This window comes from Porites lutea, chromosome 1 (genome assembly GCF_958299795.1).
Source record: "Porites lutea chromosome 1, jaPorLute2.1, whole genome shotgun sequence".
Taxonomy (NCBI): Eukaryota; Metazoa; Cnidaria; class Anthozoa; order Scleractinia; family Poritidae; genus Porites; species Porites lutea.
The window spans coordinates 5908941-5980529 of record NC_133201.1 but is presented as its reverse complement, the minus strand read 5'-3'; the positions used below and the strand labels follow the sequence as shown (position 1 = coordinate 5980529).

At 37.8% G+C, this 71589-nt stretch overlaps 5 protein-coding genes and 3 pseudogenes across 5 annotated transcripts; all 8 read right to left on the bottom strand.

Annotated features, from left to right (window-relative positions):
• Window positions 1-3905: 3905 nt before the first annotated feature.
• On the bottom strand, window positions 3906-6009 carry LOC140937561 (E3 ubiquitin-protein ligase TRIM71-like). Its single transcript, XM_073387142.1, has one exon. The coding sequence runs from the start codon at window positions 5949-5951 to the stop codon at window positions 3906-3908; it is 2046 nt and encodes a 681-aa protein (XP_073243243.1). The 5' UTR covers window positions 5952-6009.
• A 2021-nt stretch (window positions 6010-8030) lies between these two features.
• Window positions 8031-8789, bottom strand: LOC140937456 (uncharacterized; annotated as a pseudogene).
• Window positions 8790-11198: 2409 nt separating this feature from the next.
• Window positions 11199-14343, bottom strand: LOC140934531 (E3 ubiquitin-protein ligase TRIM71-like). The gene has a single exon (XM_073384141.1). The coding sequence runs from the start codon at window positions 14334-14336 to the stop codon at window positions 12294-12296; it is 2043 nt and encodes a 680-aa protein (XP_073240242.1). The 5' UTR covers window positions 14337-14343; the 3' UTR covers window positions 11199-12293.
• A 5578-nt stretch (window positions 14344-19921) lies between these two features.
• Window positions 19922-36722, bottom strand: LOC140937369 (uncharacterized; annotated as a pseudogene).
• A 4877-nt stretch (window positions 36723-41599) lies between these two features.
• LOC140937272 (uncharacterized) lies at window positions 41600-45449 on the bottom strand (annotated as a pseudogene).
• A 2522-nt stretch (window positions 45450-47971) lies between these two features.
• Window positions 47972-50381, bottom strand: LOC140934522 (uncharacterized). Its single transcript, XM_073384133.1, has one exon. It carries the CDS (start codon window positions 50307-50309, stop codon window positions 48231-48233), a length of 2079 nt encoding a protein of 692 aa, XP_073240234.1. The 5' UTR covers window positions 50310-50381; the 3' UTR covers window positions 47972-48230.
• Window positions 50382-56682: 6301 nt separating this feature from the next.
• LOC140934516 (uncharacterized) lies at window positions 56683-59239 on the bottom strand. Its single transcript, XM_073384129.1, has 2 exons — window positions 58829-59239; window positions 56683-57538 (listed from the first exon to the last, which is right to left on the bottom strand). The coding sequence occupies exons 1-2, from the start codon at window positions 59237-59239 to the stop codon at window positions 56756-56758; spliced, it is 1194 nt and encodes a 397-aa protein (XP_073240230.1). The 3' UTR covers window positions 56683-56755.
• Window positions 59240-62566: 3327 nt separating this feature from the next.
• LOC140943623 (proteasome subunit beta type-6-like) lies at window positions 62567-68779 on the bottom strand. The gene is made up of 7 exons (XM_073392742.1): window positions 68637-68779; window positions 68490-68557; window positions 66550-66681; window positions 65267-65396; window positions 64200-64254; window positions 63583-63672; window positions 62567-62804 (listed from the first exon to the last, which is right to left on the bottom strand). The coding sequence occupies exons 1-7, from the start codon at window positions 68769-68771 to the stop codon at window positions 62677-62679; spliced, it is 738 nt and encodes a 245-aa protein (XP_073248843.1). The 5' UTR covers window positions 68772-68779; the 3' UTR covers window positions 62567-62676.
• Between the last annotated feature and the right edge of the window lie 2810 nt (window positions 68780-71589).

Genomic DNA, 71589 nt, shown 5'->3' with positions numbered 1-71589 from the left:
GCCATTTTTGGACCAAAACCATGGGTTAACCCCTTTGGAAAAATTTCAATTTTTCGACTTTTCCAACTTCTTGTTTTTATCGCCTAGAAAGGCGTTTTTTTCGTTCCAGGATATCGTAAAGACATTTTCCTGGCCTATTTTGCCCAAAAAAAAAATGGGAAAAAAAGCTATTTTTGGAGCAAAACCATGGGTTAACCGCTTTGGAAAAATGTCAATTTTTAGACTGTTTAAACTTCTTGTTTTTTATAGCCTAGAAAGGCGTTTGTTCGATCTAGAATATCGTAAAAGACATTTTCCTAGCCTATATTGCCTAAAAAAAGAAAGTTGGAAAAATGGCCATTTTTGGATCAAAACCATGGGTTAACCCGTTCTGAAATACGTCAATTTTTCGACTTTTTGAACGTCTTGTTTTTATAGCCTAGAAAGGCGTTTTTTCGTTCTAGAATATCTTAAAAGAACGTAAGGGCAGGTAAGACACTGGGATTAAAATTTATAAGTGACACAAGCCAAGGAAATTTTAAAATGTGAATTGAAGTTTATTACAAATTTTCATGTATTGCATCATTACGCTAAGATTTTCACATTTATAGCATAATAGCCATCACAGTAGGATTAATACAAAGTATTTTTTAAATAGTTCTTAGTATACATCAATTGACAATGGCGGTGGTGGCTTATAATTTTCACACTAACTCGAAACATTCAGAAGCTACACTTTTTAAAAATCATTTGTCATGTATTAAATTGCCGACAGTTTCTAACTTTCAGTCAAAAGTTAAGGAGATGGCATGTACGTGTAACACACGAGCCTCAGGCAAGAAGCGAAAACATCGGCCGAGAAGACTGATCTGACTCGATTCTCGCGTCTCATGACTTGCAACTCGCCGCTTGTACCCTAGTGATTCTCTGGAGAAAATTTAACGATTACTCCCACTCTATTGTTCTACATATTGGCACACATTATACAAGAAACTACAAAAACAAATACACTGGTCCATTGTTTAAAAAGTAGATGAAAATATGATATACAGTAACACGTATCGGGGAAACTTTGTGCTCTTTTCTACCTTTTAATGTCACTAGAAAAGTAAGTAAAAAAGCCTGAAACTGGACTACTTCTGTCTGAGCAGTTTAGTACAAAAATGTGAACCACAGGCTGGTTTTGCTATTGAACAAGTTAAAATGTATTAAAAATGAAAATCCTCTTGTTAAATACATCTACCACTGAACACTCCTGCGGCCCGTTTCTCGAAAGGTCCTGTAACTTTTTGGGTCCAAAAAAATTTGGAAATCTAAACCTGTTGAATTCATAGCAGCACAGTTCAGTCCGAGCTCACTCTACCGGTCAATTTTTCTTTGTTAACTGATACTTCCATTGTATTATCTTCAAAGTTATTGACACTTTGATCTTAAATGCCAACACATAAGCGACCACTTTGTATGTAAATAACCATCTTGTTTCAGTCAAACACTGTTTCAAAGACTCTCGTAAGCGATCTTAAGCTACCGCGACAACTTTATAGACCAGAAATTCGATATATTCTTTTATTTTCCGTGGGTAAAAACGGGGATTGTTACATTGGTGCAAAATGTTTTTCAACAGTTCTATGGGTTATTCGATGTGAAACTTTATTGTCAGTTGTCTGTTTGACTAGTTTTCACTAGTAAGGTAATAACTTCATGTAATAGACCTTGTCACGGTTTTCGACGCCATCTTGACGAGTAGGCAAACGCGTGAAAAATTACAGTGATTGTATGAGAATCTAATGTCGAATAATTTCCGTAGAACTGCTATTCTGAAAAAAAATAAGACTTGTAAACTAAAGCTTCACTTCTAAGGATTCTCCTGAAAATATTTGAGGGCGTTACATTCACTTGAAGACCTAGAACCATTTTTTTAAATTTTCTATACATTTGTCTGTAAGAAGGTCCCGGGAAAATTACAGACAAATATATGGAAAATCTCAAGCAAGCCTCTTGAGAAGTTTAAGCACAGATATGCCCCAAAAATGTTTTAGGACAATCCTTTGCACTGTAGCTTTAGTTGACAATTGATATTTTTTTCAGAACAGCCGTTTTACGGAAATTATCCGACATTAGATTCTCATACAAACACTGTAATTTCTCACGCGTTTGCCTACTCGTCAACATGGCGTCGAAAACCGTGACAAGGTCTATTACGTTAATCAGTTCCGTTGAGCTTATTTTCTCGATTTTTCCCGTGAAAACTCACGTCACGTAAGCGGACTCCACTTTGTCGTGCACCAAGGGTGGTCGCTTACAAGGGAGTTGACTGTATCAAGTCAAATACCTGGATGCTAGTTTATTACAAAATTTACATGTATTACATCATCTCGCTTATATTTTCACATTTATAGCATAATAGACATAACACAAGAATTAATACAAAGTATTAATATTAATGGAATATAATTTTCACACTTAAACTAGAGACATTTAGAATCTACAATTCTTAAAACTCTTTGGTCATGTATTAAATTGCCCGCAGTTTCTAACTTTTCTTCAAAAGTTAAGGAGATGGCACATGTAGCACACGAGCGTCACGCAAGAAGCGAAAACATCAACCGAGAAGACTGATCTCACTCGATTCTCGCGTCTCACGACTTGGAACTCGCCTCTTGTATCCTAGTGATTCTCTGAAGAAAATTAAGCGATTTTTCGCGGTCTATTGTTCTACATATTGGCACACATTATACAAGAAACTACAAAAACAAATACACTGGTCCATTGTTTAAAAAGTAGATGAAAAAATGATACACACTAAAACGCATTGGAGAACGTTGTGCGCTATTGAGAGTATCAAGTACCATTTAATATTACCACAAAAGTAAGTATCAAAAGCCTGAAACTGGTCTACTTCTGTGTAAACAATTAAGTACAAAAATGTGAACCAGAGGCTTGTTTTGCTATTCAAAAAGTTAAAATGTATTAAAAATGGAAACCCTCCTGTAACATATACCTACCAGTTGAACACTCTAGCGGCCCGTTTCACGAAAGGCCCGGTAACTTTTTGGGTCCGATTAAAAAAATTTTGAAATCAAAACCTGTTGAATTTATAGCAACACAGTTCAGTCCGAGCTCACAAACCGGCCAATTTTGCGTTGTTAACTGATACTGTCATTGTATCATCTTCAGAGTTATTGACACTTTGATCTTAAATGCCAACACAGCAAGCATAAAACCGGTTTTAAGGCCCGAAACATTCTCGGGACTTTCGAGAAACGGGCCACTGACCCGCAATTTCACTGAGTTAAGTTTGTACATAATAATATGAGTAATGTCAGCCAAGAGAGATCAGCAACAACAAGAGATGTATCCTACAGTAAAACCCTGCCCGAAGAACCTGCATTTTGCGAGCCAAGTTAGCCTAAACAGGTTCTTACACAAATGGTAATTAGCACAAATTTAGGCCATTTAGGTTCTTTAAAATAGGATGTTATTTTCTGAAGAAAAACTAAAAATATATTATAGCTAAGAGTATTTTGTCGTATTCGGCTTGTTCCTTCGGTAAGACGGTAAATACCATTACAATTGCATTTGGAGTAATAAGGCACCCAATGTCTCCAAAGAGGATCCTGAATGTTGACTTATCTTATTTGCCCAAGTGTTCAGAATTTTTGTTATAGAGTTTACCCAAAGAACCTGTTTTAGATTTTAAGGCTTAACAGGTTCTTGTATACAGGTGGGCTAACTGACTGTCAAATTTTAGCCTAACAGGTAGTCTTAAAAACCCGATTTTTAGTAGCAGGTTTTTACTGTATTAGGCAAGGTAGATCAAGAAACTAAATTACGTCAAAAATGTTTTTCTTCCGACAATATGAGTAATTGTAAATCGATAGTAGATCACACTTTTGAGTACGTGCATTTCTAAGAATAAGATCATATCATATTTGGTCAAATATCTGGATTCGATGGTTATTCTGATCACTTACAACTATCCTCCCATCACTAAGATTTGCTGTAGAAACTGTATACTTAAACTCTCCTCTCCCACTACCTTCACTTCCAAATTTTGTAACAAACTTTCCACTCAGTTCAAATACCTGAACTCTGTAATTTCCTGAATCACAGACCATTAGCAATCCTTGTTTGTTAACTGACAAATAACGGGGCCTATTGAACTCTCCATTCTTGTTCCCCTGTTTTCCAAATTTAAAAATAAACCTTCCCTTAAGATCAAACATTTTAATAGAATGATCATCATAGTCTGAGACTATAAAACAATGACCGTGTTGGATACAGTGATAGGGAAGGACCAAAGAACCTGCTCCACCAAATTTACGTAAATACTCCCCACTAGAAGAGAATATCTTGATTAATCTCTTAGCTTTATCAGCAACAATAATGTCACCCTTACCGTCTATTGATAAACCTTCAGGATGACTAAGCTGGTGATCAAGACTTCCATGTTTGCCAAACTTACGAAGAAACTTACCATTTCTATCAAAGACTTGCACCCTGTGGTTTTTACAGTCTGCCACTACAATATTACCAAGACTATCAAAAGCGATCCCTGAAGGTTGATTAAACTCACCATTATTCTGACCCTCGCTACCAAACGATTTTAAGTGGGTACCGTCACTATTAAATACTGAAACCCTGTGGTTCCCGAGTTCAGCCACAGCAATTTCATCACGATCATTCACTGCCACCCCCCAGGGCTCCTTTAGCATTCCAACAGACTCACCTTGTTGTCCAAATGATAGCACAGGAATGCAACACTTGGTCTGTACCTGAGCCTCAAGAGGACTGTCACGAACATTTACCCCTTTATTCCCATCAATTACTTTACTACTTTCTTTCCCTTCGGCTTCTGATTGTTGCAATTTAGTTTCGCTAAAAACAGTTTTTACATTACCTATACCTTCACTGTTCAACACGTTAATCAGTTTGTCACTTTTAGTGAAACTAAACCGGGCAATAGATTCATGATCACGGTTTCCTTGGCTTTCCTGTTCCTCTAGGATTTTATCAAATGTTTCATTGAATCCAAGGATTTCTGTACTAAAGTTTCGTTTCATCAGAGATTCAGTTTGTTCAATTGCTGATTCAATTATTTTCACTTGATTTTCAACTTTGCCTTTTTTCTGTGAGAGTGTTTCAAGTGATTTGTTAGCTTGATCATCGACCGCATCAAAAACATCCTGTTTCCTCGCTTCGATGATCGCAATCATTTGGTCTACATTCGTCTGCACTTGGCGTTTTACGTCTGTTACTTTCGCTTGAACTTCCATGCTCTTTTGGTTGAATTGTTCGACCTCCTTTCGTTTTTCCAGTACTTTATCTTTCAAAGATTTAATCATGGAGTTTATCTTTGTCTTACGCGCATTTGTAGCTTCTTGCAAGAGCATTTTGCCGTGACCTTCATGAAGTGTCATTGCACAAGTGCTGCAAATTGCCACTTCACAGTTCTTACAAAAGAACTTCAGCTCCTCTTTTTCATGAAGTTCCTTCTGGCAAAATGCTGGTCGCCTTAACACGGCCTCGATGTCTTGATCTTGAAAATCTTTCAGCGCCAGCGTTTTGTGTTCTTTGTTGGTACGTATCACGTTATGTGCTAAAATACATTCCTCGCACCAGAAAGAACAACACTGGAAGCAATATAAAGTCTGCGAGCTCCTTTTCTCGCAGTTTCCGCATTTCACGTTAGCTGTACTGCACTCTTTAATTGCCAAGACATCGACCAAACTATTGATACGAAAATTGGTGGGAAGTTCGCTGGGATTTCCACTTCCAGGGATTTCAGACTGTTTCCTGCACTCGGGGCATGTTATTTTGCCATGGTCGCCGCTCGTTCGTTGAATTCCGTTCAGGCAGGGAAGACAGAAACTGTGCAAACAAGGCAACTGCTTTGGATCAGTGTATGTACACATACACACAGAACAGGATACCTCATCATGAAGATTGTCCAGCAAGGTCTTTAGATACATGGAAAAGGTCGGGAACAATGGTTATTAAAAGTTGGAAATACTGTAAGCTTGTTTTTAGTGATTTAATAAGGAGCGGCGTTTTGAAAGAACCCAACCTATTTACAACCTTCTGACGCAGACTAAACATTTCAACCAATCAAACAGAGTCTCTTGCATTTTTTGACATTTTGACGTAACATCCTGTTTTTCTTAGAACTGTTGATCCGCGCTACGAAGCATCAACTAGTTGACATTTGCCATTGTTGACATTTTGTTCATTACGTTAAAAAGACAGATCACTTCGCAGCGGTCAAAAAGGGTGTAGACAAAACGTGGACCCTCCCTTCTGGACCCCCTTTTAGACCCCTCTTTCTTTAAATAAAAAAAAACTTAATAATAATAAAAAATAAATATATATATTAAAAAACGCAAGCAAACAATAAATAAAGTCCCCTACCATCACTCCGTCTTGCACATTTTACCATGAAGCTCGAAAGGTGACCGGATAAAGTGCTTCCAAGATACAAATAAAATTTCTATGCTTGTACTATAAAGGCTGACAAACGAATATATTGCCAGTATCCGCAAAACTTTGCGTGCTTCTAAACAAGACGACTGCTTGCGCCTTCTACGGCAACTATACGCGAACAACAAACATCCTTTCTAGATGCAGGGGCAGATCTAGGGGGAGGGTGCAGGGGGTACGCTTCCCTTCCCTCCCCCCCCCCCCCCCCCCCCCGAGATGACCTGCGGCTTTCTAATACAACTGGTATTTGTTTACGCCACCAGTCAGTTACGCCATTCCTCAGTAGTTCAACCCCACCTAAGAAAAGTCCGGGACGCCTCGATCCGCCCCTGCGATGTGAAGTCTTTCCTTTCGATTTTCTTTGTTCTGGGTGTCTTGTTTTTAAAATGTCACTTGTATTAAACACTATCACTTTGTTACCATATATAGGCCATGCCACTTCCGTATACCGTACTACCAGGAGTTATGGGCTGCTGGTACTACCATGCCTACCAGTATACTACCATACATGTCTGAGTGTTTTTTGAATTTTTGAGAGGGGCTGGGAAGAGGAACAGACACGACGAAGAAGGAGCCGGAAAATCATTTTTAAGGTTTATTGTAGATTGTATTCATTATCTGTCTTTTCATTGGCTAAGGACCTTACAATTGATTTTGGAAATCAGCGCAACCTACAGGACTGATTTGCCAGTTTTCTGCAAGCAGAGCATTGACTAATCTGTAGATTGCAAGCGCACCGCATGATTTCTGAGGGGAATGACAAACAGGATGTGTGTTCCGTGTAACGGTAACATTGTATAAGAAAACAATTATTCGATATCACAAAAACTTCATCCAATAATTGTTCAGGTTTATTTTACCATTTCTCGAGCCAGAATATGTGAATCCGGAAAAAGATATTTCAGTGAGCCCAGTGGAGGCGTGTGTGGCAGAGGGTGTAACACTTCAAACTCCGGGGTTCAAGCCTTGCCCGTCACGTTGTTTCCTTGGACAAGGAACTTTTCTCCACTTTTTCTCTCTTCACTAACCCTGGCTCCAGAGGTCCGTTCTCAGAATACCTAATATGAAATAAACCGTGCTTACGGTTTGGTAAGGTTCCGGAGATGTGGCTTTGCCGCGAACCATCAGTATCGGTAAGTAAAAAATATCTTCCAGAACCGAAGGTACTCTTCACCCAGGTGTATAAATGGCCCGGTACCGGCGTCATCTAGTGCTAGTGGGGAACCCTGCGATAGACTAGCATCCCGTCCAGGGTGGGATTGGCAATACTCCTAGGCATGCTTTACGCTAAGGAAAACAGGATAAGCTCCGTCCGTTTGGGCTTTTGGCTCGTGTACGCCTTTACCTACCTACCAGAAACATTTGAGCAACCTCGTCTCCTGGGCTCTCTGTTCCCTTTTCTATGGTAAAAGCCCTGGGGATCAGGTTGACTGTTGAGAAACCGGTTAAATAATCCTCTTGATGCATACTGGATAGCATAAAGCACATTTTATTTGCTGTCAATTTTCATCTTTTAAGTTTACCTCATTACTACTCACTGTTGTTGTAGGATTTAGATGTGATCGGTTATCATTTCACTTCAAGTGGGGAACTGTGGGACAAGCTCCTGGGGGATTGATCTCAGCGCATTCGGGCTCCTTTCGTTCAAACATCACAAAAGCGGACAGCGTCTTGCTTGCAGGTGAGGACACCAGTTTTCCAGCAAACTCGACGTTGATTCTTTCGCATTGCTTCAAATTAGCATTCTGGATCTGGCCTGGGACACTCTCGATGTAGAAAGTGAGCCTATCTTGGGACCTGCTCGCAAATCTTGCATTATTTATGTTGGAGATTTCTACCACCGGTTTGGAAAATTTGACAGCAATTTTCCAGCCACCAGGGAAAGAATTGATAACCTGAAGATCGAACCTCATTTTAAAGCTGTTCGGCGGTCACTGCTGAATAAGCTGTGCGACTGCGCTCTCCTGTAAACCGCTGGTACAGGCTTTGGTAGATCGAAGTCTTCGCATTTGGTTGAATTGGGATGAAACACAAAGAACGCGTTACACGCAGCTTCATACAGTTTGGCGTTATGACGGTTGAACTCAAGTCGCAGAACACATTTAGCCTTCAGTTTCCTGTTGTAAGTCGGTTGTGGTCCCAAACAAAAGCTGTCATTGGTCGGTTCTTTCTGAGAACCCACTTTCGCCTTATCGATATTAAAATTACGAGCGCTCAGGGATATCTTTGGTTAACTGAACGGATATGGACCAGTATTTCACAGCCTCGGGCACCTGATATTTAAGAACAATTTTAAAGCCTTAGTCGGAATAATCAACTGGTTTTAGTGCCATGAATCATTACCTGCGGCTTGGGAAGCGTTGGCTGAGGGAAAAAAGTTACCGTAATAATTATACATTTGCAGTCATGTTGCTCTAGCCCGAATACTTCTAGAGCCTGTAACAAAGTGTATCAACAGGAGTTTGCGAAAAAGGGAAGGGGGTGGGGTGGGTGGGCAAACTGATATACAGAGGGGCACACAGACACAGATTAGCGATCTTAAGCAAAGACGATGGCGACGTCAACTCTTCACAAGCTTCACGTACATTTCTTTACCGTCACTAGCGACTACAACGTGAAAATGCCTAATTTCAGATTTTGTGGAGAATGTGAACACAAGACAACGACTTTCTCTTTCTTTTCCTGAACTTCAATACAGTCTTTAGAATTCAACTCCAGAAAAAACTGCCAACATTTCACGAACTAAAAGAGACAGAATAAGCGCGATAAAGTTTGAAGCAGTTCGACTTCACTTTTAAAGTAACGTTTTTTCAGCCGTCGCCTCGTTGTTGCTTAAGCTTCCCATTGACGGACGAACGGATGGATGAAGACCCAATCAGTTTGTGAGAGGTTGGTAACGCTTAATAGTGAGCCGTGCGCACATTTTACCACCCTCCTCCATCAGGTGCTTCTTTTTCAGATGGCTATTAAAAGCTACTTTAAGCTCCACGGAAAGAAAAGAAGCCTAAAAAACCTGGGAATGAAACAGCCCTGCTCTTGACTGACTGTGTTAATCCTTGGTGCTAGTCAGAGAGATAGATAGGCAGATAGACAGACAGGCAGACGGGACAGGCTGTAGGCTGCAAAAACAGCCGTTTCTCTTCGTTCCTCGCCGCTCAGGACGTTTTTCCAGGGGGAACGTCTCCGTCCCAGAGATATATATTCCATATTGATGGCGTAAATCAATGTTTACATAATTAATCTGGTATACTTGGGATGTAACATGCAAATTTGTTCGATTTTATTTTTCTCCTGGCCGATTTTGGTAAAGTTTTGTGTTTTTTTGGTCTTATTTGCGAACGAGCTTTAGCAGAACTCAAATGCTTCTTCTAGAGAAGAATATATTCTTATATTCAAATTGTTATTTATTTATTCTAATTAACAGACAGAGCATCCATCCTATATAGACACATATGTCCACAAGGAGGCCGATGACTTTTCCCTTGAAGATCTGGAAGACATCATTCTATTCCTCGGACTTAACTACATATCCACAAAAAATTTTCCAGCTTTTTATATAGCAAAGGGCGACGGTCTGTTATTTCGAAGTACGGGCCGAGGTATTCTACTATAGACTTCGATAAAGTCCTCTTCCCTTTCGTTTCTTCTTTAACCCATTCACACCTAACCCGCGATCAGGCTTGTTTTCGGGGAAAGGGGAAAAAAGAAGGGCGTCCTTTCCCCCTCGCTTCCAAAACAAAAAATGAAGAAGCACCGCCTGATCTCAGGGTAATTCACACCTCAACCACACCACTCTTAGCAGCATTAGCATTGAACAACGCCCCTTAAAGACCGCGCCAGCAGACTCTTCGTTTTAAGATTTTGTAACGGATTTCCTTTTGGCTTTCTTTACCGGACAGTAACACCCTAAGGAATAATATTTTTGTCTTTGTCGATTGTGCAAAACTCTCCAGGTTATGCCGTTAACTCCCTTACTAGAGACGCTGCTAGCAGGACACGCCCCTTGTAGCATAAACTCATTTGAAATGTAAACACATTTGAAGAGAACTTGAAGAATCAACGTGACTCGGTTAAAAAGGGCAGAGATACGAGCCAAACTGTCACGTAATTTTGACAGGGAATTTTTGAATGAAAATTTTATCGCCCTATCTAGCTGTACTTTCTTTAAAATTTTTTTTTTTTTTTTTTTTTTGCAAAAACTCTGAAATGTGTAAGGGCAAGTAAAACACTAGGGTACAAATTTATCAGTGAGACAAACCAAGCAAATTTTAAAATGCGAATTAAAGTTTATTACAAATTTACATGTAATACATCATTACGTTTAGATTTTCACATTTATAGCATAATAGCCATCACACTACGATTAATACAAAGTATTTTTTAAATAGTTCTTAGTATACATCATTTGACAATGGCGGTGGTGGCTTATATAATTTTCACACTAACTCGAAACATTCAGAATCTACACTTTTTAAAAATATTTTGTCATGTATTAAATTGCCAACAGTTTCTAACTTTCAGTCAAAAGTTAAGGAGATGGCATTTACATGTAACACACGAGGTTCAGGCAAGAACCGAAAACGATCGGCCGAGAAGACTGATCTGACTAGATTCTCGGGTCTTATGACTTGCAACTCGCCGCTTGTACCCTAGTGATTCTCTGGAGAAAATTAAACGATTGTTCGCACTCTATTGTTCTACATATTGGGACACGTTATACACGAAACTACAAAACCAAATACACCGGTCCATTGTTTAATAAGTAGATGAAAAAATGATACACACTAAAACGCATCGGAGAAACTTTGTGCTCTTTTGAAAGTATCAAGTCTACCATTTAATATTACTAGAAAAGTAAGTAAAAAGCCTGAAACTGCACTACTTCTGTCTGAGCAGTTTAGTACAAAAATGTGAACCACAGGCTGGTTTTGCTATTGAACAAATTAGAATGTATTAAAAATGAAAACCCTTCTGTTAAATATATCTACCCATTGAACACTCTTGCAGCCCGTTTCTCGAAAGGCCCGGTAACTTTTTGGGTCCGAAAAAAATTTTGAAATCTAAACCTGCTGAATTTATAGCAGCACAGTTCAGTCCAAGATCACAAACCGGTCAATTTTGCTTTGTTAACTGATACTTTCATGGTTTCATCTTCAAAGTTATTGACACTTTGATCTTAAATGCCAACACAGCAAGCATAAAACAGCTTTTAAGCCCCGAAACGTTCTCGGGACTTTCGAGAAACGGGCCACTGACCCGCAGTTTCCCTGAGTTAAGTTTGTACATCATAATATGAGAAAGGTCAGCTAAGAGAAATCAGCAACAACAAAAGACATATCCTACAGTAAAAACCTGCATCAGATTATCCCAGGTTAGCCTAAACAGGTTGTTACATAAATGGTAATTAGCACAAATTTAAATTATTTTACTAGGTTCTTAAATGGGATGTTATTTTCTAAAAGAAAAACATCCATTGTAGCTAAGAGTATTTAGTGGTATATTCAGCTTGTGGCCTAGGTAAGACTGTAAATACCATTACCAATTGCCATTAGGAGTAATAAAGCACCTACTGTCTCCAAAGAGGATCCTGAATATTGTCCAAGTGTTCAAATTTATGTTTGTAGATTTTAGGTGAAGAACCTGTTTCAAATTTTAAGCTTACCTAACACGTTCTTAAAAACAGGTTCTTAGTCGCGGGTTTTTACAGTATTAATGTATGCACGAAAGTTCAAGAAACTAAACTACGTCAAAAGTGTTTTCCTTCCGGAAACATGAGTAATTGTAGATCAAAAGTACATCACACTTTAAGTAATTGCATTTCTATTGATGAGATCATATCATATTTGGTCAAATATCTGGATTCGATCGTTTTTCACATCACTCACGACTATCCTTCCATCACTAAGACATGCTGTAGAAACTGGATAATTAAACTCGCCTTTCCCGCTACCTTCACTTCCAAATTTTGTAACAAACTTTCCACTCAGTTCAAATACCTGAACTCTGTGATTCCCTGCATCACAGACCATTAGTAATCCTTGTTTGTTAACTGACAAATAACAGGGCTCATTGAACTCTCCATCCTTGTTCCCCTGTTTTCCAAATTTAGAAATAAACTTTCCCTCGAGATCAAACATTTTAATGGAATCGTCACCATAGTCTGAGACTATAAAATATTGACCGTGTTGGATACAGTGATAGGGTTCAACCAAAGCCCCTGCTCCACCAAATTTTCTTAAATACTCACCACTAGGAGTGAATATCTTGATTAATTTGTTTTCTCTGTCAGTTACAACAATATGACCGCTGCCGTTTAGTGATAAACCTTCAGGATTTTTAAGCTTGTGAAGAGTTCCATATTTGCCAAACTTACGAAGAAACTTACCATTTCTATCAAAGAGTTGCATCCTGTGGTTATAACAGTCTGCCACTACAATATTGCCAACACTATCAAAAGCAATCCCTGAAGGCTGTTTAAACTCACCATTTTTCTGACCCTCCCTACCAAACGATCTTAAGTGGGTACCGTCGCTACTAAACACTGAAACTCTGCTGTTGCAGAGCTCAGTCACAGCAATTTCATCACGATCATTCACTGCCACCCCCAAGGGATATTTAAGCATTCCAATAGACTTACCTTCTTGTCCAAATGACAGGAAAGGTCTATAACTCCTGGTTTGTAACTGAGCATTAAGAGCACTGTCGGGAACATTTGCCGCTTTATTCCCATCAATTACTTTACTACTTTCTTTACCTTTGGCTCCTGATTGCTGCGCTTTAGTTTCGCTAAAAACAGTTTTTACATTACCTATACCTTCACTGTTTAACACGTTAATCAATTTTTCACTTTTAGTGAAACTAAACCGAGGAATACATTCATTATCACGGTTTCCTTGGCTTTCCTGTTCATCTAGGATTTTATCAAATGTTTCATTGAATCCAAGGATTTCTGTACTAAAGTTTCGTTTCATCAGAGATTCAGTTTGTTCAATTGCTGATTCAATTATTTTCACTTGATTTTCAACTTTGCCTTTTTTCTGTGAGAGTGTTTCAATTGATTTTTTCGCTTGATTATCGACCGCATCAAAAACATGCTGTTTCCTCGCTTCGATGATTGCAGTCATTTGGTCCACATTCGTCTGCACTTGGCGTTTTACGTCGGCTACTTTCGCTTGAACTTCCATGCTCTTTTGGTTGAATTGTTCGACTTCCTTTCGTTTTTCCAGTACTTTATCTTTTAAAGATTTAATCATGGAATTTATCTTTGTCTTACGGGCATTTGTAGCTTCTTGCAAGAGCATTTTGCCGTGACCCTCATGAAGTGTCATTGCACAAGTGCTGCAAATTGCCACTTCACAGTTCTTACAAAAGAATTTCAGCTCCTCTTTTTCATGAAGTTCCTTCTGGCAAAAAACTGGTCGCCTTAACACGGCCTCGATGTCTTGATCTTGAAAATCTTTCAGAGCCAGCGTTTTGTGTTCTCTGTTGGTGCGTATCACGTTATGTGCTAAAATACATTCCTCGCACCAGAAAGAACAACACTGGAAGCAATATAAGGTCTGCGCGCTTCTTTTCTCGCAGTTTCCGCATTTCACGTTAGCTGTATTGCACTCTTTAATTGCAAATACATCGACCAAACTATTGATACGAAAATTGGTGGGAAGTTCGCTGGGATTTCCACTTCCAGGGATTTTAATCTGTTTCCTGCACTCGGGGCATGTAATTTTGCCATGGACGCCGCTCGTTCGTTGAATTCCGTTCAGGCAGTGAAGACAGAAACTGTGCAAATAAGGCAACTGCTTTGGATCAGTGTATGTACACATACACACAGAACAGGATAACTCATCATGAAGATTGTCCAGCAAGGTCTTTACATCCATGGAAAAGATGGGGGAACAAAGGTGGAAATCCTGCAAGCTTCTTTGTCCTTGTTGTTCGCGATTTAACAAGCAGCGGCGTTTTGAAAGAACGCACCCTACCTACTGCCTTGAGAAAGACTAAATATTAATATTGATTTATCAACCAATCAAACAGAGCTTGTTGCATTTTTTGACATTTTGACAAATATCCTCTTAGCTAGGATTGTTAATCTGCTCAACAAAGCATGAACTATTGACTGCCGCATTATTTTTCATTGCTTTACTAAGACAGATCACTTTGCAGCGGTCAAAACTCCAGTTTTCCTTTCTCAATGTGAAGCCTTTCGTTTTGATTTTCTTTGCTCTGGGTGTCTATGTTTTTGAAAATGTCTTCACTTCAAACATTTCAATGCTAAGTAATTCCAAGCAGACCTCTCATGCGCACCGTTCCATGTTTCTGATCTATTCGAAGATAAAGACGATATGCAATGCGCGTGGAACCTGATGTTCAATGAAGTATGTGATAAACACGTACCTTTTAAAAAGATAAAGATCCGTAGCAAGAGCAACCCATGGATAACTAACGAAATAAGAAGAAAGATGAATTATAGGTACAATCTCCGTCCGCCGTGCGCACCAAGGACGTAACAGCCTGGGCTAGATACAAAAAGGTCCGAAATGAAATAACAGCTCAAGACTTGTGCGAAAGCCAGCTTTTTCCGCGAAAAGACTGATTCGGCGAAGTCCACTGCTGCGTACTGGAAAGTACTCTCCGAAGCAACGAATCCAAAGAGGAGACCCCAGATTGGCCCAATAAGACGGGAAGATAATACTCTCGCTGTACGTAACAAAGAAAAAGCAAACCTGATAAATACCGTCTTTGCTACAGTAGGGACTAGCCTTTCAAGAAACACCGTCTGTCCACTAGTAGAAACAGGAAATGATCCTACACTGAGAAAAACAATTTCTTCCATCTCAATTTCGGAGGAGTCCATATCCAGAAAAATCAAGGCCGGCGGGCTGTTAGCTGAGCCAGCTGTCGTCCTATCACTCACTAAGCTATACTCGATGAGTGTCGACAATGTTGAAGTTTTTAAACAATGGAAAAAAGCTCACTTGTGCCCAGTTTTTAAAAAGGACGATCCAGCTGACAGAAGTAATTATAGACCTATATCTTAATTAGCGTGCCAAGTAAAATCTTAGAATCTTGTGTATCTGACACAATATTAGATCACGTCGTGGAATACGGACTTCTTACTGAGAGGCAATGGATACCGTAAGGGCCATTCGACGCCACTATTACTTGCTCATCTTACGGAATCTCGGAGACAAGCTGCTGATAACAATTTAGTAGCTACCACATCCTTTGTAGATTTCCGTAAAGCCTTCGATTGTGTCTCTCATAGTATCCCACTCCATAAATTGAAAGATAAATTTGGGATTGAGGGCTATCTTGGATGACCGATTACCTAAATCATCGGTCACAAATTACCGTATTTATTCGATTAAGCGCCCAACCTCGAATTAGCGTCCTCCTCGAATAAGCGCCCATCCTAAAGGCAGAAAAAGTTAATAAGCGTCCAGCCTCGAATAAGCGCCCATGCCCACGCCCACCCCCTCCTCCTTCCAATCAAACTCAAATAAGCGCCCACCCCCACCCCACTCACGTGAGAAACAATGAGATTGAAATTGAACTTGAATAAGTACTAATAAGAGACTTCCCCGAGGACGGAGTTTTCTTCAGAATATTTTACAGAAACCTTGCTTTACTTCTTCGCGTTTTTTTATTAGCATTTATTGTTTTGTTGCAAAATAAACATACTACACTTGCTGAAAATGGTGAAAATTTAATAAACGCCCAGCCTCGAATAAGCGCCCACTCTCAAGGTCCAAAAATTTAATAAGCGCCCAGGGCGGTTGATCGAATAAATACGGTACAATTGTGAACTCTACTCAGTCGATGAACTGAACTTGACTTGCGGTATCCCTCAAGGATCGGTTCTGGGTCCAGTTTTGTTTAGTTTGTACACCAATGAGAAGCCAGCGAGTGTCGTTTCTAGCACCCTGTACCTGTACGCTGACGACTAGAGAATTTACAGTTTTGTATTGGATCGACTGTTGATGAAGCATGCAGTCTACCGAACAAAGCCCTCGATGAACTTAACAAATGGTGCATGGCCAACTCTTTAACCCCACACTCAGCAAAATGTGAAGCAGTGCTGTTCTACAGAGGATCATTCTTTGGTCCATTCCCAGTGATCACTATTGGTAATGAAACGATTTCATAGGTATGTCACGCAGGGTTGTTGCGTATTACAAAAGACCACAAACTTACGAGGACACAGCATCTTACAGAATTAAAGAAAAACTTTGTCAACAAGCTCAACTTGCTAAGAATCAAAGAGCTCTTTCCTGACTAGAAAATCTATTCTAGACTTATATTTTAAAACGACTCTCCCTTCAGTGATTTACGGAATCACCCTTTAGGGAAATTGCAATAACTGTAACCACATTAAATCCGTACAAGCGTTGCACTGCAGAGCTGGAAGGATAATTTTTAATTTGTCTTAGGATACACCACAGAAAACCGTCATGGAAGTTACACAGTGGGACTCAGTTTATGATATGTATAAATTAAGTCTTGTGCAATTCTTTTATAGCATTGCCTGTGACAAACCCTATTTGATTCAGAATGTAGTTACTTGGAGAGAAAGTCCGTATAATCTAAGAGGAAATAATAAGGCCGTTGTTGCACGATTTTCTACAAATTTTATTAAACATTCCATACACTATAGAGGTGCCGTACTATGGAACTTTTTTTCCGATCATTTTAATAACTCTTGTAATTTTAAACATTTTTCCAGTAAATTGAAAAGGGATCCCATATTTAAGGAGCTTAATTTCAACAGTCTGCCAGTTCAGTTGGTACCAAAGAGATTATTTAAGTTTTGAATTTAAACTTTTTAATCTGTGAATTTTCATGTAATTTTAAAATCTTAATCTTAATCTTTATTTTCAATGTTTAGTGTACATTTTCAAGCTTTTTAATTTTTATATATACAGTAGTTAGATAAGAATGATTATATTTTTTAGTATACACGACCCCTCAAGCAATTTACTGCTTTTATTCTGATCGTGTTTAAATAAAGGATATTCATTTATTCATTCGTTCATTCATTCATTCATTCATTCACTTGTATTAAACACTGCCACTCTGTTAATAGGAGGCACAATCATATAGCAGGAGCGTAGCTAGCTTTTCGACTAGTTGTAGGCCTAGCTGACTTTCATTTCCACTTACATATCCTTAAAGTTGTACGCATGACTAGTATTGACTAGTATTGATGACGGGTTTGAAAATATGAATCGAACAACTGAAAATTGGCAGGGGTCCTTTTTCTTGATATTCGAAAGGCCTTTGATTCAATTGATCATTCTATTTCACTGGAGAAAGTTGAGTTTTACGAAGTCCCTGATAGGAAACTGATGTGATGTAAGTACTATCTTACCTCCCGAAAACGACAACGTTTCGTAAATGGACATTTATCTTGTCGAAGAAACATACCCTGTAGAGTTCCTCAAGGGTCTATTCTTGGTCCCCTGATATTCCTCATTTATATAAAAGACTTACCAAATTGCTTACAATTTTCTACCCCTTGTTTATATCCGGACGATACACAAATCTTTGCCTCTAGTACTTATGCAAATGTTTTTGCTAATAATGTCAATTCTGATCTACAAAACCTTCGTGATTGGCTTACAGTTGATAGGCTCTAATTCCACCCTTTAAAAACTAAGTTAATGCTCATTGGTTCGAAATATAACTTAAATATAAACTCTAAACGGATTTATCTTCTATATGCGTTACTTGTGGAAATCAACTGAAAGGATGCATTGCAAAAAATTTAATGACATTAGATCGGTAGATGTGCTTGATAATTTGAAATGAAAAAACTTCGAAACAAGGCGCTCACATATAAAGGATACCATAATGTACAAAATCCTGAATGATAAAATCTGCCCCCCATTTGACAGCCTCCTTTACAAAACTTAACGATACCAACATCAACTATAATCTTAGGAGTGTTGAAACTGATCTAGCACTTCCAAGGCCATAACACTAATTTCCTCAAAAGTAGTTTTAAGTATAGTGGTGCAATGCTTTAGAATAATTTTTATTCAGTGAGGCAAAAATCAAAACTTTTTATTTAAACATGCAAACTTTTTAAAAAGCAAACTTGCTTCTTTGCCTTCTGCTGGATCGCTCTGATTCATTAATTTGTATTATTATTCATTCAAAATATTTCCCCGATTCTGATTGGCTAAAAGCACACTCATAATTCACCATAACCAGTTTCTGATTACCAAATTTGGAAGAATTTTGTGTTAAACGAGGAAATGACGACAAAAATGCAGCGTTCGTGCAGTTCAAGGCACCGTTAACCGAGAAGACCTGGGGACGAGGTTGAGTTTTGCTTGTGAACTTGAAAAATGGCGGACATTTCACTCGTTTCAAGAGTAAGAACTAGGCGAAAAAATAATTAAAAACATAGCAAGAACAGCAAGGAGACAACTCGAAGGGCGACATCAGCTATTTGGAGAATATTTGCGGAGCTGGACAAACCTAAACGTGCACTATCGAAGATGAACTTAACATCGATGGATCGATGGAGGTAAGCATGTTTTAGCCATGTTTTTAAACTAGGAATTATTTTGAATTAATAATAAAACAATTATTGAATTCGGCTTTCGTATCATATGAAGAATTATGGAGATCTCGGAGGGTGTTATCCGTCTCGGGCGATAACACCCTCCTCGATCTTCATAATTCTTCATAAGATACTCAGCCTCATTCATTAATTGTTTGTACATATATATTTTAAACTTATACTAATTACCCTTCAAAACTCCCACCAACATACTTATATTGTAAAACTAGCTATGTTGTATACAATGTAGTAACTTTTGTGAATACTGCCTCAGTTTGTTTGTAATGCATATTTGTCTACGCCCCGCCTGGAAATTAGCTTTTGTTGTGTCTGGTTAGTGTAGTGAAATGAAGGTGTTGATGACGATGGTAAGTACGCACTAACCTCACGAACACATTTAGCTCACTCTAAGCGGTAGAATGTTATAGGCCCGGGTCTACAGGCCTATGGGCTGGCTAAACCCCTGTATAGGCCATATTACTGTACCAGTGCATCCATGCATGCCAGTGTATTTTATATTTTTAAGAAGGGGCTGGGGAGAAGCCATCACGCACGATGAAGCGGGGAGCCAGAAAATAAATTTAACGTTTATTATTCTTCGGTGGATTAGCATCCCGCGCAGTCCAGGCGGGGAGTGGCAATACTCCTAGGCATGCTTCATGCAAAGCAAACCGGGATAAGCTCTATCCGTTTGGGCCTTTACCTACCTACAGAAACATTTAAGCAACCTCGGCGCCACGGCTCTCCCTTCCATTTCTATGAGAAAAGCCCTGGGGATGAGGTTGATTGTTGAGAAAACCGGTTAAATAATCCCTAGGTAGCATAAATCACATTTTATTTGCAGTCAGTTTTCACCTATTAAGTTTACCTCATTACTAAGCACTATTGTTTTAGGATTTAGATGTGATCGGTTATCAAGCAATTCACCCCAAGTTGGGAAAATGTCGGACAAGCCCCTTGGGGGATTGATCTCAGCGTATTCGGGCTCCTTTCGTTCAAACAACACAAAAGCGGATAGCGGCTTGTTTGCAGACGAGGACACCAATTTTTTGTTTGCAGGTGAGGACACCAGTTTTCCAGCAAACTCGATGTTAATTCTTTCGCATTGCTTCAAATTAGCATTCTGGATCTGGCCTGAGACATTCTTGATTTGGAAAGTGCGCCTATCTTGGGACCTGCCCTCGAATCTTGCTTTATTTATGCTGGAGATTTCTGCCACCGGTTTGGAGAATTTGACAGCGATTTTCCAACCACCACGGACAGAATTGATAACCTGTAGATAGAACCCCAGTTGTTCGGTAGCCACTGCTGAATGAGCTTTGCGACTGCGCTCTCCTGTGGAACCGCTGGCCAGGCTTTGGTAGATCGAAGTCTTAGTTGAATTGGTTGAATTAGGATGAAACACAAAGAACGCGTTAGACGCAGCTTCATAAAGTTTGGCCTTATGACAATTGAACTCAAGTCGCAGAACATATTTAGCTTTCAGTTTCCTGTTGTAAGGTCGTGGTCCCAAACAAAAGCTGTCACTTGTCGGTTCTTTCTGAGAACCCATTTACGCCTTATCGATATTAAAATCACGAGCACTGACATCTTTGGTGAACTTAAGAGATATGGACCAGTATTTCACGGCCTCGGGCACTTGATATTTAAGGATCATTTTAAAGTCTTAGTCGGAATAATCAACTTAGTTTTATTGCCATGAATCATTACCTGCGGCTTGGGAAGCGTTGGCTGAGGGAAAAAAAGTTACTGTAATAATTATACATTTGCAGCCATGTTTCTCTAGCCCTAATACTTCTAGAGCCTGTAACAAATTGTATCAACAGGAGTTTGCGAAAAGGGGGGGGGATGGGTGGGGCAAATTGATATACAGAGGGGGACACAGACACCGATTAGCAAGCTTAAGCAAAGACGACTGCGAAGTCAACGTCAACGTCAAAAAAGAGTTCAAGGTTTAGATTGGCAAAACAACAATTCTGCACAAGCATAGGAGAATGTGAACACAAGACAACTACTCTATTTTTCTTTTCTTGAACTTCAATACAGTCTTTCTAGAATTCAACTCAAGAGAAAACTGCCAACATTTGACGAACTGAAAAAGATAGAATAAGCGCGATAAGGTTTAAAGCAGCGCGAATTCACTTTTACAGTGACCTTTTTTCAGCCGTCGCCTTTTTTAACCACTTTGGAAAAATGTCAATTTTTCAACTTTATGAACTTCTTGTTTTTATAGGCTAAAAAGGCGTTTTCCTGGCCTATATTGCCTAAAAAACAAAAGTTGGAAAAATGGCCATTTTTGGACCAAAACCGTGGGTTAACCCCTCTGGAAAAATGTCAATCTTCCGACTTTTTAAACTTCTTTTTTTTAAAGCCTAAAAAGGCGTTTTTTCGTTCTAGAATATCTTAAAAGACATTTTCCTGGCCTATATTGCCTAAAAAAAAATTAGAGAAAATGCCCATTCTTGGACCAAAACCTGGATTAACCCCTTTGCGAAAATGTCAATTTTTCGACTTTTTGAATTTCATGTTTTTATAGCCCAGAAAGGCGTTTTGTCGTTCTAGAATACCGTAAAAGGCATTTTCCTGGTCTTTATAGCCTAAAAAAAAAGTTGGAGAAATGGCCATTTTTGGACCAAAGCCATGGGTTAACCCCTTTGGAAAAATGTTAATTTTTCGACTTTTTGAACTTCTTGTTTAAGTAGCCTAGAAAGGCGTTTTTTCGTTCTAGAATTTATTAAAACACATTTTCTTGGCCTATATTCCCTAAAAAAAAAAAGTTGGAATAATGGCCATTTTTTGACCAAAACCATGGATTAACCCCTTTGGAAAAATGTCAATTTTTCCACTTTTTAAACTTCTTGTTTTTATAGCCTAGAAAGGCGTTTTTTCGTTCTAGAATATCGTAAAAGACATTTTCCTGGCCTAAAAAAAAAAAGTTTTGAAAAATTGCCACTTCTAGATCAAAACCATGGGTTAACCCTTTTGGACAAATGTCAATTTTTCAACTCTTTGAACTTCTTGTTTTTATAGCTTAGAAAGGCGTTTCTTCGTTCTAGAATATCGTAAAAGACATTTTCCTGGCCTATATTAACTAAAAAAAAAAGTTGGAAAAATGCCATTTTTAGACCAAAACCACGGGTTAACCCCTTTGGGCAAAACTCAATTTTTCGACTTTTTGAACTTCTCGTTTTTATAGCCTAAAAGGGCGTTTTTTCGTTCTAGAATATCTTTAAAGATATTTTCCTGGTAGATATTGTCTAAAAAAAAGAGTTGGAAAAATGGCCAGTTTTTGACCAAAACCATGGGATAACCGCTTTGGCAAAATATTTTTCGCCTTTTTGAACTTCTATTTTTTAAAGCCTAAAAAAGCGTTTTATCGTTCTAGGATATCGTTAAAGAAATTTTTCCTGGCCTATATTGCCTAAAAAAAAAGTTGGAAAAATGGCCAATTTGGACCAAAACCATGGGTTAAGAACCATGGGTGAACCCTTTGAAAAAATTTCAATTTTTCGACTTTTTGAACTTCTTGTTTTTATAGCCTAGAAGGGCGTTTTTTCGTTCTAGAATGTCGAAAAACACATTTTCCTGACCTATTTTGCCCAAAAAAGCGAAGTTGGAAAAATGGCCATTTTTGGACCAAAACCATGTGTTAAAAACCATGGGTGACCCCTTTGGAAAAATTTCAAATTTTCGCCTTTTTGAACTTCTTGTTTTTATAGCCTAGAAGGGCGTTTTTTCGATCTAGAAAAACGTAAAAGACATTTTTCTGGCCTATATTGCCTAACAAAAAAAAGGTGGAAAAATGGCCATTTTTTGACCAAAACCATGGGGGGTTAACACCTTTGGAAAAATGTCAATTTTTCGACTTTTTCGAACTTGTTGTTTTCATAGCCTAGAAAGGCGTTTGTTCGATCTAGAATATCGTAAACACATTTTCCTGCCCTATATTGCGTAAAAAAAAAAAATTTGAAAAATGGCCATTTTTTGACCAAAACCATAGGTAAAAAATGTAAAAGTTATAGTTTTCGGCTTCTTGAATTTCTTGTTTTTATAGCCTAGAATGGCGTTTCAACGTTCTAGAATATTGTAAGAGATATTTTCCTGGCCTGTATTGCTTAAAAGAAAAACTTGGAAAACTGGCCATTTTTGGACCAAAACCATGGGTTAACCCTTTTAGAAAAATGTTAATTTTCGACTTTTTGAACTTCTTGTTTTTATAGGCTAGAATGGGGTTTTTTTTCGTTCTAGAATATTGTAAGAGACATTTTCCTGGCCTATATTGAATAAAAAACAAAAGTTGGAAAAATTGCCATTTTTGACCAAAACCGTTGGTTAACCCCTTTGAAAAAATGTCAATTTTTCGATTTTTTGATCTTCTTGTTTTTATTGCCTTGAAAGGCGTTTTTTCGTTCTAGGATATCGTAAAAGACATTTTCATGGCCTATATTGTTAAAAAAAAAAAAAAGTTTGAATAATGGCCTTTTTTGGACGAAAACCATGGGTTAACCCGTTTGGAAAAATGTCCATTTTTCGACTTTTTAAACGTCTTTTTTTTAAAGCTTTAACAGCCGTGTTTTCGTTCTAGGATATCGTAAAAGACATTTTCATGGGCTAAATTGCCTAAAAGAAAAAAATGGGAAAATGTCAATTTTTCGGGTTTTTGATCTTCTTGTTTTTATGGCCTAGAAAGGCGTTTTTTCGTTTTAGAATATCGTAAAAGACTTTTTCCTGGCTTATATTGCCTAAAAAAAAAAAGTTGAAAAAATGACCATTTTTGGACCAAAACCATGGGTTAAACCCTTTGGAAAGATGTTAATTTTTCCGACGTTTTGAACTTCTTGTTTTAGTAGCCTAGAAAGGCGTTTTCCGTTCTAAAACTTCGTAAGGGACATTTTCCGGGCCTATATTGCTTAAAAGAAAAAAAGTTGGAAAAATGGCCATGTTTGGACAAAAATCATGGGCTAACCACTTTGGAAAAATGTCAACTTTTCGACTTTTTGAACTTCTATTTTTTAAAGCCTAAAAAAGCGTTTTTTCGTTCTAAAATAAAAGGTTGGAAAAATGGCCATTTTTGGACCATAACCATGGGTTAACCCCTTTGAGAAAATGTCAATGTTTCGACTTTTTGAGCTTCTTGATTTTATAGCCTAGAAAGGAGTTTTTTTGTTCTAGAATATCGCAAAAGACATTTTCGTGGCCTATATTGCCTAAAAAAAAAGTTGGAATAATGGCCATTTTTGGACCAAATCCATGGGTTAACCCCTTTGGTAAAATGTCAATTCTTAGATTTATTAAACTTCTTGTTTTAATAGCCTAGAAAGGCGTTTGTTCGATCTAGAACATAGTAAAAGACATTTTCCTGGCCTATATTGCCTAACAAAAAAAAGTAGGAAAAATGGCCATTTTTGGACCAAAACAATGGGTTAACCTCTTTGGAAAATGTCAATTGTTCGAACTTTTGTCCTTCTTGTTTTTATCGCCTAGAAAGGCGTTTTTTCCTTCTAAAATGTTGTAAAACACATTTTCCTGGCCTATTTGGCCTAAAAAAGCAAAGTTGGAAAAGTGGCCATTTTTGGACCAAAACCATGGGTTAACCCCTTTAGAAAAATGTTAATTTTCGACTTTTTGAACTTCTTGTTTTTATAGGCTAGAATGGCGTTTTTTCGTTCTAGAATATTGTAAGAGACATTTTCCTGGCCTATATTGAATAAAAAACAAAAGTTGGAAAAATTGTCCTTTTTGACCAAAACCGTTTGTTAAACCCTTTGAAAAAATGTCAATTTTTCGATTGTTTGATCTTCTTGTTGTTATAGCCTTGAAAGGCGTTTTTGCATTCTAGGATATCGTAAAAGACATTTTCATGGCCTATATTGTTAAAAAAAAAAAAGGTTGAATAATGGCCTATTTTGGACGAAAACCATGGTTAACCCGTTTGGAAAAATGTCAATTTTTCGGGTTTTTAATCTTCTTGTTTTTATTGCCTAGAAAGGCGTTTTATCCTTTTAGAATATCGTAAAAGACTTTTTCCTGGCTTATATTGCCTAAAAAAAAAAAGTTGCAAAAATGGCCATTTTTGGACCAAAACCATGGGTTAACACCTTTGGAAAAATGTCAATTTTTCTACTTTTTTAAAATTCTTGTTTTTATCGCCTAGAAAGGCGTTTTTTCCTTCTAAAATGTTGTAAAATACATTTTCCTGGCCTATTTGGCCTAAAAAAGCAAAGTTGGAAAAGTGGCCATTTTTGGACCAAAACCATGGGTTAAAAACCATGGGTGAACCCTTTGAAAAAATTTTAATTTTTCGACTTTTTGAACTTTTTGTTTTTATAGCCTGGAAAGGCATTTTTTCGTTCTAGAATGTCGTAAAACACATTTTCCTGGCCTATATTGCCTAAAACAAAAGAAGTTCGAAAAACGGCCATTTTTTGACCAAAACCATGAGTTAACCCCTTTAGAAAAATGTTAATTTTTCGAGTTTTTGAACTTCTTGTTTTTATAGCCTAGAAGGGCGTTTTTTCCATCTAGAATAAATAAAAGACATTTTTCTGGCGTATATTGCCTAACAGAAAAAAGGTGGAAAAATGGCCATATTTGGACCAAAACCATGGGTTAACACCTTTGGAAAAATGTCAATTTTTCGATTTTTTCGAACTTCTTGTTTTTATAGCCTAGAAAGGCGTTTTTTTCGATCTAGAATATCGTAAAAGACATTTTCCTGGCCTATACTGCGTAAAAAAGAAAAGTTGGAAAAATGGCCATTTTTGGACCAAAAACATGGGTTAACCTCTTTGGAAAAATGTTAATTTTCGACTTTTTGAATTTCTTGTTTTTAAAGCCTAGAATGGCATTTTTTCGTTCTAGAATATTGTAAGAGACATTTTCCTTGCCTGTATTGCCTAAAAAAAAAACATTTGAAAAACTGGCCATTTTTGGACCAAAACCATGTCTTAACTCCTTTGGAAAAATGTCAATTGTTCGAGTTTTTGAACTTCTTTGTTTTTATATCCTAGAATGGAGTTTTTTTTGTTCTAGAATATCGTAAGAGACATTTTCCTGGTTTGTATTGCCTAAAAAGAGAAAGTTCAAAAGCTGGCGATTTTTGGGCCAAAACCATGTGTTAACCTGTTTGAAAAAAGGTCAATTTTTCGACTTTTTGAACTTCTTGATTTTATAGCCTAGAAGGGAATTTTTTTTGTTCTAGAATATCGCAAAAGACATTTTCGTGGCTTATATTGCCAAAAAAAAAAAGTTGGAATAATGGCCATTGTTGGACCAAATCCATGGGTTAACCCCTTTGGAAAAATGTCAATTTTTAGATTTATTAAACTTCTGGTTTTTATAGCCTAGAAAGGCGTTTGTTTGATTGAGAACAAAGTAAAAGACATTTTCCTGGCCAATATTGCCTAAAAAAAAAAAGTTGGAAAAATGGCCATTTTTGGACCCAAACCATGGGTTAACCCCTTTGGAAAAATGTTAATTTTCGACTTTTTGAATTTCTTGTTTTTAAAGCCTAGAATGGCATTTTTTCGGTCTAGAATATTGTAACAGACATTTTCCTTGCCTGTATTTCCTAAAAAAAAAAAGGTTGAAAAACTGGCCATTTTTGGACCAAAACCATGTCTTAACTCCTTTGGAAAAATGTCAATTGTTCGAGTTTTTGAACTTCTTTGTTTTTATATCCTAGAATGGAGTTTTTTTTGTTCTAGAATATCGTAAGAGACATTTTCCTGGTTTGTATTGCCTAAAAAGAGAAAGTTCAAAAACTGGCGATTTTTGGGCCAAAACCATGTGTTAACCTGTTTGAAAAAAGGTCAATTTTTCGACTTTTTGAACTTCTTGATTTTATAGCCTAGAAGGGAATTTTTTTTGTTCTAGAATATCGCAAAAGACATTTTCGTGGCTTATATTGCCAAAAAAAAAAAAGTTGGAATAATGGCCATTGTTGGACCAAATCCATGGGTTAACCCCTTTGGAAAAATGTTAATTTTTAGATTTATTAAACTTCTGGTTTTTATAGCCTAGAAAGGCGTTTGTTTGATTGAGAACAAAGTAAAAGACATTTTCCTGGCCAATATTGCCTAAAAAAAAAAAGTTGGAAAAATGGCCATTTTTGGACCCAAACCATGGGTTAACCCCTTTGGAAAAATGTTAATTTTCGACTTTTTGAATTTCTTGTTTTTAAAGCCTAGAATGGCATTTTTTCGGTCTAGAATATTGTAAGAGACATTTTCCTTGCCTGTATTGCCTAAAAAAAAAAAGGTTGAAAAACTGGCCATTTTTGGACCAAAACCATGTCTTAACTCCTTTGGAAAAATGTCAATTGTTCGAGTTTTTGAACTTCTTTGTTTTATATCCTAGAATGGAGTTTTTTTTGTTCTAGAATATCGTAAGAGACATTTTCCTGGTTTGTATTGCCTAAAAAGAGAAATTTCAAAAACTGGCGATTTTTGGGCCAAAACCATGTGTTAACCTGTTTGAAAAAAGGTCAATTTTTCGACTTTTTGAACTTCTTGATTTTAAAGCCTAGAAGGGAATTTTTTTGTTCTAGAATATCGCAAAAGACATTTTCGTGGCTTATATTGCCAAAAAAAAAAAGTTGGAATAATGGCCATTGTTGGACCAAATCCATGGGTTAACCCCTTTGGAAAAATGTCAATTTTTAGATTTATTAAACTTCTTGTTTTTATAGCCTAGAAAGGCGTTTGTTTGATTGAGAACAAAGTAAAAGACATTTTCCTGGCCAATATTGCCTAAAAAAAAAAGTTGGAAAAATGGCCATTTTTGGACCAAAACCATGGGTTAACCTTTTTGGAAAATGTCAATTGTTCGAATTTTTGTCCTTCTTATTTTTATCGCCTTGAAATGCGTTTTTTCCTTCTAGAATATCGTAAAAGACCCTGAAAAATTTTCGACCAAAACCGTTGGTTAACCCCTCTGGAAAAATGTCAATATTTCGGCGTTTTTAACTTCTTTTTATAACCTAGAAAGGCGTTTTTTCGTTTTAGAATATCGTAAAAGACTTTTTCCTGGCCTATATTGCCTGAAAAAGAAAAGTTGCAAAAATGGCCATTTTTGGACCAAAACCATGGTTTAACCCCTTTGGAAAAAAGACAATTTTTGAACTTTTTTATCTTCTTTTTTTTTTTAGCCTAGAAAGGCGTTTGTTCGATCTAGAATATCGTAAAAGAACTTTTCCTGGCATATATTGCCTTAAAAAAAAAAGGTGGAAAAATGCCCATTATTGGACCAGAACCATGGGTTAACCCCTTTGGAAAAATGTTAATTTTTACGACTTTTTGACCATTCTGTCTTAGTAGCCTAGAAAGGCGTTTTTTCGTTCTAGAACGTCGAAAAAGACATTTTCCGGGCATACATTGCTGAAAAAAGAAAAGTTGGAAAAAGGGCCATTTTTGGACCAAAACCATGGGATAACCTCTTTGGAAAAATGTCAATTTTTCGACTTTTTGAACTTCGTTTTTTTAAAGCCTACAAAAGTGTTTTTTCGTTCTAGGATATCGTTAAAGAAATTTTCCTGGCCTAGATTGCGTGAAAAAAAAAAATGGTAAAATGGCCAATTTGGACCAAAACCATGGGTTAAAAACCAAGGGTTAACCCTTTGAAAAAATTTCAATTTTTTGACATTTTGAACTTCTTGTTTTTATAGCCTAGAAAGGCGTTTTTTGTTCTAGAATGTCTTAAAAGACATTTTCCAGGCCTATATTGCTTTAAAAAGAAAGTTGTAATAATTGCCATTTTGGGACCAAATCCATGGGTTAACCCCTTTGGAAAACTATCAATTTTTAGACTTATTAAACTTCTTGTTTTTAAAGCCAAGAAAGGCTTATTTGTTGTTGTAGAATATCTTCAAAGATATTTTCCTGGGCTATATTGCCTAAAAAAAAAAGTTGGGAAAATGGCCATTTTTGGACCAAATCCATGGGTTAACCCCTTTGGAAAAATGTCAATTTTTAGATTTATTAAACTACTTGTTTTTATAGCCTAGATAGTCGTTTGTTCCATCTATAAATATCGTAAAAGACATTTTCCTGGCCTATATTGCCTAAAACAAAAAGTTGCAAAAATAGCCATTTTTGGACCAAAACCATGGGTTAACCCCTTTGAAAAAATGTCAATTTTTCGATTGTTTGATGTTCTTGTTTTTATAGTCTTGAAAGGCGTTTTCTTTTTTCTAGGATATCGTAAAATGGCCATTTTTGGACCAAATCCATGGGTTAACCCCTTTGGAAAAATGTCAATTTTTAGATTTATTATACTTCTTGTTTTTATAGCCTAGATAGTCGTTTGTTCCATTTATAAATATCGTAAAAGACATTTTCCTAGCCTATATTGCCTAAAAAAGTAAAGTTGCAAAAATGGCCATTTTTGGACCAAAACCATCGGTTAACCCCTTTGGAAAAATGCCAATTTTTCGGAGTTTTTAACTTCTTGTTTTTATGGCTTAGAAAGGCGTTTTTTTCGATCTAGAATATCGTAAAAGACATTTTCCTTGCCTGCATTGCCTAAAAAAAAAAGTTGGAAAAATGGCCATTTTTGGACCAAAACCATGGGTTAACCCCTTTGGAAAAATGTAAATTTTCGACGTTTTAAACTTCTTGTTTTTATAGCCTAGAATTGCGTTTTTTCGTTCTAGAATATTGTAAGAGACATTTTCCTGGCCTGTGTTGCCTAAAAAAAAAGGTTGGAAAAATGGCCATTTTTGGACCAAAACCATAGGAAAAATGGAAAAATGTCAATTTTTCGACTTTTTGAACTTCTTGATTTCATAGCCTAGAAAGGCGTTTTTTCGTTCTAGAATATTGTAAAAGCCATTTACCTGGCCTATATTGTATAAAAAACAAAAGGTTGTAAAATTGCCATTTTTTGACAAAAAGCGTTGGTTAACCCCTTTGGAAAAATGTCAATTTTTCGATTTTTTGATCTTCTTGTTTTTATGGCCTAGAAAGGCGTTTTTTCGTTCTAGAATATCGTAAAAGACTTTTTCCTGGCCTATATTGCCTAAAAAAGAAAAGTTGCAAAACGGCCGTTTTTGGAGAAAAACCATGGGTTAACCCATTTGGAAAAATATCAATTTTTCGACTTTTTGATCTTCTTGTTTTTATGGCCTAGAAAGGCGTTCTTTCGTTCTAGAATAACGTAAAAGATATTTTCCTGGCCTATATTGCTAACAAAAAAAAGGTGGAAAAATGGCCATTTTTTAAACAAAACCATGGGTTAACCCATTTGGAAAAATGTTAATTTTCGACTTTTTAAACTTCTTTTTTTATATAGCCTAGAATGGCGTTTTTTCGTTCTAGAATTTTGGAAGAGACATTTTCCTGACCTGTATTGCCCAAAAAAAAAGTTGGAAAAATGGCCATTTTTTGAGCAAAACCATGGGTTAACCCCTTTGGAAAAATGTTAATTTTTTCGACTATTTGAACTTCCTGTCTTAATAGCCTAGAAAGGCGTTTTTTCGTTCTAGGATATCGTTAAAGAAATTTTTCTGGCCTAGATTGGCTAAAAAAAAAAATTGGTAAAATGGCCAATTTGGACCAAAACCATGGGTTAAAAACCAAGTGTTAACCCTGTGAAAAACTTTTAATTTTTTAGCATTTTGAACTTCTTGTTTTTATAGCGTAGAAAGGTGTTTTTTCGTTCTAGAATAACGTAAAAGACATTTTCCTGGCCTATATTGCTTTAAAAAAAAGTTGGAAAAAGGGCCATTTTTGGACCAAAACCATGGGTTAACCCCTTTGGAAAAATGTCAATTTTTCGACTTTTGAAACTTCTATTTTTTAAAGCCTATAAACGCGTTTTTTCGTTCTAGGATATCGTTAAAGAAATTTTCCTGGCCTAGATTGCTTAAAAAAAAAAGTTGGAAAAATGGGCTCTTTGGACCAAAATCATAGCTTAAAAACCATGGGTGAACCCTTTGAAAAAATTTCTATTTTTCTACTTTTTAAACTTCGTGTTTTTATAGCCTAAAAAGTCGTTTTTTCGTTTTAGAATGTCGTAAAACACATTTTCGTGGCCTATTTTGCCTCAAAAAACAAAGTTGAAAAATGGCCATTTTTGGACCAAAACCATGGGTTAACCACTGTGGAAAATGTCAATTTTTGTACTTCTTGACCTTCTTCTTTTTATCGCCTAGAACTGCGTTTTTTCCTTCTAGAATATCGTGAAAGACATTTTCCTGGCCTATATTGCCAAAAAAAAAGTTGGAATAATGGCCATTTTTGGACCAAATCCATGGGTTAACCCCTTTGGAAAAATGTTAATTTTTAGACTTTTTAAACTTCTTGTTTTTAAAGCCAAGAAAGGCGTTTTTTCGTTGTAGAATATCTTCAAAGATATTTTCCTGGCCTATATTGCCTAAAAAAAAAGTTGCAAAAATGGCCATTTTTGGCGGCATAACCATGGGTTATCCCCTTTTTAAAAATGTCAATTTTTAGACTGTTTGAACTTCTTGTTTTTAAAGCCAAGAAAGGCCTTTCTTCGTTCTAGAATATCGTAAACGACATTTTCCTGGCCTATATTAAATAAACAACAAAATTTGGAAAAATTGCCATTTTTTTACCAAAACCATGGGGTACCCCTTTTGGAAAAAGTCAATTTTTTCGTTTTTTTGAACTTCTTTTTTTTGATAGTCTAGAAAGTCGTTTTTTCCTTCTAGAATATCGTAAAAGACATTTTCCTGGCCTATATTGCCTAAAAAAAATGTTTGAATAATGGCCATGTTTTGGACCAAATCCATAGGTTAACCCCCTTGGAAAAATGTCAATTTTAAAACTGATTAAACTTCTTGTTTTTAAAGCCAAGAAAGGCTTTTTTTTTGGAGAATATCTTCAAAGATATTTTCCTGGGCTATATTGCCTAAAAAAAAGGTTGGAATAATAGCCATTTTTGGACCAAATCCATGGGTTAACCCCTTTGGAAAAATGTCAATTTTTAGACTTATTAAACTTCTTGTTTTTATAGCCTAGAAAGACGTGTGTTCGATCTAGAATATCGTAAAAGACATTTTTCTTGCCTATATTGCCTAAAATAAAAAGTTAGAAAAAAAGCCATTTTTAGACCAAAACTATGGGTTAACCCCTTTGAAAAAATGTCAATTTTTCGACTTTCTGAACTTCCTGTTTTTATCGCCTAGAAAGGCGTTTTTCCTTCTAGAATATCGTAAAAGACATTTTCCTGGCCTATATTACCAAAAAAAAAAAAAATGGGAATAATGGCTATTTTTGGACCTAAGCCATTGGTTAACCCCTTTGGAAAAATGTCAATTTTTAGACTTATTAAACTTCTTGTTTTTAAAGCCAAGAAAGGCTTTTTTTTGTTATAGAATATCTTCAAAGATATTTTCCCGGGCTATATTGCCTAAAAAAAAAGTTGCAAAAATGGCCATTTTTGGACCAAATCCATGGGTTAACCCCTTTGGAAAAATGTCAATTTTTTGACTTTTTGAACTTCTTGTTTTTATAGCCTAGAAAGGCGTTTTTTCGTTCTAGAATATCGTAAAAGACATTTTCCTGGCCTGTATTGAATAAAGACCAAAACTTATTAAAATAGCCATTTTTGGACCAGAACCGTGGGTTAATCCTTTTGGAAAAATATCAATTTTTTCGAGTTTTTAAACTTCAGGTTTTTATAGTCTAGAAAGGCGTTTTTTCGTTCTAGGATATCTTAAAAGACATTTTTCTGGCCTATATTGCCTAAAAAAAAAGTTTGAAAAATGCCCATTTTTGGACGAAAACTATCGATTAACCCGTTTGGAAAAATGTCAATTTTTCGACTTTTTGAACTTCTTGTTTTTATGGCCTAGAAAGGCGTTTTTTTTCTAGAATATAGTAAAAGATATTTTTCTTGCGTATTTTGCCTAAAAAAGAAAAGTTGGAAATATGGCCATTTTTGGACCAAAACCATGGGTTAACCCCTTTGGAGAAATGTCAATTTTTAGACTTATTAAACTTCTTGTTTTTATAACCTAGAAAGGCGTGTGTTCGATCTAGAATATCGTAAAAGACATTTTCCTGGCCTATATTGCCAAAAATAAAAAGTTGGAAAAATGGCCATTTTTGGACCACAACTATGGGTTAACGCCTCTGAAAAAATGTCAATTTTTCGACTTTTTGAACTTCTTGTTTTTATAGCCTTGAAAGGAGTTTTTTTGTTCTAGAATATCGCAAAAGACATTTTCTTTGCCTGTATTGCCTGAAAAAAAAGTTGGAATAATGGCCATTTTTGGACCAAATCCATGGGTTAACCCCTTTGGAAAACTTTTTGAACTTCTTGTTTTTATAGCCTAGAATGGCGTTTTTTTGTTCTAGAATATCGTAAGAGACATTTTCCTGGCCTGTATTGCCTAAAAAGAGAAAGTTCGAAAAATGGCGATTTTTGGACCATAACCATGTGTTAACCCGTTTGGAAAAATGTCAATTTTTCGGCTTTTTGAACTTCTTGTTTTTATCGCGTAGAAAGGCGTTTTTTTGTTCTGGAATATTGTAAAAGACTTTTTCCTGGCTTATATTGCGTAAAAAAAAAGCTGGAAAAATGGCGATTTTTGGACCAAAACCATGGCTTAACCCCTTTGAAAAAATTTCAATTTTTCGACTTTTCCAACTTCTTGTTTTTATAGCCTAGAAAGGCGTTTTTTCGTTCCAGAATATCGTAAAAGACATTTTCCTGGCCTATATTGCCTAAAAAAAAAGTTGGAAAAATAGCCATTTTTGGACCAAAACCATGGGGTTAACCCCTTTGGAAAAATGTCAACTTTTTGACTTTTTGAACTTCTTGTGTTTATAGCCAAGAAAGGCGTTTTTTCGTTCCAGAATATCGTAAAAGAAATTTTCCTCTATTTCCTGGCCTGTATTGCCTAAAAAAAGAAAGTTGGAAAAATGGCCATTTTTGGATCAAAACCATGGGTTAACCCGTTCTGAAATACGTCAATTTTTCGACTTTTTGAACGTCTTGTTTTTATAGCCTAGAAAGGCGTCTTTTCGTTCTAGAATATCGTAAAAGAACGTAAGGGCAGGTAAGACACTGGGGTTAAAATTTATAAGTGACACAAGCCAAGGAAATTTCATAATGTGTATTGAAGTTTATTACAAATTTTCATGTATTGCATCATTACGCTAAGATTTTCACATTTATAGCATAATAGCCATCACAGTAGGATTAATACAAAGTATTTTTTAAATAGTTCTTAGTATACATCAATTGACAATGGCGGTGGTGGCTTATAATTTTCACACTAACTCGAAACATTCAGAATCTACACTTTTTAAAAATCATTTGTCATGTATTAAATTGCCGACAGTTTCTAACTTTCAGTCAAAAGTTAAGGAGATGGCATGTACGTGTAACACACGAGCCTCAGGCAAGAAGCGAAAACATCGGCCGAGAAGACTGATCTGACTCGATTCTCGCGTCTCATGACTTGCAACTCGCCGCTTGTACCCTAGTGATTCTCTGGAGAAAATTTAACGATTGCTCCCACTCTATTGTTCTACATATTGGCACACATTATACAAGAAACTACAAAAACAAATACACTGGTCCATTGTTTAAAAAGTAGATGAAAATATGATATACAGTAACACGTATCGGGGAAACTTTGTGCTCTTTTCTACCTTTTAATGTCACTAGAAAAGTAAGTAAAAAAGCCTGAAACTGGACTACTTCTGTCTGAGCAGTTTAGTACAAAAATGTGAACCACAGGCTGGTTTTGCTATTGAACAAGTTAAAATGTATTAAAAATGAAAATCCTCTTGTTAAATACATCTACCACTGAACACTCCTGCGGCCCGTTTCTCGAAAGGTCCTGTAACTTTTTGGGTCCAAAAAAATTTTGAAATCTAAACCTGTTGAATTCATAGCAGCACAGTTCAGTCCGAGCTCACTCTACCGGTCAATTTTTCTTTGTTAACTGATACTTCCATTGTATTATCTTCAAAGTTATTGACACTTTGCTCTTAAATGCCAACACATAAGCGACCTTTTTGTATGTAAATAACCATTTTGTTTCAGTCAAACACTGTTTCAAAGACTCTCGTAAGCGATCTTACGCTACCGCGACAACTTTATAGACCAGAAATTCGATATATTCTTTTATTTTCCGTGGGTAAAAACGGGGATCGTTACATTGGTGCAAAATGTTTTTCAACAGTTCTATGGGTTATTCGATAAGAAACTTTATTGTCAGTTGTCTGTTTGACTAGTTTTCGCTAGTAAGGTAATAACTTCATGTAATAGACCTTGTCACGGTTTTCGACGCCATCTTGACGAGTAGGCAAACGCGTGAAAAATTACAGTGATTGTATGAGAATCTAATGTCGAATAATTTCCGTAGAACGGCTATTCTGAAACAAATAAGACTTGTAAACTAAAGCTTCACTTCTAAGGATTCTCCTGAAAAAATTTGAGGGCGTTACATTCACTTGAAGACCTAGAACCATTTTTTTAAATTTTCTATACATTTGTCTGTAAGAAAGTCCCGGGAAAATTACAGACAAATATATGGAAAATCTAAAGCAGCCTCTTGAGAAGTTTAAGCACAGATATGCCCCAAAAATGTTTTAGGATAATCCTTTGCACTGTAGCTTTAGTTGACAATTGATATTTTTTTCAGAACAGCCGTTTTACGGAAATTATCCGACATTAGATTCTCATACAAACACTGTAATTTCTCACGCGTTTGCCTACTCGTCAAGATGGCGTCGAAAACCGTGACAAGGTCTGTTACGTTAATCAGTTCCGTTGAGCTTATTTTCTTGATTTTTCCCGTGAAAACCCACGTCACGTAAGCGGACCCCACTTTGTCGTGCACCAAGGGTGGTCGCTTACAAGGGAGTTGACTGTATCAAGTCAAATACCTGGATGCGAGTTTATTACAAATTTACATGTATTACATCATCACGCTTATATTTTCACATTTATAGCATAATAGACATAACACAACAATTAATACAAAGTATTAATACTAATGGAATATAATTTTCACACTTAAACTAGAGACATTTAGAATCTACAATTCTTAAAACTCTTTGGTCATGTATTAAATTGCCCGCAGTTTCTAACTTTTCTTCAAAAGTTAAGGAGATGGCACATGTAGCACACGAGCGTCAGGCAAGAAGCGAAAACATCAACCGAGAAGACTGATCTCACTCGATTCTCGCGTCTCACGACTTGGAACTCGCCTCTTGTATCCTAGTGATTCTCTGAAGAAAATTAAGCGATTTTTCGCGGTCTATTGTTCTACATATTGGCACACATTATACAAGAAACTACAAAAACAAATACACTGGTCCATTGTTTAAAAAGTAGATGAAAAAATGATACACACTAAAACGCATTGGAGAACGTTGTGCGCTATTGAGAGTATCAAGTACCATTTAATATTACTAGAAAAGTAAGTATCAAAAGCCTGAAACTGGTCTACTTCTGTGTAAACAGTTAAGTACAAAAATGTGAACCAGAGGCTCGTTTTGCTATTGAAAAAGTTAAAATGTATTAAAAATAGAAACCCTCTTGTAACATATACCTACCAGTTGAACACTCTAGCGGCCCGTTTCACGAAAGGCCCGGTAACTTTTTGGGTCCGATTAAAAAAATTTTGAAATCAAAACCTGTTGAATTTATAGCAACACAGTTCAGTCCGAGCTCACAAACCGGCCAATTTTGCGTTGTTAACTGATACTGTCATTGTATCATCTTCAAAGTTATTGACACTTTGATCTTAAATGCCAACACAGCAAGCATAAAACCGGTTTTAAGGCCCGAAACATTCTCGGGACTTTCGAGAAACGGGCCACTGACCCGCAATTTCCCTGAGTTAAGTTTGTACATAATAATATGAGTAATGTCAGCCAAGAGAAATCAGCAACAACAAGAGATGTATGCTACAGTAAAACCCTGCCCGAAGAACCTGCATTTTGCCACCCAAGTTAGCCTAAACAGGTTCTTACACAAATGGTAATTAGCACAAATTTAGGCCATGTAGGTTCTTTAAAATAGGATGTTATTTTCTGAAGAAAAACTAAAAATATATTATAGCTAAGAGTATTTTGTGGTATTCGGCTTGTTGCTTAGGTAAGACTGTAAATACACTTAAAATTGCATTTGGAGTGATAAAGCACCTAATGTCTCTAAAGAGGATCCTGAATGATGACTTATCTTATTTGCCCATGAGTTCAGAATTTTCGTTATAAATTTTAGCCAAAGAACCTGTTTCAAATTTTAGGCTTAACAGGTTCTTGTATAGAGGTGGCCTAACTGTCAAATTTTAGCCTAACAGGTTCTTAAAAACTAGATTTTTAGTCGCAGGTTTTTACTGTATTAGGCTAGTTAAATCAAGAAACTAAACTACGACAAAAATGTTTTTCTTCCGAAAACATGAGTAATTGTAGATGAATATAGTAGATCACACTTTTAAGTAATTGCATTTCCAAGAATAAGATCATATCATATTTGGTCAAATATCTGGATTCGATGGTTACACTGATCACTCACAACTATCCTCCCATCACTTAGATTTGCTGTAGAAACTGGATTCTTAAACTCTCCTCTCTCGCTACCTTCACTTCCAAATTTTGTAACAAACTTTCCACTCAGTTCAAATACCTGAACTCTGTGATTGAATGAATCACAGACCATTAGCAATCCTTGTTTGTTAACTGACAAATAACGGGGCTTATTGAACTCTCCATCCTTGTTCCCCTGTTTTCCAAATTTAGAAATATACCTTCCCTGAAGATCAAACATTTTAATAGAATGATCAACACAGTCTGAGACTATAAAATATTGACCGTGTTGGATACAGTGATAGGGCTCGACCAAAGAACTTGCTCCACCAAACTTACGTAAATACTCCCCACTAGAAGAGAATATCTTGATTAATTTGTTACCAGTATCAGCAACAATAATATCACCGTTACCGTTTATTGATAAACCTTCAGGATTTTTAAGCTGGTGCGCAAAAGTTCCATATTCACCAAACGTACGAAGAAACGTACCATTTCTATCAAAAACTCGAACCCTGCGGTTGATATCGTCTGCAACTACTATATTACCAAGACTATCAAAAGCGATCCCTGATGGTTGATTAAACTTACCATTATTCTCACCCTCCCTACCAAACGATCTTAAGTGGGTACCGTCGCTACTAAACACTGAAATCCTGTGGTTCCAGAGCTCAGTCACAGCAATTTCATCACGATCATTCACTGCCACCCCCCAGGGCTGTTTAAGCATTCCAACAGACACACCTTTTTGTCCAAATGATAGCACAGGAATGTAACGCTTGGTTTGTACCTGAGCCTTAAGAGGACTGTCACGATCATTTGCCCCTTTATTCCCATCAATTACTTTACTACTTTCTTTACCTTTGGCTGCTGATTGTTGCGCTTTAGTTTCGCTAAAAACAGTTTTTACATTACCTATACCTTCACTGTTCAACACGTTAATCAGTCTTTCACTTTTAGTGAAACTAAACCGTGGAGTACACTCAGTGTCACGGTTTTCTTGGGTGCCCTGTTCCTGTAGGATTTTATCAAATGTTTCCTTGAATCCAAGGATTTCTGTACCAAAGTTCCGTTTCATCAGAGATTCAGTTTGTTCAATTGCTGATTCAATTATTTTCACTTGATTTTCAACTTTGCATTTTTTCTGTGAGGGTGTTTCAAGTGATTTGTTCGCTTGATCATCGACCGCATCAAAAACATCCTGTTTCCTCGCTTCGATGATTGCAATCATTTGCTCCACATTCGTCTGCACTTGGCTTTTCACGTCGGCTACTTTCGCTTGAACTTCCATGCTCTTCTGGTTGAATTGTCTGATTTCTCTTCTTTTTTCTTCAATTTTATCTTTCATGGAAGTAATCAACGAGTTGATTTGTATCTTGCGCGCATCTGTAGCTTCTTGCAAGGGCATCTTACCATGACCTTCATGAAGCGTAACAGCGCAAGTGTTGCAAATGGCGACTTTACAGCCCTTGCAAAAGAACTTCAGCTCCTCTTTTTCATGGTGTTTCTTCTGACAAAATGCTGGTCGCTTTAAAACAGCCTCGAAGTCTTGCTCTTGAAAATCCTTTAGTGCCAGAGTTTTGTGTTCTTTCTTGGTGCGTATTATGTTATGTCCTAAAATACATTCCTCGCACCAGAAAGAACAACATTGAAAACAATATAAGATCTGGGCCCTCCGCTTGTCGCAGTTTCCGCATTTCACGTTAGCTGTACTGCACTCTTTAATTGCTAAGACATCCAGCAAACTGTTGATACGAAAATTGGTGGGAAGTTCGCTGGGATTTCCACTTCCACGGATCTCAAACTGTCTCCTACACTCGGGGCATGTAATTTTGCCATGGAGGCCGCTCGTTCGTTGAATTCCGTTCAGGCAGCGAAGACAGAAACTGTGCAAACAAGGCAACTGCTTTGGATCAGTGTATGTACGCATACACACAGAACAGGATACCTCATCACGACGATTGTCCAGCAAGGTCTTTAGATCCATGGAAAAGGTCGGAAACAATGGTTATTAAAAGTTGGACTGCACTGCAAGCTTGTTGTTAGCGATTTAATAAGGAGCGGCGTTTTGAAAGAACCCAACCTATTTACAGCCTTCTGACCCAGACTAAACATTGATATTAATTTATCAACCAATCAAACTTTGAGTTCCACAAATTGAACCCTGATTAAAGCATTTTATTCCTTGAATACTGCTTCCTGTACTTGCACCAAAGATGTCACTTTAAGTATACAGTGTACGTGTCCTTGTACGTTGAAGAACTGTTTGCTCTTGCAGAAAAAACAAGAACAAAAAATGGCGCCTAGCTCTACCATGTGCTCTCCGGTCACATGACTATCATGTGACCGGAAGTGCGAACCAAAACGCAGAGATGCAAATAAAAACAAAAAAAAAGGGGGAAAATAAAACAAATAGAATAAAATAAACTGACGACGGTCGGTAGTTACATAAACAGTCTCTTGCATTTTTTGACATTTTGACGTAAAATCCTGTTTTTCTTAGAACTGTTGATCCGCGCTACGAAGCGTCAACTAGTTGACTGTCGCATTTTTTTTTTATGATTACGTTACCAAGACAGATCAGTTTGCAGCGGTCAAAAATCCACACACGACATTCGTTGAAGTACAATACACCTAGCAAACCGAAGTTATCCTTTCTAGATGCAGGGGCAGATCTAGGGGGAGGGTGCAGGGGGTGCGTTCCCCCCCCCCCTGAGATGACCTGCGGCTTTCTAATACAACTGGTATTTGTTTACGCCACCAGTCAGTTACGCCAACCCCACCTTAGAAAAGTCCTGGACGCCTGGATCCGCCCCCGCGATGTGAAATCTTTCCTTTCGATTTCCTTTGTTCTGGGTGTCTTGTTTTTAAAATGTCACTTGTATTAAACACTGTCACTTTGTTAATAGGAGATGATACCATATATAGGCCATGCCATGCCACTTCAGTATACTGTACGTACTACCAGGAGTTATGGGCTGCTGGTACTACCATGCCTACCAGTGTACTATCATACGTGTCTGAGTGTTTTTTGAATTTTTTAGAAGGGGCTGGGAAGAGGAAACACACACGACGAAGAAGGAGGCAGAAAATCATTTTCAAGTTTAATTATTGTAGATTGTATTCATTATCTGTCTTTTCATTGGCTAAGGACCTTACAATTGATTTTGGAAATCAGCGCAACCTACAGGACTGATTTGCCAGTTTTCTGCAAGCAGAGCATTAACTAATCTGTAGATTGCATGAGCGCACTGCATGATTTCTGAGGGCAATGTCAGGCAGGATGTATGTTCCGTGTGACTGTGACATTGTATAAGAAAACAATTATTGGATATCATAAAAACTTCATCCAATAATTGTTCAGGTATATTTTATTATTTCTCGAGCTAAAATATGTGAATCCGGAAAGATATATTTCAGTGAGCCCAGTTGATGCGTGTGTGGCAGAGGAGCTAGCACCTCAAACTCCGGGGTTCAAGCCTCGACCGTCACGTTGTTTCCTTGGACAAGGGACTTTTCTCCACTTTTTCTCTCTTCACCTATCCTGACTCCAGAGGTCCGTTCTCAAAATACCTAATATGAAATAAACCGTGGTTACGGTTTGATAAGACTCCGGAGACGCAGCTTCGCCGCGAACCACCAGTATCGATAAGAAAAAAATATCTTCCGGAATTCAAGGTACTCTTCACCAAGGTGTATAAATGGCCCGGTACCGGCGTCATCTAGTGCTAGTGGGGAACCCTGCGATGGACTAGCATCCCGTCCGGGGGGGATTACCAATACTCCTAGGCATACTTTATGCTAAGGAAACCAGGATAAGCTTGGCTCGTGTACGCCTTTGCCTACCTACCAGAAACATTTGAGCAACCTCTTCCCCAGGGCTTTCCGTTCCCATGGTAAAAGCCCTGGGGACGAGGTTGACTGTTGAGAAACCGGTTAAATAATCTTCTTGATGCATACTGGATAGCATAAAGCACATTTTATTTGCTGTCAGTTTTCATCTTTTAAGTTTACCTCATTAGTACTCACTGTTGTTGTAGGATTTAGATGTGATCGGTTATCATTTCACTCCAAGTGGGGAACTGTGAACTGTGGGACAAGTCCCTGGGGGATTGATCTCAGAGTATTCGGGCTCCTTTCGTTCAAACATCACAAAAGCGGACAACGTCTTGTTTGCAGGTGTGGACACCAGTTTTCCAGCAAACTCGACGTTGATTTTTTCGCATTGCTTCAAATTAGCATTCTGGATCTGGCCTGGGACATTCTCAATCTAGAGAGTGCGCCTATCTTGGGACCTGCTCGTAGATCTTGCTTTATTTATGTTGAAGATTTCTGCCACCGGTTTGGAAAATTTGACAGCAATTTTCCAGCCACCACGGACAGAATTGATAACCTGAAGAGCGAACCTCATTTTAAAGTTGTTCGGCGGTCAGTGCTGAATAAGCTGTGCAACTGCGCTCTCCTGTGAAACCGCTGGTCCAGGCTTTGGAAGATCGAAAGCTTCGCATTTGGTTGAATTGGGATGAAACACGAAGAACGCGTTAGACGCAGCTTCATACTATTTGGCCTTACGACAGTTGAACTGAAGTCGCAGAACATATTTAGCCTTCAGTTTCCTGTTGTAAGGTTGTGGTCCCAAACAAAAGCTGTCACTGGTCGGTTCTTTCTGAGAACCCACTTTCGCCTTATCGATATTAAAATTACGAGCGCTCAGTGATATCTTTGGTGAACTGAAGGGATATGGACCAGTATTTCACGGCCTCAGGCACCTGATATTTAAGAACCATTTTAAAGCCTTAGTCGGAATAATCAACTGGTTTTAGTGCCATGAATCATTACCTGCGGCTTGGGAAGAGTTGGCTGAGGGAAAAAAGTAACCGTAATAATTATACATTTGCAGTCATGTTTCTCTAGCCCTAATACTTCTAGAGCCTGTAACAAAGTGTATCAACAGGAGTTTGCGAAAAAGGGGGGGCAAATTGATATACAGAGGGGCACACAGACAAAGATTACCGAGCTTAAGCAAAGACGACGGCGACGTCAACGAGAACGGCAAAAAATAGTTAAAGGTTCAGATCGGCAAAACAACAACTCTGCACGGGCATCACGTACATTTCTTTGCCGTCACTGCACGACTACGACGTGAAAATGCCTAATTTCACGTTTTGTGGAGAATGTGAAGACAAGACAATGACTTTATTTTCTTTTCCTGAACTTCAATTCAGTCTTTTAGAATTCATCTCCAGAAAAAAATGCCAACATTTAACGAACTGAAAGAGATAAAATAAGCGCGATAAGGTTTGAAGCAGCGCGACTTCACTTTTAAAGTGACGTTTTTTTCAGCCGTCGCCTCGTTGTTGCTCAAGCTTCCTATTGACGGACGAAAGGATGAATGAAGACCCCATCAGTTTGTGAAACAGGGGCACCAAACGTCAATTTTCGGAAAATATCTGTTCGGAAGGCGATTTGAGATCTAGAATTTTCGGAACATTTGTTGTTAAATTTCTTGCTTGCCTGCCTCTCCTAGGACATTCGAACAGTTAAAAAATGGTATAATTGCCCATTTTTAACGGATTTTGACCCTAAAAAGGTCACCTAGAATTTTCGGAAGCCTTTTTCTTGCTGAAATTTTCGAAAAGGTAAGTTTTGATGCCTATAATTTTCGAATCACTAGACTTTCAGCTAGGAAATCCGAACAGATGAAAGATTCTTAGGGGATAAAAATATGCCTATATCTACCGTTTAAATACTAAAATACGTTTAACAATGCTATGTTTAAGTGGTTTCGAACTATATTCTGGTTGGGTGCTCCTGGTGAAAGGTTGTGGTAACACTTAAGGTGTTTCGATACAGTTTTTCAGAGGCCATACCGATATTTTTCAATCGCCTTAAAAGTGGTTTTTTCCTTGTCAGATCGCTATAAAATTTTTACCAGTAATTGGCTATGGATTGAGATTTGTGAAAATGTCTGTAACTTTCATTAAGATTTATTCACTTCAACACCTTGAAATTTCAAGAGAAACCTATCCTACGAACCAGTCAAAAATCTGCGTTACAATATTCACTGTTTTGACGTTATGCTAATTTTTCCAAATTAATGCGGACAATACATATATCCATGACTAGTACATTTCAGTGTGAGTATTGCCAATGTTTTACATTCAAAAGATGCGATAAATTCAAACTAAAATGTACTAGTCATGGAGGTATGTATAGTGCGCACTATTTTGGAAAAATTAGCATAATGTCAAAACAGTGAATGTTGTAACGCAGATTTTTGTCCGGTTCGTAGGATAAGTTTGTCCTGAAATTTCAAGGTGCTGCAGTGAATCAATCTTAATGAAAGTTTCAGACATTTTTATATACATTATGAAGATTATGTGAAGAGATTTTAAAAAAATTCGTTCGAGTCGTTTTGGAGATATACAAGAAAGCGCTAAAAGTCCAAATTCTGAATGAAGTTACACTTATACAGGTGGTGAGAAAACGGGTTAGATTTCAAGATCGCATGAACGAAAGTGCACCAAAATTTCCTAGCATCAAAATATGATATTAAGCATCATTCTTATGCTACTTAAGAATAATTTGAGTAATTTATAACGTTTTTATTAAATAACCTATCACGGCTATTGAAAGTTTAAGGTTTGAAATATATTTTCGTTTTAGTCGAATTCAAACATACAGAATTTTTTACTTCTTACGGATATTGTTTGCTAAACACCAAACTTTAAGTTCCTAGTGTTGGATTTTCAGTAGCAGGTCTAGATCACACAAAATTTGGCTTTTATCAATTTCAAAGTTTTTTGTTTATTGTTGTCATAGTAATATCGATTTTATTTAAAACTAGATTTTCCCATATTTCAATCCGTAGCCAATTACTGGTAAAAATTTTATAGCGATCGGACAAGGAAAAAATCACTTTTAAGGCGATTGAAAAATATCGGTATCGCCTCTGAAAAACTGTATCGAAACACCTTAATAGCACATACACAGTAAAATGACTATCCTGAGGCCGCGCGAGCCGTGCGCTCGTTTAATTACCACCCTCCTCCATCAGGTGCTTCTTTTTCAGACGGGTATTAAAAGCTACTTTAAGCTCCACGGAAAGAAAAGAAGCCGAAGAAACCTTGGAATCAAACAGCCCGGGCTCCTGACTGACTGTGTTAATCCTTGGTCCTAGTCAGAGAGAGAGATAGGCAGATAGACAGACATGCTAATGGGACAGGCTAACCTGCGGAAACGGCCGTTTCTCTTCGTTCCTCGCCGCTCAGGACGTTTTGCCAGGAGGAGCGTCTCCGTGTCAGTGACATAAATTCTATACTAATGGCGTAAATCAATGTTTACATAATTATTCTGGTAGACTTGGGGTTTAACATGCAAATTTGTTCGATTTTATTTTTCTCCTGGTCGATTTTGGTAAAATTTTGTGTTTATTTGCCAACGAGCCCCAGCACTAGAACTCAAATGATTCTTCCAGAGAAGAATATACAGCTTTTAGTAAAATCCAACAAGTGGTCTGTTATCAATTCTGCATTCTGATTGGGTGAGCTACTACTAGGCTATATGTTATAGCTCAAAGTAGCGAAAAGCGCCGCTTTGAAAACCAAAATGTACAATGGCGGCTGAATCGTGTTTTGCTAGCTAAAGTTGTTTTGTCTCAATTTTTTTGACCAACTCGTTGGATTTTACTAAAACAATTATTCCTCTCGCCTTCATGGGCTCTGAGTCAATAGCCCATGAGGCCGAACTATTGACTCAGAGCCCGAATTAGGCTCGAGGAGTGAGTGTTAAATATTCAAGTGGCTATTTATTTATTTATTTATTCTAATTAAGAGACAGAGCATCCATCCTATAGACACATATGTCCACAAGGAGGCCGATGACTTTACCCTTGAAGATCTGGAAGACATCATTTTATTCCTCGGACTTTACTACATATCCACAAAAAATATTCCAGCTTTTTTTATAACAAAGCTCGACGGTCTGTTATTTCGAAGTGCGGACCGAGGTATTTTATTATAGACTGCGATTATTCTTTTTCCTTTCGTTTCTTCTTTAACCCATTCATACCCAACCCGAGATCAGGCTTTTTTTCGGGGAAGGGGGAAAAAACAACGGCGCCCTTTTCCCTTCGCCTCTAAAACAAACTAAAAAAAGGAAGAAGGACCGCCTGATCGCAGGTTAATTCACACCTCACCTACTCCACTCTTAGTAGCATTAGCACTGAACAACGCCCCTTAATGCCCGCGCAAGCAGACTCTTCGTTTTCAGATTTTGTACCGGATTTCCCTTTGGTTTCTTAACCGAGGATTAATACCCCAAAGATCAATATTTTGGTCTTTGCCGATTGTGCAAAACTCTTGAAGTTATGCCGTTGGCTCGCTTACTAAAGGAGCTGGCCACGCCCCTTGTAGCATTAACTCATTTGAAATGTTACAAGAGAACCTGATGAATCAACGAGATTCGGTTAAAAAGGGCTTAGATACACGCCGAACTGTTCACGTAATTTTACACTGGGAATTTTTGAATGAAAATTTTATCGCCCTATCTAGCCGTGTATTTTCTTTTTAACGAATTTTTTTTGGCAAAATCTGTAAGGGCAAGTAAAACACTAGCGTAAAAATTTATCAGTGAGACAAACCAAGCAAATTTTAAAATGCAAATTGAAGTTTATTACAAATTTCATTACGCTTAGATTTTCACATTTAAAACATAATAGCCATCACACTACGATTAATACAAAGTATTTTTAAATAGTTCTTATATCATTTGACAATGGCTTGTAATTTTCACACTAACTCGAAACATCAAATTAAAGAATCTACACTTTTTAAAAATCTTTTGTCATGTATTAAATTGCAAACAGTTTCTAACTTTCAGTCAAAAGTTAAGGAGATAGAACATGTAGCACACGAGCGTCAGTCAAGAAACGAAAACATCGGCCGAGAAGACTGATCTGACTAGATTCTCGCGTCTCATGACTTGCAACTCACCGCTTGTATCCTACTGATTCTCTGGAGAAAATTAAACGATTGCTCCCACTCTATTGTTCTACATATCGGCACACATGATACAACAAACTACAAATTAAAACAAATACACTAGTCCATTGTTTAATAAGTAGATAAAAAAATGATACACACTAAAACGCATCGGAGAAGCTTTGTGCTCTTTTGAAAGTATCAAGTCTACCATCTAGAAAAGTAAGTAAAATTTCTGAAACTGGTCTACTTCTGCCCGAGCAGTTTAGTACAAAAATGTGAACCACAGGCTGGTTTGGCTATTGAACAAGTTAAAATGTATTAAAAATGAAAACCCTCCTGTAAAATATATCTACTAGTTGAACACTCTTACGGCCCGTGTCTCGAAAGGCCCGGTAAATTTTTGGGTTCGAAAAAAATTTTGAAATCAAAACCTGTTGAATTTATAGCATCATAGTTCACTCCGAGCTCACAAACCGGTCAATTTTGCTTTTTTAACCGATACTTTCATTGTATCATCTTCAAAGTTATTGACACTTTGATCTTAAATGCAAACACAGCAAGCATGAAATAGCTTTTATAAAGGCCCGAAACATTCTCGGGACTTTCGAGAAACGGGCCATTGACCCGCAATTTCCCTGAGTTAAGTTTGTACATAATAATATGAGTAAGGTCAGCTAAGGGAAAACAGCAACGACAAGAGATGTATCCTCATCGGCGTACGGGAAAAATTTTGTGGGGGGGGGTTAACATAATTTGCCCGAATGAAACTTGTTGGTCACAGATGCACAAGATGATTCGTTCGTGACGTCAAGTTTTCTTCGCCATGCCGTGAGAGCACGGGCATTCAAAATCATGGTGCAAATATTTTCGGTAAATCGAGATGAAAATTTCTAAAATACAAAACCATGAAGTGAGAGATAAAACGTACCCTTTTGAGCTCTAAAAGATTATCACTCCCAGTCCCTCGGCAGAACTCAATGTTCTAACTCCGAGTAATAACAGCCATCCCGTGAAGTACTACAGAGATCAGTTAGAAGATTAGGCGAGATGCGGGATGAAAACAAATAAATCAAGATATTAAATAATAAAAAATTTTTGTCTTTGCTCGAACGGTACATCAGTTTTGCCCGAACAATACTATGTTTTTTCCGACAGGGGGGGCTGCAGCCCCCCCCCCAGCCCCCCCGCCCCGTACGCTGATGTGTATCCTGTAGTAAACACCTGCCCGAAAACAGGTTCTTACATAAATGGTAAATAGCACAAATTTAGACTATTTAGATTCTATAAAATAGGATGTTATTTTCTGAAGAAAAACTAAAAATACATTTATAGCTAAGAGTATTAAGTGGTATCCAGCTTGTTGCTTAGGTAAGACTGTAAATACACTTAAAATTGCGTTCGGAGTAATAAGGCACCCAATGTCTCCAAAGAGGATCCTGAATGATGACTTATCTTATTTGTCCAGGTGTTCAGAATTTTTGTTATAAATCTTAGCCAAAGAACCTGTTTCAAATTTTACGCATAACAGGTTCTTGTACACAGGTGGGCTAACTGTCAAATTTAAGCCTAACAGGTACTCTTAAAAACCAGATTTTTAGTCGCAGGTTTTTACTGTATTAGACAAGGTAGATCAAGAAACTAAACTACGACAAAAATGTTTTTCTTCCGAGAACATGAGTAACTGTAGATCAATAGTAGATCACACTTTTAAGTAATTACATTTCTAAGAATAAGATCATATCCTATTTGGTCAAATATCTGGATTCGATGGTTATTCGTATCACTCACAACTATCCTCCCATCACTAAGACATGCTGTAGAAGGTGGAAAATTGAACTCTCCTCCCCTGCTACCTTTACTTCCAAATTTTTTAACAAACTTTCCTCTCCGTCCAAATACCTGAACTCTGTGATTTCCTGAATCACAGACCATTAGCAATCCTTGCTTGTTAACTGACAAATAACTGGGCTTAGTGAACTCTCCATCCTTGTTCCCCTGTTTTCCAAATTTAAAAATAAACTTTCCTTCGAGATCAAACATTTTAATAGATTGATCACCATAGTCTGAGACTATAAAATATTGACCGTGTTGGATACAGTGAAAGGGACTGACCAAAGAACCTGATCCACCAAATTTACGTAAATACTTCCCCCTAGAAGAGAATATCTTGATTAATTTGTTACCTTTATCAGCAACAATAATTTCACCGTTGCCGTTTATTGATAAACCTTCAGGGTTTTTAAGCTGGTGATCAAGACTTCCATATTCACCAAACTTACCAAGAAACTTACCATTTGCATCAAAGACTTGCACCCTGTGGTTTCTACAGTCTGTCACTACAATATTACTAAGACTATCAAAAGCGATCCCTGAAGGTGCATTTAACTCACCATAACTCTTACCCTGCTTTCCAAACGATCTTAAGTGGGTACCGTCACTACTAAACACTGAAACCCTGTGGTTCCAGCACTCAGCTACAGCAATTTCATCACGATCATTCACTGCCACCCCCCAGGGCCCGTTCAACTCTCTAACAGACTTACCTCCTGGTCCAAATGATGGCGCATGAATGTAACGCTTGGTTTGTACCTGAGCCTCAAGAGGACTGTCACGATCATTTGCCCCTTTATTCCCATCAATTACTTTACTACTTTCTTTACCTTTGGCTCCTGATTGCTGCGCTTCAGTTTCGCTAAAAGCAGTTTTTACATTACCTATACCTTCACTGTTCAACACGTTAATCAGTCTTTCACTTTTAGTGAAACTAAACCGTGGAGTACACTCAGTGTCACGGTTTTCTTGGGTGCCCTGTTCATGTAGGATTTTATCAAATGTTTCCTTGAATCCAAGAATTTCTGTACTAAAGTTCCGTTTCATCAGAGATTCAGTTTGTTCAATTGCTGATTCAATTATTTTCACTTGATTTTCAACTTTGCCTTTTTTCTGTGAGAGTGTTTCAAGTGATTTTTTCGCTTGATCATCGACCGCATCAAAAACATCCTGTTTCCTCGCTTCGATGATTGCAATCATTTGGTCTACATTCGTCTGCACTTGGCTTTTTACGTCGGCTACTTGCGCTTGAACTTCCATGCTCTTTTGGTTGAATTGTTCGACCTCCTTTCGTTTTTCCAGTGCTTTATCTTTTAAAGATTTAATCATGGAATTTATCTTTGTCTTACGGGCATTTGTAGCTTCTTGCAAGAGCATTTTGCCGTGACCTTCATGAAGTGTCATTGCACAACTGTTGCAAATTGCGACTTGACACTTCTTACAAAAGAACTTCAGCTCCTCTTTTTCATGAAGTTCCTTCTGGCAAAATGCTGGTCGCTTTAACACGGCCTCGATGTCTTGATCTTGAAAATCCTTCAGTGCCAGCGTTTTGTGTTCTTTGTTGGTGCGTATTATGTTATGTCCTAACATACATTCCTCGCACCAGAAAGAACAACACTGGAAACAATATAAGGTCTTGGCGCTCCGTTTCTCGCAGTTTCCGCATTTCACGTTAGCTGTACTGCACTCTTTAATTGCCAAGACATCCAGCAAACTGTTGATACGAAAATTTGTGGGAAGCTCGCTGGGATTTCCACTTCCAGGGATTTGAAACTGTCTTCTACACTCAGGGCATGTAATTTTGCCATGGACGCCGCTCGTTCGTTGAATTCCGTTCAGGCAATGAAGACAGAAACTGTGCAAACAAGGCAGTTGCTTTGGATCAGTGAATGTACACATACACACAGAACAGGATACTTCATCATGAAGATTGTCCAGCAAGGTTTTTATATCCATTCCGAGATCAGAAAACAAAGTAAATTTCGGGTTATCTAAGGAACGACTTTTTGGGAGAAGCGAACCCACCCTTTTGTGACCCCGACAAAAGTTAACCAATCAAAATGAGCCCCTTCACTTTGTTGAGATGTTGACGTGCTACATCCTGTTTTTCTCAGAATTGTTGATCTCCGCATTAAAACACGAACTATTGACATGTCAAGAGAATCTGTCACATCTTATTTTACATCATTTTTTTCAACCTCTCTCAGGGGCACCCAACGTCAATTTTTCGAAAATATCTGTTCGGAAGACTATTTGAGATCTACAATTTTCGGAACATTTGTTGTAAAATTTCACGCTTGCCTGCCTCTCTGAGAATTTTCGAACATATGCAAAATAGTACAATTGCCCATTTTTAGCGGATTTTTACCCTAAAATGGTCACCTAGAATATTCGGGAGCCTTTTTTCTGGCTAAAATTTTCGAAAAGGTAAGTTTTGATCCCTATAATTTTCGGATCAATAGACTTTCAGCTAGAAAATCCGAACAGATGTAAAATTCTTAGGGGAATAAAAAATGCCTATATGTACATGTTTAAGTGATTTTGAACTATATTCCCGCGTTGGGTGCCCCTGGTCTCTGTCCCGGGGGGGGGGTACTCCTGGGAATTCCTTGTTGAGGGTGTGCCGCCCGGTTCTTTAAATCCTGACCCTATTTCAGACCAAAAAATGTAATTTCCCACACCTGCAGACCCCTAAAAACCATAATTATACGTTTTCAGACATGGCCTTTAGGCAGAAATTATGTCGTTATCATTACTTAGATTAGAGCACAAACAAAAAAATTCTTCAAATCCATTTCGAATTCGCATACTTCTCTTTCTTTCTTACTCACTTGCAATTGAAACGATGAATACGTTCATACACTCCCGTAATTCCCTCAAAAACTATATCCGATTCCAGACCAAAGTGACCAAAATGGGCAAAGAGTATACCCGTTTTCAGACCAAGATGCGCAAAGTGTATACCCGTTCAGACCAAAATGGGCAAAGTGTATACCCGTTTTCAGACCAAAACGGCGCAAAAACCCTACCCGATGGGGCGGCACATACCTATATAGCTTATATAAGGGATTACCCCTCCCCCCGGGGTCTCTGTCAATGTCTATTGAATCTAAGTATATTTCAAATGCCTTTTTATATTTGAGATCGTTACGGAAGGAGGGGTATACTCACGGCAGGCAGAAATACACTATCTATTTCAAAGTCTAGTTATCCCTAATTTGACCGATGGCCTACCATCTGTTTTATGCAGAGCTTACCCGGGGGTACTCTCTTATATAAGCTATATGGGTATGTGCCGCCCCATCGGGTTGGGTGTTTGGGCCGTTTTGTTCTGAAAACGGGTGTACACTTTTTCCATTTTGGTCTGGAATTGGGTATGATTATTATTATTTCATTGTTTTAAAATTTTATAATATTAATAATAGTATTATTTTTGAGCATCATAGGTAGTTTAGATAGGCTATTGATAGCTCATATATGTTTTGTCATTCGCACAGATTTTACAGGGAGCTGTCAGTTACCTAACTTTAAGAATCTTCAGCTCTCAGACCTGTATTACATACGTACATACATACATAACTACTTGTATTCTGGGTAGAACGTATTTCGTAGAGCGCTCAATTCATTTAATTGAAGAGCATTGACTATTAATAATCACAGGAGTTCAAGCTTCAGGGTTGCCTGATGAGTGTGATCCTACAATTTCGGACCATATGAAACAGCACTGTCGCAATAAACGATTTTAAATGATTACTCCTGAAGCCTGAACTCCTGTGATTATTAATACATACATGACATACATACATACATAAAACTTTATTTCATCTCGACTTTAAGAGAAGCCAAAATAGGCTAGTATCTCTTTTTAATTTAATCATTATCATTATCATCACCATCATTAGTAATGGTAACAGGACTGAGTGGAGTCCAATTCGGTCTGTAATCATACGAGTGATTAACAAAATCGGACGACCGCGTAGCGGGAGTCCGATTTGTTTAATCACGAGTATGATTACAGACCGAATTGGACGACACGAAGTTCTGTTACCAATTAATCATAACTTTAACAACATTTGTGATATATTAGGCTCTTTTTAATCAAAACGCAAGAGATGTTTTTGCTAGCAGTGAAAAAAAAAAAGCCATTTAAGCGCGCGCGTGATGGCGCGTACTGTCCAATTACTTTGGCATGACGCGTACTGTCCTATTTAACTGTCCTATTAAGGCTGAAATCAGCGCAGTTGATAGCCAATCAGATTTAAGAATTGTGTTATAGTTATGATTATCATTATTATCATAATTTTTGTCCAAAGAGTGAGCAGAAAAAAAATCCTTTACCTAAGCTTCAAATGGTTTTTCGAGTAAATTTTTTTTGTTTTTGCAAAATCTGTAAGGGCAAGTAAGAAACTAGGGTAAACATTCCTCAGTGAGATAAACCAAGCAAATTTTAAAGTGCGAAGAATTGAAGTTTATTACAAATTTACTTACATTACATCATAATTCGTAAGCTTAATGATTTTTACATAGCATATTGACTAGCCATCACACTACGATTAAATTATACAAATTACCTTAAAAATAGTCTTTAACATTTGACAATGGCTGTGGTGGCCGTAGCCCGCGTAGCAAGCGTTTTCAATCGAGTTAATATACGAACGTTAGAGCGAGAGCAAAAGAAAACCAACGTTTTCAACGCACCTGCGTGCATGAAAACGCTTTCTACGCAAGCTTAAAGGTGGATTAAAATTTTCACATTAATTGGAAACTAACAGAATCTACACTCTTAATACTCGAATGCTATTTGCTGTATTATGCATGAAAAGCTATGAAAGATCAATAAACTAAAAATTAAACTACGTCAAAAATGTTTTTCCTCCAAAAGTATGCGAGTAATTGTAGCATATCAATAATAGAAGGATGAGATCATATCATATTTGGTCAAATATCTGGATTCGATGGTTATTCCTATCACTCACAACTATCCTTCCATCACTAAGACTTGCTGAAGAACCTGGACAATCAAACTCTCCTCTCTCGCTACCCTCACTTCCAAACTTTGTAACAAACTTTCCACTCAGTTCAAATACCTGAACTCTGTTATTTCCTGCATCACAGACCATTAGCAATCCTTCTTTCTTAACTAACAAATAATAGGGCCCATCGAACTCTCCTTCATTCTCCCCCTGTTTTCCAAATTTAGAAATAAACTTTCCTTCAAGATCAAACATTTTAATGGAATCGTCACCATAATCTGAGACTATAAAATATTGACCGTGTTGGATACGGTGATTGGGTTCGACCAAAGAACCTAATCCACCAAATTTACGTAAATACTCGCCACTAGAAGAGAATATCTTGATTAATTTGTTACCAGTATCAGTCACAATAATATCACCGTTGCCGTTTATTGATAAACCTTCAGGGTTTTTAAGCTGGTGATCAAGACTTCCATGTTCACCAAACGTACGAAGAAACGTACCATTTCTATCAAAGACTTGCACCCGGTGGTTGACACCGTGTGCCACTACAATATTCCCATGACTATCAAAAGCGATCCCTGAAGGAAGAGTAAACTCACCATTTTTCTGACCCCATCTGCCAAACGATCTTAAGTGGGTACCGTCACTACTAAACACTGAAACTCTGCCGTTCCAGAGCTCAGTCACAGCAATTTCATCACGATCGTTCACTGCCACCCCCCAGGGCCCGTTAAACTCTCCAACAGACTCACCTTTTTGTCCAAATGATAGCACAGGAATGTAACGCTTGGTTTGTACCTGAGCCTCAAGAGGACTGTCACTATCATTTGCCCCTTTATTCCCATCAATTACTTTACTACTTTCTTTCCCTTCGGCTTCTGATTGTTGCAATTTAGTTTCGCTAAAAACAGTTTTTACATTACCTATACCTTCACTGTTCAACACGTCAATTTTTCACTTTTAGTGAAACTAAACCGAGGAATATATTCAGTGTCATAGTTTCCTATGGTGCGCTGTTCCTGTAGGATTTCGTCAAACGTTTCATTGAATCCAAGGATTTCTGCATTAAGGTTTCGTTTCATCAGAGATTCAGTTTGTTCAATTGCTGATTCAATTATTTTCACTTGATTTTCAGCTTCGCCTTTTTTCTGTGAGAGTGTTTCAAGTGATTTTCTTGCTTGATTATCGACCGCATCAAAAACATCTTGTTTCATCGCTTCGATGATTGCAGTCATTTGGTCTACATTCGTCTGCACTTGGCTTTTTACGTCGGCTACTTGCGCTTGAACTTCTATCTTCTTTTGGTTGAATTGCTCGACTTCCTTACGTTTTTCCAGTGCTTTATCTTTTAAGGATTTAATCACGTAATTTATCTGTGTCATGCGGGCATTTGTAGCTTCTTGCATTTTGCCGTGACGTTCGTGAACAGCAATGGCGACCTTACAGTCTTTACAAAAGAAATTCAGCTCCTATTTTTCATGAAGTTCTTTCTGACAAAATGCTGGTCGCTCTAACGCGGCCTCGATGTCTTTATGTTGAAAACCTTTTAGTGCCAGTGTTTTGTGTCTCTCTTTGGTGCGTACGTGCAGGACGTTTTGATCCATTCTGCGTGCCAGTGTGACGTCACATTGTAACGCGTATGCGTCACTTCTGCAGATTAGCGTGTGACGCCATCGGCGAGAGAACAACGAAGGTCAAGAACGACAAAACGCTTAGCTAATTATCGCTATTGTTCGCTAATTTGATCGAAGTGTGTGTGCTTTATTGTTGCTTTTATCTGTTTGTGTAAACCACTAAAGTGTTTTGTACGGCGGCCCGTAAGGGACTTGACATTTTTTTTGCTAAGTTATCGCGCGATCAATGAGAAAATTATCGCGCGATAATTAGTCAGTTTAACGCGCGATAAATTGCAACATATCACATGATGAAGACAAGCCTGACCTCTCGCTTTCCACCCACGTGTTTCAGTATAGCCTTTAATTCTCATAGTTAAGCTTTTACGAGTATATCTTTCAGAGACCTTACTGGTTTGTACGATATAATTAGAGGTTCTTTGTAGATCTGTCTTAGAAGAAGTTGGTTCTCTATCAGTTGCCCTCCCGTCCGATGACTCAGAACAAATACCTCAAAAGAAAACTTTCAAAAAGTCACGTTTTTTAATGTAAGAATCGAAAAATTTGTGGGTGGCAATCTTTCGCATTTCCGGTGTCTGGCATGTTGGGTGGTGGAATTAACTAGTGACCGTTTTTGAAATACAGGTTAGCAACAGTAGAAATGACCATTTCAGGAACTTTTTAGGTGTCCGTATCCCTTTAATAGAGGTGTCCGCTTAATAAAGGTTTCATATAAAGTAAATAAGGGAAATAAATTTGGAGACCTCGGCTACTGTTCGCTTAATAGAAGGTGACCCCTTAATACGGTGTCCGCTTAAGATTTTTGGCTCACCCCAACAACACATAATTTATTACAAGCGGTAAAGGTCGTAAAGTGTTGTAGGTCCAGCTTTATTGCCGGTCTATAGGCTGGCTACGCCCCTGTATAGGCCATACCACTGTACCAGTGCATGCGTGCATGCCAGTGTATTTTGAAGTTTTGAGAAAAGGCTGGGGAGAGGCCAACACCCACGACGAAGCGGGGAGCCGGAAATTCCTTGTAATATGCATTCATCATCTGTCTTTTCATTGACTAAGGACCCTACAGTTAATTCTGGAAATCAGCGCAACCTACAGGACTGATTTGTCAGTTTTCGTCTAGCAGATAATTGGCAAATCTGTAGTTTGCAAGCGCACTGTATGATTTCTGAGGGCAATGTCAAACTGGGTGTGTGTTCCGTAGGACAGTAATAGATATAATACAATAACTATTGGATGTCACAAAATTTCAACCAATAATTGTTCAGGTATATTTTACCATTTCTCGAGCCATCTGAATTCGGAAATAGATATTTCGGTTAGCCCAGTGGAGGCGTGTATGGCAGAGGGGCTAACACCTCAAACTCCGGATCTGGAGTTCCGGGACTCCAGCCTCGCCCGTCGCGTTGTTTCCTTAGACAAGGAACTTTTCTCCACTTTGTCATAAATGGGTAACGGCGTCATACTGCTAGAGGGTAACCCTGCGAAGGACTAGCATTCCGTCCAGGGGGGAGGTAGCAATACTCCTAGGCATGTTTCATGCTAAGAAAACCGGGATAAGCTCCTTCCGTTTGGGCGGCTTGACTCATTTGCGCCTTTACCTACCTACGGAAACATTTGAGTAACCTCGTCTTCCATTTTCTAGGTGAATTTTGAGAAACCGGTCGAATAATCCTCTTAACGTACACTAGGTAGCATAAAGCACATTTTATTTGCTGTCAGTTTTCACCTTTTAAGTTTACCTCATTACTAAGCACTATTGTTTGAGATTTAGATGCGATCAGTTATCGATTCACCCTAACTGGGGTACTGTGGGACAAGCCCCTTGAGGATTGATCTCAGCGTATTCGGGCTCCTTTCGTTCAAACAACACAAAAGCAGACAATGGCTTGTTTGCAGGAGTGGACAGCAGTTTTCCAGCAAACTCAATGTTGATTCTTTCGCATTGTTTCAAATTAGCATTCTGAATCTGGCCTGGGACATTCTCGATGTAGAAGGTGTGCCTATCTTGGGACTTGCCCGCAAATCTTGCTTTATTTATGTTGGAGATTTCTGCCACTGGTTTGGAAAATTTGACAGCAATTTTCCAGCCACCACGGACAGAATTGATAACCTGAAGATTGAACCTCATTTTAAAGTTGTTCGGCGGCCACTGCTGAATGATCTCTGCGACTGCGCTCTCCTGTGAAACTGCTGGTCCTGGCTTTGGTAGGTCGAAGTCTTCGCATTTGGTTGAATTGGGATGAAACACAAAGAACGCGTTAGACGCAGCTTCATACAGTTTGGCCTTATGACAGTTGAACTCAAGCCGCAGAACACATTTTGCCTTCAGTTTCCTGTTGTAAGGTTGTGGTCCCAAACAAAAGCTGTCACTGGTTGGTTCTTTCTGAGGAACCACTTTCGCCTTATCGATATGAAAATTACGAGTGCTGATATCTTTGGTGAACTTAAGAGATATGGACCAGTATTTCACGGCCTTGGGCACTTGATATTTAAGGATCATTTTGAAACCTGAGTCGGACTCATCAATTGGTTTCAGTGGATGAATCAGTACCTGTGGCTCAGGAGGCGTTGGCTGAGGGAAAAAAGTAATATATATTTTGCTCAGTCAGTTGCTCTAGCCCTTACTGCTAGAGTCTAACAAAGTTTACCAACTGGAGTTTGCGAACAAGGGTGTGGTGAAAGGTCGGTAACTTGTAATAGCACACAGTAGACTGACTAACCTGAGGCCGAACCGTGCGCTCATTTTCTACGGGTATTAAATGCTACTTTAAGCTCCTCGGAAAGGACAGAAGCCAAAAACTGAAGAATCGATGTCACACCTGTGAATCAAACACTCTGGGCTAACCGACTGTGTTAATCCTTGGTCCAGAGATACAGACCGACTGACAGACGAACAGGCAGGCAGGAGGACAGACTGGTTGACTACCAGACAGACCGACTGACTGACAGACAGACAGATGGACAGACAGACAGACAGGCAGGCAGATAGACGGACGGGCAGACAGACGTATACAGGGACAGCCACAAGAGCCCATTTTAATGAACGATACTCTTAACGGGAACCTTTTTTTAAAAAAAATAACCTTCTTTAAAATATTCCGTACTATTTCAGTAAGGAAATGTACAAAACATTACGCACAGTAGAATAAAGATATCACGTTCTAGCGTTAAACCTCTTGTCTTCTATGGACAACTTTTCGTTGGTCAGTTCTGTTTGCCCCAAAGAAGGAAAACTCAGTATAATCTTTGACAGACGGGCGGCCGGGTGGACATACGGTCACATGGTTACCAAAATTTCTTGGATGGATATATAACCGATTTTTTTAGCTACGGGACTGCGCTCGTGCTCGTGGAGCTCCACTATTAACCCTTTAAGCCCCAATATCCACATACAAATTCTCCAAACTGATCTCTATACATTTTCTTCAAGAATAAGTTGAGAGAATTTGATAAAAGATCAAGGCATTTTCCCTTAGGTGATCATTTTATTAATTCTCATAACGTAATCTCTTGACATTGTATGGATATCGTTAGGAGAAAATTGACATTAGTCACTATTGGGATTTAAAGGGTTAAGGCGTGTTCGATTGACCGTGTCGGGAATATGAATAAATGGAATAAACTCTTTGGCATTCATTGCTTTGCAGTATCTAAAAATCTCCTTGAACTAAGATGTTCCAATGTAGATAACGTTTAAGGGGTCGAAAAATTACGGTAGAAGAGGTTTGTACCAAAACTTTTTAAGTATCGCTATTCCGGAATGCGATCAATCGGACGCATCCTTAGATGAGTTTTGAAATATTGATGTCTTTTGAAACTCGCGTTTCTACATTGCTACGTTAATTGTCATCTTTCAACTTACCGGGGGTAGAGTAGGGAGTGCTGGAATGACATTTCCTCCTTTGAACAGAACTGTGACATTGCCGGGTTTTGAGTTAAGCTTGACTTTGTAAGCCACCACAGCCATGGTCAAAATTTCCCCCTTCGCCAAACGTGTATTAAAATACATGTTTTTCAAGGCGTGGGTCTTCTTGTCGGAGGACGTTTTCTCTTTTAATTCTATGGCGCGCCAAACGTCGACCTTTCTGATTGGCTGCGTAAATATTACGGCCATTCTCCAGCCGTCAGGAACTGAGTATTGCATTGGGACGTTTATTATTAGCTTAAAGGCCTCGGCCCAGTCGTGTTCCAGTACAGCGCTGCCAAGGATGGTTTGGCCAGCGGATGTACATTTTAGGATTGCTTCGAAAACCAGCAGGCATACCCAGTACATTTTACCTTTGAACAGAAATAAAAACTTCCTCAGAACCATAAAACATGAAAAATTTAAAAAATTTCCTTACATTGGCAAATGCTGTAGTCTTGACAAAGAGCGGCCCTAAAACGTAAGCTGCAAGCAGGCAAATGAACGTTTCATCCGATCAAACTAATTTGTATTATTGTTATCTCCAGTAAAGCAGTAACGAGGCGAAGATCTTTTACCTTATGAGAATCGAAGTTAACCTTTTGGGTGATAAATAAGAATAAAAAATGTCTCTGTATTTTCTAGTTCTTGTGACAGTATGTCAGGTAACTAACTAAGTTAATTTTGCCACTCTCAGCTATGCAAATAAACTGACATAAAACCATTAATTTTCCATTTTTTTTTCCGTAATAAATCTAGCTGTCGGAAATGTCGGAGACTTTCCGGCCTAGCTAGGTGTCTGCCGTAAGTCTAGCGTGCAACACCAACTGATTTTGAAAAAAACGTATTGCAGAATAAGTACAACACATTTTCCAATAAAGATAGCGTCTTGGTTTTGAAAGAAATTACCAAAATTGTTGGAAATGATACTGATTAAGCGATAACTGGTTTATTTCTGATAGCTCACCTCGAAAGTTATTCCATCTCTATACTACACTTACGTCTTGTGGTGCCATAAATTGATGAGAGTAATTAAATTGTTTTTGGAACAATTTTGGAACGTACCTTTAAACACTTTTTTAAATGAATACTCCTATGACAACTTGTAATTCCCATATCTTACCACGAGTTGAAGATACGGTTGGTGGCACTGTTTGCAAATTGCACAGCTCCGAATGAAATGTCAAAAAAACTATTTAAAAAATATCGGAATAAATTTTGAACGTTTATATAAACGACTGATCATTAATAATATTGTTAAAAACATTAATGAAAGTCTGTCTGATTATTCTGGGATTAGGCCTACTATGTGACGAGGGTGGGGAAGCTTGTCCAAAAAATGGAATTAAACAAATGATAAAGGCCTATCTGGGCGTGATCCAAGCTTTATTTGAGCGCAATGAATACCGTTTTTATCGTAAAGCAAAATAACAGCCATGACGACTGTAGTATATTTAACCTAAATTTATTGAGACCTTGTCGTTAAATATTTTTTCTTCTTCACCCTTCAGTCCATTATTTTATTGTCTTTTTTTTACTTCACGCACAGGTATAAGCAGTCTTGATTTAAGCAATACCTGTATAGGTCATCTCATTCCGTTAACACCCCAAATGAAACAAAATTGTGCCATTTAAACGTCCAGACGAGGCGACGAGCATCCAGCCTCTTTCATATTGATAGTCCACTCCGGCTTGACCATCAAATGGTTATTTAGTTATTTTATCATTTTCAGTCTCAGCTACGATGTACACCCTTCTGATATCACTCATCCAAACCCGAGGCAAATTTAGGTTGGATCAAGTTTTATATCATTGTATCTCTTTGAACACTTCAGTGACCAAAACGTGACTTGACGCTTGCCAAGTAGGCAGGCACGAAGGAAGATAGGATTCCTGCTTGGTTGTACCAAGACGGCGAACAGTCAGCTCTTAGTTTTTTTTTCTTAGTGACGGGAGTGCAAGCGCGCGCGATCAGTCTCTCGCGCGTGGTCATTTGCGTGTCTCGCACCTTTCAGGTTTGTAGTCTTGGTTGTACCAGGACCTTTTACCCAAAATTACAACTAAATTTAAAGATTTTTCGAAGTGAATTGGAAGGGAACACGCGCTGAATCAGTTCTTCCTTGTGATCTAGTTGTCGTTTTTTATTTCTACTACAAATCTAATGAACTGGGTACTTAAAATTTCTTTTCTAAAGTTAGTCTATTGAAAACGGCCGTTTAAATCGACGCTAGTGCTAATCTTTGCTCAATATCGCGGTTCATTTTTTTTAAATTTGGCCTACATTGAAGTGAGTACTGTTTTCAGTCTTGATAACGAGAAATGTCGCCTATTATTACTTTAAATTAAAAATGAAATTCAAGTCGGTACAGTACCTCTTGAAAGTTGATCCGTCTGGTTTTAAAGGGTTGGTAACGTTTCTCTGTTGCCTCAACGTTCAACTCAGTCTTGCAGAAAACAACTAGCACAATATGACGCTTGTCCTTTTAAGTTACCTTAGCAAACAGTTACGCTTCTTGAAGTATTTCAGACTGTTTAACTTCCGAAAGTAATCTTTTCTTTTCTTCTTGTGTTAATGAAAACCAAATAAAGAAAAACAAACACATGAAGCAATCACTCTGAAAGAAAAGCCGTTGTAATTATTCAGTTTAATTGAATTCTGATTCTCGGCTTGATTGAACTTCCATTTCCATGATTTTACCTACTATGTTTTTTGTAAATTTGACGGTACTGTTAATGTGTGATATAACTCTCATTTTTACGATAGCACAAAAAATTGTTCAGCTATTTCAACAAGCAGTTTTCGAAACCATTTTAATTTGCAAAAAGAGTCAGAGATTGTCAAATATTTACTCAGAACGATGAAAAAACTTTTTTTCGTTCTGAAAAATCGTTTTAAATTTCGATATGTGTTATCAGCAAAAACAAAAAATTCATTTCATGAATACTTAAGGAAAATCTGCTGACTACATTAACAAAGCTTAAAATTTGAATCGGAGCTGTATGGGCCTGCTTGCAATAGATTTGAGAGAGGGATAATCCGCGTGATGCAACCTTAATACAACCGTTTCTCTTCGCCCTAACGCGAACGAAATCTCTCCCGCAAAACATATTTGCAGCGAGGAGCAAGGAGAGACTACTGTATTTGCTGGCTACTGTGACTTAATTGCTTTAGAAATATAATGCTAACTTATTATACGTTTGTGGGAAACTGCCCACCTACCTCTTCCCGCTAAGCCAACATGAACACTTACTTCTCACTTAGGGCAAAATGTTGGCTTAGGGGAGGGGTAGGTGGGCGGTTTCCCAGAAACGTATAATCATCCCACTTTCCCCCCAGCCACTTGTTATCTATGACAACGTACTACAAAAAGAGTTAGTTTAGTGAAGCCGATTGGTTTCCCTATAAAATATGCAGCATAAAAACTACCGGTAATGATGACACTGACATGCAACTTTATAGTTTGGCCATGTGCATGAATTCAATGTTCAATACGTGCCACACCAGAATCTGTACAAGATGTGAATAAGTAATCATCAAAAACGTTAAAAAGAGGCAGAAAAACTCGACTACCCCTCTTTTTAACCTTTCTTCTCCGTGTTTGGAAATCGCATGAAACTTTCTAACTAGTGTTAGTTGTAAAATTATAACCTGTAAAACGCAAGCTTACATAAAGAAAACCAAAGGCTTTACCTTAGGAGTGCCATCGAACGAAACTTTATTTCTGTTACACAGATAGCATACAGTGATTACATTTCAAAAGACTTTAAATACAGAAAGAAAGAAAAAACGATTCACTGGCAACTTTTCATCCCTCGTAGAATGTTGGGAGTTCATTTCCCAGAATAACTCTCCTTTCAATGCCGGATTCGTCTATGGCAGCTAAACGCACAATTCCACCTGAAGAACCATCACGTGACATGGCAAGAGCCACAGCTTAAAGGAATACAGTAAAGGTTTATTTACAAAGGGTATTCAGTAGGAGAGGAACAAGTGTCTTGGTACTTGACCATGTAGACCATGATTTAATCTGTGGTGACACTAGAGGAGGGGTCTGGGGGACTGCCCCTACCCACCAGCCCAAGCCCAAATATGGGGAAGTCCCTTTTTAGTATTTTTAGACCGAACCAAGGGTCACCAACAGCGGAACAATTTTGCCCAACAAACTCTTTACCTCAACATTATTATCTATCAGCGGTTTTGCTGAGAAAATTAAGGAGGAAGCCAGGGTCCCCTTGTCCCTTCCCTAATAATTTTTTACTGTCCCTGTAGAAACATTTATTCTCTCTCAAACAAAGGCTAAAAGCAATATGCATTGTTAAAAAACAGCCATAATAACTGCCACAGAAATTACATGAACGTGGCATTTCTTCAAGATTAATACACATGTTCAGATCAATTGATCTTTGCATCCTACAGAACGCACACCATGAATTATTTTGCATCTTTGGGGATTTTTAAGCATCAGGGCAACGCAGGACACACATAATTGAAGTTAGGAAAAAAACATCACACCAATATTTGTGCACAATACAAGTCATGTAAATGTACAAAATAATGCACATGTCTTTTCCCCTAACTGTGTAGCTGCATCTCTCCCTGGTAGGGACTATTTAATGGGAGAGGGGTTCAGCAAAGTAACAGTTATTATGCCTGTATAATTTTCCTTTTTTCCTATTTAATATAATTAAGAAAAATAAAAAAACAAACAAACCATTTGAGACAAATGTGAAGCATTCCTCCTTTGTCATGCCTTTTTTATAAGTAGCATCACAATGGCCATAAATATAAGTACTTCCAGAACCTACAAAGCATAAATAAGCATAATAAATATATTTAACCTCCAACTAAACAAAAGGGGCATGATCTTGCCCACATAATAAAATTTTCTTTTGTATAACCTCTGTACCTAGTGGGAGTTGCATGCAAAGGCTGTTAGTACATAGCCACTACTGCTGAACTATTGGTGGCGGAGACACATGAAGATTTGGGGCAAGTCAATTTGATCTTCCATGCAGTTTTGCCGCTCACTTTGCATGGCAGTTGTGTCGCTGCCCCGAGAGAGTATCATGCGCATAACAATCTCATCAGCTGTACAGGCTTAATTTGAATACCTACATGTAGTTGGTACATTTACATGAAAATGCAACTTCCCATGTGACCAACAAATTGTGAAACCACTGAGTTAGTGAGGGCTTTGTATTAACCATTATTTTACTAACAATTATTACTAAACATCATTATTAAAAGTCATGCCCATGTAGGTAAATGACCCTTCAAAAAATATTGTTCAAAATGTGCTTTTCCATCTGAATTTGGTAGCATCCTCACCTCCTATAGCAAATGGCTGTCTCACACACATTCCACCAAGAGGAATTGAGAAAACCTGCAGATAAAATTGCACAAGTGTGAAGGCACATTTACATGTACCAGAAATAAAGTACAAGGTAATATCACAAAAACACTTGTGAAAAAAAGGCCTCCTTTGTTACATGTTTATTTTTGAGAAGTTTCTTTTCAAATGAAGTTAAAATAATGTAAATTAACCATGGAGCAACAGCGCTAGTGGAGCAACCAATCGGACAAGCATGTCTTTAATATTTACAGGTTGTCTGACAGGTAGGCAACATTTACCGAGCGAGATACATTTAATGTTACTGTAGATGAGAAAGAGGGTGGGTATGCCTGCTCGGTGCAAGTAAACTTTGGCGACAGCTTGGGTGAAGGGCAATCAATTTTTTTCTTTTCATTTCGCCCTGAGAAGTACATGTATCCCTTCCATCAAGGGATTACGGGTGCATTCAATTGGGAAATCTAGATATAAATTATATGGATTGTTGAAATTTGTTGACACATAGTTTTCTCAGCCTACACTGTAATACAAAATATAAGACAGATTGAGCCATACAGAAATCCTTCTCTGACACAAAGATCCACAGCTCATAGATAGAAAAATTATGTTTTATTTAATAGTTTTGGATTTTGCTACAAAGTGCAATTCAAAGTAGTAAGGAACAAAATAATTGTTTATTTCAATCAAAAGTCACTACTTTAACATCACCTCACTTTGCATCTTCAAAACTGGTTTGATTGATTTGCTCTTTTTATTGAAAACCAGATACCTTCTGCAAAAGGTCTGCATTTTGTTGCTATCATACAGTAATGTCGGCCCTTAAAGCTGTATCTGTGCATGTGTAGAATAATTTCTGCACATCTAATGAATTACACACTTTGATCAGGTTGAAGTCCTAATGCATAATAATTTTTTTTTCTGTGATACATGTAGGTGAACAGCTTTCAACAACTGAATGTGGGAGAATGTTCAGTGTTTCTATAAGTTTCAAAAATATGACAAATCCAATAGAGAATAAATTAAAGAGATTTTCAAATCATATTACTTGTCCTCCTTGTCTCTTGTCCCATCCCGCACAGATGATACCTGCTGTCATTTGATCACGGTTCGCATAACAAATCTCACGGAACACATTTGCAACAGTCTTTACAAGAGCCTGTTCTCCCATCTCAATACTACAAAAAATTATATAATAAGAAGCATCAATGAGCACAAATTACAACCATTTGTTTCTGAATTTTATTGCCCATGGAATACTGTAAATCTTCTATCGATCCCCTTCTCTCAAATAAGCCTCCCTTTCCCCGGCTAGTGAGCCATCATTAGCCGGCTACTTTCATCTCCTTCTACCATAACTGCTAACAAAAAAATAAGCACCATCCAATAAAACTGTAAAACCATCTGTTTCCCAGTTTTGAATGACATTAAACGCATATTTAAAGAGGTTTAGATCTGTGAAACGTTTGTACCGTGTGAATGTCGAGGAACGTCCGGGACATTTTAAGGGCTGGTTGTTCCCAGTCTTACGTGTATCTGACGAAACGACATGGCATCCGCAGTGGAAAATACCCCTTGAGAACCCCTGGAAACACGATTTTCGAGACTCTAAATTTCAAAATGTCCCTAGATGCCTCAGCCCTAAGAAACTTGTGCCTTTAGTGTGAGTTCCAAAGCCACCTACTATTAATTATCAGCCTGCTACTTAAAAACTTTTTGACATCCCCGCTTTCAGGGAAAGAAAGTTAATAAGCACCCCTCCCCTCCCCTTAACCCTTTAAGCCCAAAGAGTGATCAGCATGAAATTTCTCCTTGTAATATCAATGCTTTGTAAAACAGAGTGGTGAACAGAATTACGGACATAATCAGATGAATTTGCTTGATATTTTATCAACTTCTCTCCACTACTTCTGTAGGAAATGAATAGGGGCAACAAATGAGAATTCAAAGTTTGATCTTAGAGTTTAAAGGGTTAAGGCTGGTTTTCACTAGCGACAGAGTTGGACACTCACTGCTATGGGATAGGGGTCAATACGGTAGCACATTTCACAACAGCTTTGGAAGAAGACATTTTAGTGGAAAAAAAGGACCAGTGTCAAAAAAAGAAATACTACATTTGTATTTTCTGCAGTTAACATCATCTTTATTCCATGTTTCATTCCTTTCACGGGTTAACATAAACTCAACAAATTGGCCTGCTCCTAATGTGTAGGTCTTCAGAGCTCAGGTGGAAACATACTGCAGTGCTGACTCAGATGCAATAGGTTTGTTTGTGCATGCACAATTAAGTTGGGCTGTACAGTAATCCTACCATTAATATCAATTACCCACCTTAAGAAGTTCAAATGATATTTAACCACATCAGCTATAGCTTGTGTGGCAGCAGCAGATCCAGAACGGCAGCAGAAAACTCTGTCTGTGATTGGGGTTAACTTGTCTGTCACTCGGTTTGCAATGTAAGCCCTGTAAAATTAAAAGAAAGAAAACACTTAATGCTACATGTACAGTCATGTCCATGAAGTCGACATGTGCCTTAGTGAGTGCAATGATCACTACGTCGATCTTTGATATGTTTTATGTGAAATTTTCACTGGAAAAAATTAATGCTTGTTGATCCACATGTGAAGTCACCGTATTTTCACGTTTATTCCTCTAATCAGGCTTAAAGACCTACACCTGTACATTTAAACATCGGGCAAATGGACTTATGTCCGGGCAAAATAAAATCGGGTCAATCGACTTTCAGGCCATTACCGAATTGCGCCTGTAGAAACGTGTCGCTAGTAAATGCAAATTTTTCTGTCAATTCTGTCAATCAAATGTGTCCTATTAGACAATAGAAGAACAAAAGACAACAGAAACATCAAGTTATGCGGTCTTAAAGCGTGTTGCATGACTTAAATCAGCTGCAGCATTTCTCCTAACTTTCCCGCATTAAAACGTTGGAATGAAAAGTCTGAAGCTTAGCTTTCAAAATCTTGATAGCCAAAATAAAAAGGGTGCCCCAAAAGGCAAGCATTTTGGAATCCAAAATGGATATTTTTGTCTCCAGCGAAATCCGGTGGATGAACAGTAATTTGCATATAAGCGTAAGTGAAGCGAAATAGATACAAATTGCTGTGGTTGTAAACACAACGTTTCCTCGATGTTTTTCCTTTTGAAAGCGTAAATTCGCATGAAAGAGCTCAGCTTGCACAAAATAATATAAAATGAAACAAATCAAATCGAAAAGTGGTAAAAAAAAAGTCAGGATATTTCAGTTCAATGGAAAGTATGTGATTGGGTAGGTGATTTGCATACTGATAAAAACAACGTGTAGCACAGTTCCAAACCATTCGGTTTCCTGAATTGTTTTTCTGGAATTCTATACATTCTGCTGGCCTAAATCGTTAAAATATCTTATGAAGTCAAAATATTTATCAAGTTGAGCGTTTGCATTTCCTTATAAAACAGAGTGTAGCACGAAATCTTCGATCTATAGATTTTCTTCAGTTAAATTATCTTTGTATCGTGGAAACAATACCCTAACACTTGAGTCTTGAATCAAAGGACACAACAAGCGTCGGCTTTCTTTGTGAGCGCGCAAATAGTCATGGGACCCGCGATTTTGCGGGTGACACGGATCTACAGGCGCCGTTCCGTAATGCAAAACAACCTGTTACTGTCTCTGACATATCATACTTATGCAACAGGACAGCTGGAGAGCAGAGAAGACAACCTTGTGTGGCAAGCGTGACAATAATTTTGTTTGAATTAATTTTCACCAAACTTTCACTTTGCTTAAAACAGATCTTTTTGTAAAAGACTAGAAAACATTACTGTTAAGTGAAGATCACAACAAAACACGCAAGTAACAGGTCCATCACGTTTGTCATGCACAAGCGTTTTGCTGTCCTCTTCTTCCTGACGTCCTGTTGCGTTTACTCACTACTAATAAATCTTGTCAAGTTTTCTAATTAGGTGCTCTTTCAAGAGGAAGAAGGGTTTGTTGCCTCTGAGAGGTAGCAACCAAGAAGAAGAAAAATGTTCCTTTGTTCGTTTAGAAGTAGGTTAGAGAATGAGACCTTATGTAAAATAATCAGTTCTGGGGAAATTCAAGATTTAGAGTTTGATGTCGATCATGTGCTGGTGAATACAACTTACAGTGCCACTTTCATGCCCATGTAAACAAAAGTTCGCTTGAATGTTAAATTTATTCCGATCTTGTGTTACATTACATGCAAATGCTTATATATGAAATTAAATAGGGAAATTTAGGAAAAACAGCTCACCCAGTAGTTGTACGTGAATCAGCTCCTATCACCACGCCGCCTTTGAATTCAACAGCCATGATTGTTGTCTAAAACACGACGTCAAATATAATTATATTGAAAAAAAAAACACACACCAAAAAGTAGAATCATAAAAACTTTACTTACTCCAGTTCTATGTTCTGCTGTAAGCCAGTCTGGATAATCTGAAGAAGACATCATTTTGGTTTGTTCAGAATGACTTGGCATTCTCAGAGCGGCAGCCATGTTGGTTCTGTCAACCTCGTTTTCATGCAGAAGCATGGGACCCAGGACTCATCCGCGTGGGACTCCTCGTGGCACATTCGATGGGAAGTACTTCATGTCAAGCCATCATATAGTTGTCTATATACTTCATCTCACTTATCTTCTGTGGTAGCTTTGCTTAATACAACTCGTTCAAAAGCTGTTTAGTAAATATAGTTTAATTTTTTTAATTGTGTTCTCTTTGTAGAAGCGGTTTGCGGAGTTGAAACTCATTTTCAGATCGCTGCATTTAGGACAAGGTTTAGTTAATTAACGCATTCACTTCATTACCAGCTAAAGACTAAACCTCTCTTCTCTGCATACGAAAAAGATTTAATGTTTCAGACTGTAACTTGTTTTTCTTCTGCGCAAAGATAAGAAATACTGAAAAATAGCTAGTTTTAATAGCGATTGATTTACTTGAAACCCAAACTTGACATAAATTAGTTACGCGGGAAAAGACAATTATGAGTGTCAGTTTTACACAATGTTGCGCGGTTTTTTGTCTCGTCGCTTTTTCCTCATTTATTTTTATGTTGCAGTGTTTGTTGTTGTTTTTCATTTTATTTATTCAACTTCATTTACAGTTCAAATTTGTTCACGTTGCAACTTACTGTAGTCTTACAGGCGTACCAACCTCGTTCCCAGGGTTCTCTCCTACCCGCCCTACGGCGGCGTAGGGCGGGTAGGAGAGAACCTTTCTGTGGATTTTCCCTAATGTGAGTAAGGAATTTCCGAGAGTAATAAGTACTTGATTAAAACCGGTTACTTTTCAAACAATAAAATGCTCCCTGGCTTTTTCAGTTAAAAATCACTTTTGCAGACCTACAAATGATTTGCACTGGGATAATACTTTAACAGTCAAAGTAGGGTGATTGGCGTTGAAATTGTGCTCAAATTAAATTATTAATAGTCAGATGCGTCAGTAACGGCACGCCTATCCTGTTCTGAACGCATGTGGCACCGTTGCTCACCCATGGCAAGCGCAGATGGACGCGCAGATGTTTTAATTGCCAAGCAACTGTATACAAACCGAAGACGAACAAACAATTAAGGTAAAGTTTTTATCAACGTGTTTGCCCTGTTGTAGATAACAGTGAATTTGGATTTGAGCTTTAGTCCGGAATTTCTGCGATCACAAGAAAGCTCCCCCATTTTTCCATGATTAATATTATTTTCAAATATGCAAAAAGAAAAAAATAGTTTCTTCTTTTGATCTTGGCAGTAACATTTCCCTTTTTATAAACTTGTACACGGCTTTCCGTTTCATAAACAAGGAACGAGTCTCAAACAAGCCGTTTCATCGTTTTCCATCACATCTCCTGGGCTCTGTAAAACATGTTTTACCTAAAGGGATGAGTGTTATGTGCACGACAATCCGGTAAATTCTGACTATCTGCCTTAGGGAAAATAATTAAATTGCAAGTCAGCATCTTGACAAATACTTCGTCAAGAAAAACCTGTTTCTTTTTGCCTGCGTTAAGCGGGTGGATTTCCACTGTCGCTCAATTTTTACGAGCGTAGGTACGTAAATAAAATGGAGGAAATGTCTGGAAGGTCGCGCGTAAATATTTAAGTTGAACCGTGCGCGCTGCGGGCTACCTTTCATACCGCCTCTATTGTTTAGTAATACGCAGGTTTTTTTACGTTATACGCACGTAAAAATTACGCAAAAGTGGAAAACAACCTTTTCACTTGGAGTAGAAAAGACTAAGCTAAAAGACAGACTTTTTGTATTGTCAATTTCGACTCACCGCTTGCATTGGTAAACCTTATACCGCCTAAAAAGCCGCTTCATGTTTAGACAGTTTCCTCCGCCGAAGGTTAGAAAACTGAACTTCTAAAGAGTATTTAGGACACTGAACCGATCGACTTTATTACAAGGCTTCTTGTGGGGATATGATAAGCTAAGCATAAGAGTGAATTCCACTGTTGTGTTTTACGCGCGCAAATATATGGAGGTAAGGCGCGTAAAATTTACGTGTTGTTTAATGAACTAAGTTTTAATTTCAACTACTTTTGTAAGATCATCAAACGCCTCTGTGTAAAATCTAATGGATATCTAATTCGAAAGATTTTACTGGGTTCAATCTTACTGATCTTCAGTCAGACGTAAAAAAGGGACATTACGTTTTGCATAATAACAGAAATGAAAGTGAGCGTTTTCCTAAGTGTTTCACTCTAGTCACTACAAGTATCATGAATGTGACTTTGGTTAGATGTAAAGAAATTGAAAAAACAGTACATTATTACAGTTAGTAACCGTGTTTTGAACGACCCATTGACTCAAGTGTTTGCTGGTCAAATAAAAGTCCAAAATGTGTATTTTCTTATGAGTATTTATTGCTCACGTGCTAGCCAAAATAACCTGACTAGCGCTATAGTCCCAGAATTGGTTTTCACTGCGGATGCCGCTCCCAGACGGAACAAAGTTATTAATTTTATTTGATCACAATAAACGTTTGGTATCATTTTTAACGTTAATCTGGCAAGCGAATTCAGTTCGCAGATGTGCTCTTTTGATTCTGTAAAGAGATCGAAATTTCACTGCAGTTTAACAATCGAACTTTCGGTCACAAATACTGTATATATGGGGCAATTTGTTTTCACTCGTCGCAAAGGGTTTATTTCTCAGGCTATTCCCTTAAAGTTTTTTGCCTGGTTTCGCGCCCTGGTTTCTTGTAGGAGACCCGACAAAAAAAACTTGTGTCAGAATTCTTTGACTTCAGTGGTAAAAAATATTGAAAAATCCTGTTTAAAGCTGCATAATTTATCGTCAATAAAGTTTTAAAATTTCAAAACATTAAGGAACTTTCATGATTGCTACGTTGTGAAA

Excerpts from the sequence above, each read along its gene's own strand:
- LOC140937561 (XM_073387142.1), bottom strand. The coding sequence starts at position 5,951 with ATGTATCTAAAGACCTTGCTGGACAATCTTCATGATGAGGTATCCTGT.
- LOC140934531 (XM_073384141.1), bottom strand. The coding sequence starts at position 14,336 with ATGGATGTAAAGACCTTGCTGGACAATCTTCATGATGAGTTATCCTGT.
- LOC140934522 (XM_073384133.1), bottom strand. The coding sequence starts at position 50,309 with ATGGATATAAAAACCTTGCTGGACAATCTTCATGATGAAGTATCCTGT.
- LOC140934516 (XM_073384129.1), bottom strand. The coding sequence starts at position 59,239 with ATGTACTGGGTATGCCTGCTGGTTTTCGAAGCAATCCTAAAATGTACA. Across the intron at positions 57,539-58,828 it reads CACTCCCTACTCTACCCCCG|CCAACGCCTCCTGAGCCACA; the intron begins GTAAGTTGAAAG and ends TTTTTCCCTCAG.
- LOC140943623 (XM_073392742.1), bottom strand. The coding sequence starts at position 68,771 with ATGCTTCTGCATGAAAACGAGGTTGACAGAACCAACATGGCTGCCGCT. Across the intron at positions 64,255-65,266 it reads ACAAGAGACAAGGAGGACAA|GTTTTCTCAATTCCTCTTGG; the intron begins GTAATATGATTT and ends TTTTATCTGCAG. Across the intron at positions 62,805-63,582 it reads CTTCACATTTGTCTCAAATG|CTGTGGCTCTTGCCATGTCA; the intron begins GTTTGTTTGTTT and ends TATTCCTTTAAG.